Raw genomic sequence first — 72,089 nt, forward strand, 5'->3', positions numbered from 1 at the left:
TGTGAGAAAAATGAGAGTATCTATATGAAAAGAAATGGAGGATATACATATACAATTTGATCGCTATATTGCGGTAGGAAAATTTTTTAACTTTTTTTTAAGGCTAAGAGTATTATACGATTTTTTAAAGTTCAATGATATTTTTTAAACAAGTATTAATAATATGTGTTCGTATACTATCAGTAAGTATATATTTTTGAAGTTTGTTTTTTAAGTTTAAAGGTATTTTTTAAACATTTGAACGTTCAAGAGTATTTTTGAAACAGACACCAACAGTTCCCATCCAAAACTAACAATAAGAGTTTTTTTAATTTAATTTTATTTATTTTTAAAGTTTAAGAGTATTTTTTATCCGAAATACAAAGTTTACAGTCATATGGTATAATTTAGTCCAAAAAGTATTATAATACATTGGCAAACTTATTCAAAATATATATGAACTTTAAGGCTAGTTTCAGAAGTATCTCTTATAGTTTGAAAAGTTTTAGTTTTACCCCTTAACCCTTGAAATTGACGTGTCTCTCTTAAAAAATATTACTAGTTAAACGGGTGGTTAAAAGAAAAACAAACGTAGCTTGTTTTGTAAATAGATCGATGTCAAACATAATTTTTAAAAGCTGGACGACAAACATGGGAAGTACTAACAATCACGGTGTTAAAACTTAAAAAATGAACGACAAACGTAGCTTGAAAAATGACTATTTAGTAGTTATTGTCAATTTTAGCGCAAGGAGTTATATTTTAGTCTGCGATATAATACTTTATATTTGGGATATAGACTATTTTAGTATAGGTTACAAGTGATGCGATAAGATGGTTATAAAGTGGTAAATACAGTGGACAATAAAGATTTTCTAATAGATTTACTGTAACTTAAGTATGAGTTATAATAATTAGGAACTCAACTATTATATAGGAGACCTAAATATTAAGTGAGCTATAATAGCTCACTCCACCCGATGTAAGTCGGGGGTCCAAACGCCCCTAAGACTATTGAAAATGAAACATTTGAAACAATAAATGTATAATTAAAACCAATGATTAAAAAATTGTGATATATCGTCTATCCATAAAATTACGTATCTAGTAGAGATAATGGAGGATGAGATCGTTTTCCTTGACGATATATCTTTTCATGAAAATATCATCCGCAACTCAAGAAAATCGTGGATATTTTGCCAATTTATAGTGTAAATATTGCCAAGTTATTGGGGATGTTTCACTGACATTTCGTTTGAATGTCTCTATATGTCATTTTTTTTCTTTTTCCGATATAAAGCTTTTCCAATGTGCTACATTTTCTAATTTTCAAATTTTCTCAAATTTTAATCCAAAATTTTCATTTTTAAAGAATTTGAATTTGAAAAAATCACAAAAAAAAACTAAACTAAAATAAACTAATTTTTAGTCTCATTGAATGAGTTTGGATAGTCAATATTGGACATGGACAATATATCTACAACAATAGTAACTATAGCTATTCTCATATTAACATTATAGTCATTTAAGTGATTATGATTCCTATGGTGATTATATTGATGGGTTTAATACATCGATCTATACATGGGGACACCTTCCTTGTAAAAGTAACGAGGCCTAAGACTCTGATCTTCTATATTATATACATTCTTCAAAGCATCATCATTTGGATGGGATGTGGTTTGATCCAAAGTATCCTCCTATTGATAGCATCAAAGTTGGCATCGACTCATGGATAACATATTTCCAATTATGTTAGAAATTTTGAATTTGGGAGCAACATTGTCATTATCAAATAAATTAAGGCTGACAAAAGAAACAATAAATTTTAAAGTTTCATTTTGAAAAATGGCAAAAAAGTTTCAAAATTATAAAAATAGCAAAACGAAGTTATATAATAAAAAAATACTAATTAGTAAATGACAAAACTACCCTAAAACAACAAAATTAAGTACAAATGAAAATGGAGAGATACACTGCTTCAAAAACAACACGAATACCACAAATACACTCTACTTAGACGTTCTAGAATCACAAATACATGGTATCTAAACATTCCAGAAACAAAATTAAAAATCACCCATGGTCCTTTATGCAAGGGAAGATGACGAGCAGCCGATAGGGGTCATTAGAAACTTATGGATCTATACAATGAACTTCCTCCAAGGTGAGAAAGAGCAAAGTTATTTTAGCAAGAAAGTTGTTGGCAAATGAATATATGAAGGAATTACAACTTCATGACGATGTGACCATTGGAAGTATGATTGTGTTTGACACCAAACCAGTTGTAGGGAGTCTCAACATCTTCATTCCATGTGACCATTTTGCTTATTGGATCTTGAAAACCAACTTTAAACACTATCAATCCCAGAACGTCATTGTTGAACATGATGTTCAAAGTCGAAACAAAAACAGAAAACATGTGTGCAAGCGAAAAAAGGTTTGCAACCTTGTGAGGGTGGTCGTTAAAAGCTATCCAAGTTGATGAATTCAAGAAAGAGTTGTTGAACCAACGATCGAAGACATGAGATTGCAAAGGAGAAAATGAGATTTTGGGGTGACTAAGTGAAGAATATGAGATTTAGGATTTTTTGTTATCTTCTTTTAATAAATAATAAGAAAAAGAATGAGAATACTAATAGTATTATTATTATTAATATTAATATTAATATTAATAATAAACTGAAAAATATATATACACACACCCACATGTTTCAAACATTTAAAATTTAATTCGCTAATATGTTTCTTCTTAGGTTCAACAAGCCATTTTTACATGTTTGTATATGAAAAATTGAAAACATCGAAAATATAAAGAAAAAAAAAGATCAAATTAATTTGATAAGAATATGTATAGAATATTAAAAAATTTATATTTGTTTATTCTGATTAAAAAAAATCAAATTAATTTGATAAGAATATGTATAGAATAATAATAAAAAAATATATTTAGATACAACTAAATTTGTAACAAACATATAAGCAAATAAAAAATTAGTTGGATAAAATCAAATTTGATAATAAAAAATAAATTCAAATATAAATTGGAGAAAAAAACAGTAAGTTTTTGTTTATTTTGATTAAAAAAAATCGATAACTAGTTACATAAAATCTAATTTGATAATAAAATATAAATTCAAATATAATTGGAGGAAAATCAAGAAGGGAATTTATAACTTCATCAACCACAAAAACCTATGAAAAACCTAACTCGTAGTAGAGGGATAGCAAAAATAGTAAGATTGCAAAAGTGAATACTTATTTGTATGTAAAAAAGACAAATTAATGAAATAATATAATAAGATGATAATGAATAAAAGATAATTTAAAATACAAAAAATGATCAAATTTAAATGAAATATACCGTTTATTAAATATGTATTATAAATTAAAATCTAAATGGTGATAAACAAATTAAATATTGACTAGTTTTGAATATTTTTTAAAATTGATTAAATCAAATCAAAACAAATAAATCAATTAGGGAAAAAAAATGAAGAAGAGATTGGTTTATTTTAAATTAATTCGTGAAGTAGTTATCAAAATTTAATTTTTATATTAAAAATAAATTTCAATTTCAAAAGAGGAAAAAATGATGAAGAGATTGGTTTATTTTAAATCAAATCGTAAAGTTATAGAAAAACAATAGTTTGTTAAAGAAACCACAAGAAAACCTAAATGGAACTTTTGTACAAGTAAAAAAGTTATGGCAATGTAAGGAATTGATTCTCGCAATCAAGGCATGACCATTTTTTAGGGAGTGATATTTCTTTTCTAAAAAATGTTAAAATAATATAAAAAATAGTATATACCACTAATTTATTTAAAATGTGAGAAATATACAACTAATTCATTAAAAATGTATGATTATTAAAAATAATATAGAGAATTGAATAAAATATATAGATAAAAGAAGTTTTAATAATATATAGATATTTCAAATATAAATTTGGTAGAAAAATTTGGATATGTTATTAAGATGAGATAAATTCGAAAAGTGATTAAATAGAATCTAAAAAATGATTAAATATAGAGATTGTGTTAATTACATGAACAAAATTAGGAGGGCAATTGTCTTGACAAATATCAACAATTACCCTATATAAATATCTCGACCTTTGGCAAATCAGGGATTTCAAATTCCGCCATTCACTCCAATTCCCCAATAAATTATAGTAATGTTGGGCTTAACCTCCTAGATTAGATTTTTAATATTGAATCTGTATTTGCCCTTCATATCTAGTTCTTAATCATTTTTTTTTATCTTTATTATTATCTATTATTCTATTATCAATCATATTTGACTTTTAATTATTGATTTATTTAAGGATATTTTTAAATATAAAAATAAGTTTGTCGTATTTTAGTACTTAAATAAGTTTGTTCTAAATCTTCACTAAAAAATCTCATAATATTTTTATAACTCTTCATGATATTCGTGATTTTTCTTAAAATATCGTGATATCTAAATATTGATCGATATTTTCGTAAATTTGAATTATCAATATTTTATTTACATGATAATGATATTTTAGTCCTTAATTGTCATCAAATAGTTTAGCCTACATAGTAAACCAATTTTGAAGAAATGGGCGCCAATACTTTTTTAAAAACACAAAATTGGATTTTTTTATTATTATTAAAAAAAAAAAAAAAAACCGCTTATAGTTTTAGTTTATCCGGGACGAGGAAATATAAAACAATAAAAATAATTACATCGAGAACCCCAATAATCAGTGAAATGTTGCAGAAAGACCCCATAAACTTTCCGCCTTCTCCTTTCCCTTCCACTTCCATTCTTCAGACCATTTCCATGGCAGCAGTCCCGAGAGAGAACGAGACATACAGAGAAACAATGTCGAGCTTGGAATGGAGCAAATCAAGGAAGAAGATGATCGAAGAACAGGCAAATGCCGAATTAGAATCTCTCCAACTTCTCTACCCTAATCGTTTCGAATACCTAAAACTCGAGCTTAAATCCTTCATCCATCTTCTTCAATCGCAATCGGAAGAGCCTTTTCCTCAGCCGCACACTGTCTTAACCTCCAAATGCTCGCCATCGCCGTCGTCTCTCGCTCCTGATTCGCAAGGTCAGTGACTCGGTATAGCGAATTAGCGATATTCTCTACTTTTTTTCTTTTTCTTCTTGTTTACTGATTCACGTATAAGAGCAGAATCGAGTAGTTGTAGAAAGAGGAAGAAGATGGAGGAAGGAAGAAACGGATTACAGAGAGAGGTTGGTGAATCGGAATCGAAGATCGAACGGCGGAAGGATAGAGTAGATGTGGTTCTGGAAAGAGCCGCCGTTTGTCTCTGCAAGATTCGACGGTTCAAAACGGCTCTGTTTTCCACCGCCGGTTGACGACGGCCCTCCGTCTTCTTGTCGTCTCGAAGGTACTGCTCCGATCTTTCTCTTTCATGTTCCCTTTCTTTATGCAATGAAATTGCCGCACGTATGCGAAAGTCTCCGAATTCGGTGGGGATGAACTTAAACAAATTTTGTGGGGCGTGGGAGTGTGAAATCGTTCGGATTCTTAAGGTCAAATTTTGCGGTTCAGAGAAAAACACCACTATGTATTCGAATTGGGTATAGTGAGAGTTCTTTGATCGATAATTTTGTGTATAAATATTTGTTTTATGTTTTTGTTGGGTGCATTTGAGAAAATTAAAAGTATATTCTTCTCTTAGAAACTATTTAGAAACTATTTAGAAAAATATGGTTGATTTCAAACTATTCGTAAAAATATTGTTTTTTCTTTTTTTTTTTAAATAAGTCGAGTGTTCAAAATTCCCAACTTTACCTTTTTGCTTTTCCAAAATTTCCATTATTATTTTGAGAGAGCGAGATTTTGAGAGGTTTTCATTATTATTTTGAGAGAGAGCAAGGTTATGAGTAAGATTTTGAGAGCAAGATTATGAGTAAGATTTTGAGAGTGAGATTATGAGTAAGATTTTGAGAGAGAACGAGAGTACACTCCAATTTTTGGGTCGTACAAATGTCCCTTTTTTTTCTTTTTTAATTATTACCCATTGACCTTCTTTTTTTTTTTTTTTAATTTTCCATTTTATAAAAACAATTTTTAAAAATATTTTATTATTTTATTTAAACTCTAAAAAGAATAAATTTAAAAAAATAATCTCATAAAAATAAAAGAGAGAGAACGAGATTTTGAGAGTGAAAGCGAGAGCGAGATTTTGATAGAGAGTAAGAGTATGCTTCAATTTTTGGGTCATCCGTACAAATTTTCCTTTTTCTTTTCTTTTTTAATTATTACACATTGTCCTTCTTCTTTCTTTTTTTTTTAATTTTCCATTTTATAAAAATAATTTCTAAAAATATTTTATTATTTTATTTAAACTTTAAAAAGAATAAATTAAAAAAATAATATCTCATAAAAATAAAAGAATGTAAATTAAATATCTCATTTATATAAAAATAATTACAAAAATCAATGTGTCCCACAAGGTGGACGTCGTCGATTCCGAATTGGTTTTCGTTGTCGACTTCGAACTTTCATCGGACTAACATAATCAGTTTGACTCTGCGTCTACATCATAGGGGTAACTCTTCCACATTATGTGAACCTCATCAAACTTATCCTCTTCCCGAATAAGTCCTCTACGTCTAGGAGATGACTCACAGCTGCTCCCAAACGAGTGACGTAATGCATTGTGATATTATTATACTAATAAATATATTCTGGAGTGATATCTGTGTCAAAAGAGAAACCCCATTGCAATAAACCTTGCACGATAGTGCCATCGCATTACCAAATGTGCAACTTTTTCGGATCAATCTCCAGTCCATAGGTCAATATCATGCAGTACGGGTTTAGTATTACAAGGCGATGGGACATCCCCAATGTGAAAACATATGAGAGGACTCATCGTCTGTCATATGTTTTGATCATTCGTACAAAAATTAGGCAGTATGTATAATAATTTTGTACGACTCTCAAATAACCTAACACAAAATATTATATTAGATAATATTAAAGATAAATACAATAAAAATGTATATAAAAATCAATTAAGTTGTACATATTCAGGTTGAAGCAGATCAAACATGTATCTATATTGGCTGACTACATGTGTGGCTGTCACACAAAATTTGTCTCTCCACCTAAATTTGTAAATTGATAATTTAGAATTTAAATTAACTAGATCAGTGATATAAAAATTAAATTGAATTAAAACAACATACCGAGAACCGTAGACTTGTCCAACTAACTGAGCGTCATTAACATGTTGTAGTTGTGAAGCCATTGTTGGACATCACTCCCAAGCCCATAGTTGCAAAAGTATGAGAGGCTCAACTATTTCTAGAACCTCAGGTCCTGTTGCTTTGCATAGTTGTCTATACAATCATGCCAAACATGCTCCACCCCACAAATACTGCCCTGCATCATGGAGGTTAACTAACTGTGGCATGAACATCAAGTGAACAAAATGTCTTGATTTATCTGAAAACAAACTTCCACCCATCATTTATAGTATATATGCTCGTGCATATCTTATGACAGTTTCCTTGTCTGCATCATCTGTGAGCTCACAAAATTGTGTTCCTAACCATATTAAACTTAACCTCGATCTTTTAATCTTGTCGGCAGGTGGGGTCGCACCAATTTACAGTTGACAAACTTTTAAGGGCCTGAATAAATCCTAATCTGACAACCCCATAGAATCTAGATGTGTGCAGTAGCGGTAGTATTCGAGGGTGGAGCGGGATAGTGCATTGGAGAACTGCCTCTCGACGTCTGCAAGATATTTCTCCAATAGTACGATCTCGTCATACAACATAGATGATCGATGAATGGACTGGTCGTACAAAACATGGGGATCAACAGGTTCTGGTTTAAAGCCATGATCTAAAAAAAATAATTAAAATATTTATTTCTCAATTAGAAGAATAATGTACAACTTAATTAGAAGAATAATGTACAACTTAATTAAAAGAATAATGTACAAGTCAATTAAAATAATAATGTACAACTTTTATATATTAATCATATTACCATTTGTAAAAACAAAAATTTCAAGCATTTGTCAGTCATTTTCTAAAAAAAAGACACATCAATTTTTTGTATTATATTTTTCATAAGAAGTATATTAAAAAAAATATTAAATTTTTTAGTTTATAAACATAAACTTTTTAAGTTTTATGAACATCAACTTTTTAAACATAACAATAAATTAAACTTTTTATAATTATTTTTAAATATAAGAATAAATTAAACTTTTATAACTATTTTTAAAAATAACAACAAATTAAAATAACAACAAATTAAACTCAATCTCGCTCTCGCTCACAATCTCGCTCTCGCTCACAATCTCGCTCTCTCTTACAATCTCGCTCTCTCTCACAATCTCGTTCTCAATCTCGTTCACTCTTACAATCTCGCTCAGAATCTCGCTCTCTCTTATAATTTAAAATTATGTTATTGTTGTTATTTTTTCATTAATGATTATTAATGTTTTTTTTCTCATTGGTCATGTATTAATATACATATATTTCTATGGAAAGTAAATAAAGTGAAGACAAATATGAACGTGGTCCTCCTTATGAGCGAGATCCTCAAGCATTTCTTTAACAAACTATCTTCCTAGCGATGTTCACGAGATTCAGCCCACATTTCTAGCGAGATTCCCTTCTAGAGCGAGATCATCATCACAAAATTAGCGAGATTTTCTTCTAGAGTGAGATCCTCATCACAAAATTAGCTTCACCAACTTATCTTCCTTGTCGAGGGTTGAAGTTTCGACTTCTGTATGTCGAAACTTCAACCCCTCGACAAGGAAGATAAGTTGGTGAAGCTAATTTTGTGATGAGGTATGTCGAAACTTCAACCCTCGACAACCCTAATATACATATTATTTCCAAGTTTTTCTTTGTTTGTCGAGTTCTCAACTGTCAACCTCTACATTAATCGAATCCCCAACCCTCGATTTCTAGCCTCGAACTCCCAAAACAACAATATTTCTCTAATAAGTTTCAAAACAACAATATTTCTCTAATAAGTTTTGAAAACAACAATATTAATATTAAAGGTCTGGTGCATTTTGGTTGCATCACACCACAAAAATTTCTAGTAGTTTTTCATATTACTCTTAATGACCTATTATCGTAGTATTAGAATGCTTTTCTCATCCAACTATCGGGATGTTTGATGGAATGTAATATTATGTAATCTAAAATTCGTGTTTGGATTGAACGTTTTTTAGGTCCGATTTGTAATACAAAATTCATTTCGTTTCAACCGTTCTCAATCAAACCTTCTTTGTCACCATTTTCATGTTTCATGATCTCATTTTCGCTCTGTCTTCGATTATTCACATTTTCCAATACTTTTTTTATTTTCAATAATCTTAATTATATTCCAACTTTCCAAATAGCCCCCAAGTGTCTATACACCCAAATATTGCTAGTTTCGGTTAAGTAATCTGTCTATCCATCTGGTTAGGTTTCGACCAAAGTCGCGACTGTTGTCATAGTTAACAAGGTTGAAACTTCCATTACTACCAACCCAAAGAAATACGACATCTCTTGTGCGAAAAACCGCTTCTTTTTTTCGGTTTCGCAACAACTTGGGCGAAATGGGGTTCTACCAGGAAACCATGGATTTTTGGTTACTGGTCGAGCCACTGGAATGGAATGTTCTGTTCAGTTTTCTTACTAGTTCTAAAAGTGATCGTAAAGTTCCCCTGATAAGCAAGTGAATGCTAGTATCCAACCCAGGCTCGAGAGGGGGAACCATACAAGAAAGAGAATAGAAAGGGCCTTCAAAAGAGATTAGTGGTGAAACCAACCAAGATGTATGTCGTCTGACCCGACCTCAGACTCCAAGCCGAGGAGAGTAAGCCCTTCCCACGTGTAAAGTTTTTTAAATGAATGCTGCCTCAACCAGAGAGATCAACCAAGCACCTTTCATTGATGAGCTCAGGGGCTTGGGAAACCTGTAGGTAACCTCCCTCCATTATATTGACTAGAAGTAGTCGACTGCTCTATGACGGGCTTCCCTGTGGGCTGGGCTTGGCTTGAATGCCGGTTTGGATTTATCGAGAGAGGGACCAAAGTAAGACAGTGAAAAAAGCAGGACATCCTTTACGTACTGAAAGGTAGGCCTTTCTCATGGGGAGCTTTCTAAAACAATTTGAATTGTGGTACTTTACCGAAAAAAGGAAAGTCAGTTCAGTAGATTGAATGACCTGAAACACAACTACAACTACCTGGTCTCACTTAACGAAGGGGAGGAATGCATAGAGTGATTCACGGAGTATGCACGGATTGATTTACCTACTAGCAGCACTGGCTGGCCCACTTGTACGTAATAGAAGAGAAGTCAAGGCGAATTCCCCCTATGGGAGTTCCAATAGGGGCCAGTACACATTCCCTGACGAACGAATGCAATACATGGAAGGCTCTCCCATTGCCCCGCCTAGAACAGTCATCTTTGACTGGGCTTACACACATTCGCTCCCTTAGCGTATTTATGCTACATTAAAATAAATAAATAAGACTTAATTACAATATATACGTCGTGTTGTTTGTTTAAAAAATATTCTTATTCTCTTGAAAGATACAATATTATTTTTAAATTTGAAAAAATGTTTCAATACTATCTTTTTAGTACAACAATTAAAGGTAGGGATTCAAAGCACGGACCTCGTGGTTACTAGTATATTCAAATGTCAATTGAGCTATGTTCGATTTGATTTCAAATCTACAAATTTATTGAATGTTAGATGAAAACTAGGACATAAAAGAGTGTGACGATGAAAAAATTGAGATTGTTGCATAGGTTTAAGTCATTGCCTTACCGTTTGAAGTCCCAATTTTTACAATGGAATTTTACCTCAATAATAGTTCTGAAGGCTCATGAAAGGTTAAGGTTCATATTCCAAATTTCTTAAATCATAAGGATATCGTTAATAAAAAATAATCATAGTTTTTTTTTTCTGCTTTGTAATTTAGCTAATAAGTAGTTTATTGTTAGTTTAATAATATTTCACTATAGTCGATTTCAGCGTAGTTGGGTAGATAGAATATTTGTTGCTCTAAGTTGAAAATTTGATGGTTTAGATCAATTTGCCTGTAAAAAAAAATCAACTTAAAAATTGTAACATGGAAGGAACAAAATTAGAATCAACTTCAAACTAGGATGATTAATTTGAAAGTTTTAAAACTGCATGATCTAGATCAGATCATAATTTAATTGAGGGACATGTAAGCTAGCCAACGCAAGAAGACAAGAAAACATATTTAAAAAATATACATTTAAAAAATGTAAAAGAAAAGGTAAAATTGTTTATTTTATTTTATTTTTTTAAAAAAATATATATGATTTTAGTAATATAACAATGTCATGTATTACACAATTAACATAAAATTGAATGAAAGGACCGACAGTTCTACTAAACTCAAAGTTTCAGAAACTAAAATATCATATTAGAAAACTCTATTAATAGTTTTACTAAACTCAAAGTTGTTAATAATTTCATTTTTGTATTTTTCAATATGTAATAATTTAGTATTCTTAAACTCTATTAAGTATCCATTTAACTTTTGTACTTTACAATTCGTAACGATTTAGTTTTTATTTATCTGTACTATCTAAAAGAAGTTATGGAAAACTTTTGATTTTTTCTTTTATCGATGGATGATGGTTATAAGAATATTTTAGGTAGTTTTACGTTTAAATTATTTAAAAAAATTCTCCTAATTTTTGGCTTTCACGTTAAATGAGTATATATTTCTTTTAAATAAAAACTTTATTTATATATTCACGTTAAAAAGAAGTTTTTAAAAAAAAATCTCATTTGAAAAAACATCTCAAAATTTCTAAAATTTAAGTCAAATCACAATTCTAAATTAATGTTTTAAGATCAAAATAGGATCTCATATTTATTTAAAATTTAAATATCTAAAATGGGCTATGGGGAATTTAATTTCTCCTTTTGTCCCTTTCATGTAGTGGTTATAAGGCTATCTTAGATAATTTTGCTTTTAAATAATTAAATTAAATTAAATCTATACTATTAAGAGGGGAGAGAAACATTTGATTTTCCCTTTTACCTTTTTTTAATTGATGGTCATTGGGATATTGATAAGAAATATATTTTACTGAAACTTCTTAATTAGAATAATTAAGGAAATTCAGTGGAAGATATATTAACTTGGTAAGAAAATCATGCGAAAAGACCATCATTGTGTTTAGTACATGCAAGCTAATTATCCTGAAATATTACTATTTTGGTCTTTAAGAATACAGGAATTGAAATATTAAAAAAATGAGAACTTATCAAGAAAGTTTTGCGGAAACATATAAATGCAAAAGAAGTTGGACAAAGACAACCATGTGCAAAGAATGGAATTGTGCGTCGAAAAGAAGCATGCAACAATAAGACGACAAATGCATGGGCGATGATACGTCCAATCAAAGCGCAAGTTGAAAGCTGGTTTGAAAGGGATGTGGTATAGCAATGAATTGATGAGATAAGGAAAAACGATGGAACAGTGTATGGAATTAAATGTAAAATGTGTCAGGCAAACATTAGAAAGAGTCATGAGGAACGATCAAATAAAGCTATAAGTAGCTCAAGTCTTGTATACTATTACATTCTTCTTCCTTCAACTTGACAGTTATTCTTCTCTCTCAATTCTAAGGAGAAATTCTTGAGCTTTCAAGTTAGAAGAAGAAGAAGACGAGATCCTTCGTTCATTCTCCAACACAAATGTAGTGAGCTAAACACGACAGCTAAGGAAGCGAGAAACTGTGGCCGACGACTTAACACCTTCATTTCTCTAATTGAATTTCTTCCATCTATTTTATGTTCTTTTTCAAATTTATATCAAGTCATTAACGATGTGTCCGTACTTCATTTTTAATATACAAATCATGAACTTTATCATCTCTTATTCTATTCATCTATGTTCTTGTTTTCCTCCACAATGAGTAGCTAAATATTTAATGGGATGGGAAGAATAAATTGTCATTCCAATGAGTTTTGCATAAGTAGAAGTTGTTTATGTCTGCATAAATCTATTGCTTGAATCCATCTGATCAATCAATTTGAGTAGAAATAGCTAACTACTCGAGAGAGTAAGTATCTATGAAAAATATTGAACAAAAAAAAGTAGTGGCTTTAGAAATAAAGACAAACTTTTTGTTTATTTAACATAAGCATGTATCTTAGAAATAAGATTAATATGGCTTAAACACTAAGAAGTGGTTGCCTTATTTTGTTAAGTTAAAAACATAAACCATCCTCATGCATCTCTAATGTTGTCTTTCCTTCCATTTATCTATAGAGAGCCTTTCACTGTATTAGTTATGTGGGATTGTATCAACAACAACGGAAGCATAAGGATCATCTAAGTACTCTAATTCACTAATTTTGACAAAATATAAAGCATGCTCTTACAGAAAATGAGTTTCAAGACATATCTCTTGTAGAACTTCTTCAAAGCTCGATCTCCAGCTGCAATCTTCTCCAAATCTTGTTGCAGACCACCTTAAGATCTTCCCCACTATTCTCTTGATGCTCTAGATTGAGTTGTGGGACTCAAAACAAACTTGAATCAAGAGATGAAGGAGAAAAGCTCACAACAGCAATCTTGGTGAAGAACTCTTTCTTCAGCCCAAATTTTCTCTAAAATTCTCTCTTGATTGCATACCCGAAATTCACTCCAAACTCTTCATTATATTGCAGATCAACATGCAAGGGAGAGAGTTGCATGAGTTGCAACTCATGCTTGGGGTAAGACAAGGCAAAGAAGATGCTATTTGTGTGAGCAAGTTAGGTGATGGATAATGGAAAACATGGTTTTTCCACATTGTGTTTTTGTTTTTCTATTTTCCAATTTTATCAAAAATAAAAACTTGATTTCTTAAAATCTATTTTGATTTAAAAACTGAAAAAATCAATTAATTTCATAAATTAATTTTTTAAATAAAACTTAATTAATTTAATATCAAATATTAAATTAATTTTTTACATACATCCATCTTTATATATTTAAATCATATTTAAATATAAATTCTCTTATCCCGTTTAATTCTCAAATTAAACACGTAATTATATCTCATATAATTACTAATTCCCTTAATTCTAATTTGAACGTTTCAAATTAACTTATCATGCTATTCTAAAGCTAGTCCGTTACGAGCTAGTAGGGGGACCTCGCGAACCTATAGATCATGGGCTCCAACGATCCGAGATTAATTCGCTAAACTCATTAGACCAAATTAATCCTCATTCATTAACTAATGGGTCACTCCATTAAAGCCCATAGTTGCACTCCTAAATATATTATGTCCATATGATTTAACCATAATCAGTAAGTCATCCTTCACAGGTTGTTCGTAATAACGGCTAGGTCAAATATCTGTTGTACCCCCGAGATTACGTCTTATTTTTCAAGTTCCAACTGATCTTCTCGTGAACAACTGGTTTGTGATCCAATCACTAAACCAAACTCGCTCAGCCCAGTGAGAGGGTGGGGCCCCATGTTCAAGACCTGGATTCAGTACTTGAGAGAACAACATTTCTCCTATCCCTAAATCGGGTAGCGTGAACTCTGTCTTACACCCTATGTCCCTAGCTATCTATTTGGTCTCACCCCTGAAATGGGAGTCTTATTGAGCCGGCGCTGTTGAGGCAACCCTCACCTATGCAGATCTAAGGACAATCCCCAATAAACAGGAGTTCAGGATTAAGATCGAGTTACCTAGGTCATCTAGGTGAAATAGTCAGTCTTAAACAACGTTATAAAGTAAGTTTCTTGGTCCAATCTTATGCAAACTCATTGCATAGGATGCCCCTACTCCTCATGTCAACATGTACGAATTAGAATCACATCGTATGTAGTACTTTACAACTCTTCGTAACAACTACAGAGTAGGCCGCATCCAATTTTGTTACCAGAATAAGGTACCCAACCTTATTCATGTACCATAGATCATTTTGACTATTTAATCGAACATGATCCACTCTTATGTCTCCACATAAAGTTCAAGTATTCATACAATAGTCATGAGTTTTGGTTTATTGGATTTAGTTTTTCATACAATTTATAAAATCAATAATAAATTTATTGATTATAGAAAATGTTTATCATATTATAAACTGCGAGTTTTAGGACATAAAACCTAACAAGTTAAGCATCCAATAGAAAATTGATTAATCCTAAAGTGTGAAAATCATTAGGTGACCAACATTAATTAGTTGTTACAAAAGTCTATGTGTTCAACTCTGGTATTCATTAGGACACTTTAATCAAGTTTATAGTCGAGCTTGATTAGAGAAAACTTGTGTTAATATAAGATAACCTAAGCAGTCAAGAATAGTCATTCTAAAAAAAATCCTACAACAAATATCTTACGTAATTTCATATTTAAATCATTAAAAAAAATCTCATTTTATCTCTAACATCTACTTCACATTAAATAGAGGGAAAAGAAATATAAAAAATCACATTTTATTCTCTAATATCTAATTCAAGAAAAATACTTTTAAAAATCATACTTTATTTTTAATAATTTCTACTTCTCTTTAAATAAAAGGAATTTTAAAAAAAAAAAAAAACAAACAAACAAACATATTTCATCCTCTAATCTCTTATTCACGAAAGTCTTTATTTTTTTTTTTAAAAAAAAAAGTCACATTTTATCTCTTATATCTAAATAATAGTAGAAAAAAATTAAAAACAAATTACATTGTATCCTTTTAAACTCTTATTCGCACTTTTTTAAAATAAAAAATAAAAAAAAATCACATTTTATCTCTAATAGTCTCTACCTCACATTATATAAAGAAAAAAAATCTTTTTAAATAAAATAAAAATAAATTATGATTTGAAATCTAAATCTTCTCCTAATTTTAACATCTCATTTTTCATTCGGTATCTCCTCACTTTTTTTTTTTTGTTAACGGACTCTCTCTAGGAAACTTCTTTTCTTTTTTCTTTATTTTTTGGTAGAAATTTTGTGGTAGGTATTTTTTTAATTTTGTTAATAGTAGCATCTTTTCCAATATTTATTTTTCTTCTTTAAGAAATTGAATTTATCTGTTTTAAGTATTTCTTCTATCTCCTATCTTCTATGGGAAGATATCAGCTCTCTATCTCTCTCTCTCTTTTTTCTAACATATATGTCATCTTTTTCAATTTTGTAAAAACATATAGAGTGATTTAGGTAACTTTTCTTTATATGATTTTGTAGTTTTTTTTCTATATATGCAACATATTCACCTATTGATCCTCACATATTGAAGAGGAAGGAGAAAATGCCTTGCTTTTGAAGTTCAAGAAATTTATCGAAGTTCAAACAATTTAGAGGCCAACAAAATGATAAAGAAGAGAGTGATTATCCTAATGATTTTTTTTGTTTTTTTCACGTTTTAATTTTTGTAAATGCATATCAAGGAGTTTAGAGGTTTATAATAATTTTTACTATTTTTTATATGTTTGTTTTTGTTTTTTTTTTTCTCTTTTTAAATTTATTGTGAGTACACACCAATTTATAAAAATTTGAAATAAAGAAGAAGATCATTACAAATCAAAAGAGATTAAGATTTTAGGGTTTTTGTTTGCATAGAAACAATTATATTTTTGTTGACAATAAAATTTATAAAAAAAATTGAAATTAGGAGAGCAATCACAATATCTTTTTTCTTTTCAACAAAGAAAGAATTATTATGAAATTTTATACAAAATAGAAATCAATAATATTTTATTTGAACTAAAGTTTGAAATTAAAGAATAACCACATCATCTAAATCAATTAAGAAAAAATTAATATAGATAAGATTATGACGTAAACTATAGTAATACTTTTGTTTAAATTAAAGTTTAAAATTAAGAGAATAATCAAATTATCCAATCCAAAATAAATAAATAAATAAATAGAAAAATATTTTGGTTTAGTTTAAAATTTAGAATGAAGAGACTAACAAATCATCAAATAAAAAGAGGTTTTTTAAAAAAAAAATAAGAAAAAGGTATCGAGATTTTTTTTAATAAAAAAATATTGTTTTAAATCAAAGTTTGAAGTTAACAAGATAATCAAATCATTAAAAAAAAAAATCTAATCAAGAGATTATTATTACAATTTTTTTTAAAAAAAATAAAAACAATTATTTTGGTTTAATTTAAAGATCAAAAGTAAGAAGATCATCAAGACATTCAATAAAAAAGTTTTTAAAAAATTAAGAAAAGATTATCACGAATTTTTTTTTTTTTAAATCTTGATTTAAATCAAAGTTTGAATTTAAAAAGATAATCAAATAATCAAAATTAGAATAAAAAATTAGCTAGGAGATAACTATCACAAAATTTAAGAAACAATAATACAAAATTTGGAGGATAATAAAATAATCCAAATCTAAATATCAAATATATTTTTTTTAACCAAGTGACCACGAATTTTTTTAAAAAATTAATATTAATATTTTTATTCATATTAAAATACGAAATTAAGAAGATAATCAAATACTTCCAATTAAAATAAGACTTTTTTTTATACTAATATGATAATTATCACAAAATTTAGTTCTTTTATTTTAGTTACAGGTTTAATTTATATGTTCTTTTATAATACATTTTATATTCAATTAAAATAATTATTATTTTTCCTCACCCAACTCCCAAAATTTTATAATTGTTTTTAATGACTTATTTAAAAAATAAAACTCTCTTATTCATAATTTTAAGTTGTATTATTAAAATTTTATAATTAAGTTCTCTTTTTAATCTTCATGCAACATCTACAACACACGTAGTATCAAATGAGTATAATCAAATCATCCAATAAACTTAGGAAGGACAATTACCATGATTTTTTTTTTTTCATCTTCATGTGTAGCTTCTAAGTTTTTTTTTCCATCTTTACATAATACATGCAATGCACGTAATATCCAATTGGTTATATATAAAAGATTATTAAAATTTATTGATTTTTTTTTACACATGTAGATTGATAAAGTTATCGAGAATCAATTTTCTTATATATAAAATAAAGACTTCTTTTTTTTTCAGGAAAAGATATATATTGAGAACTAACCGAAGTCTGATACACATGTCTCCTCGCAAATAGTAGAGAAGAACCAAACAGGCAAATCAAAAGAGTCCCTATCAACTTCTTCATAGAAGAGATAACAGAGATTTACAAACTAATCATCAAAAGACACTGTGTGCACAAGCAAGACGAGGGGCCGCCTAATTTGCCAATCTTGGACATCAGACGAAAGGCACAATCTGGGTAACCTTAGCTTAGGAGACAATCTCCTCTACTAAGCAACTCAACTCAGACAAATCACATCCCTCGTGATTAAGAGCATAGATAAGATTGATGCAATGTGATTCCACAACTAAAGAGAGAGAAAACCAAAGAGAGATCCATAACTTTTGATTTGCCTGATTGAATCCACAACTAAAGAGAGAGAAACAACATTCATAATACATAAATAATAGGCTAAACATGCTTTAAAGTTAATCTATAAAGGAGAAGAAATCCTAACTTTGACACATGCTCTTCAAATCTTCTCTTGGTCTTTGAAAAAAACTCTGTAACACATTTGTCCATGAATAAAATTTAGACACTACCATCAGATCGTCCCTGCTATTCTCTTAGCAAAGATCGATTTATGGGAACCATATTTTGAAAGAGTAGGGAATTGAATTATGGAGATCTCAACTAAAGAGAACTTATTTCTCTGTAAATAATGTTAGGAGAGTAAAAGAGGAGATGGGAGAAGAGCTTTTCTCCTCAATAACCAAATCTCTATGTAGAAAAACTTCCCCTCCCTTCCTTTATTTAAAAGTGAAGTTGAGAGTTAATGAAAATTAACTTCCCACTTAATTAAAATAAACAATTTATCTTAATCAATTATTAATTACAACAATTAATAATTAAATTAAATTAATTAATTTAAAAAATTAAATATCTTATATTTAATTTATTAAATATTTAAATAATGTTCTGATTTTATCTTTCTCATAACCTATATTTTTAATATAATTCTCATTCATATTAAATTTTAACCTAGAGTTTTAATACGAATCCTACTCATATTAATTATTTAAATCACATTCAGATAATGAATCTCCTTTTATTATAAGGGTTAATCTTGAATCTCATTCAAAATTAACTTTTTATTATAATGTATCGATATACATTATATTAATTATATCATATATAATTAATGTTATTCCCTGTAATAAGTTGAACAATTCAAATTCTTTGAAAACTATTGGTCCTTATTTACCATTGTGAGCTAGTAAGAAGACTTAATGGACCTACAGGTTAGAAGCTCCAATGATTTGGCATTAACTAATTAAACCTTTTAATTATGTTAACGAACATTTATTAATAGTAAATCACTCCACAATTGCACTCTTCATACTGTAGAATATTTATGCATCCATGGATTTAACCATTATAAGTAAGTCAATTCTTCACGAGCAGTTTGTAATTACAATTTGGTTAAATTTTCGTTTTACTCCTTAAGTATCACTGATCTCTCTAATGAATGATCTACTTATGGTCCTACCATAAACCAAGTCCCTCTCGAGCCAATGAGAGGGCAAGTATCCTTTGTTCATGATTCAAAATCACTTAAGGGAACTACTCCTCTACTTACCCTAAAGGCGAGAAGGAGTGAGTTTCATCTTGTATAGCTATGTTCCCAGCTCTTTACTCAGACAAATCCCAAAATGACAGGCTTATTGAGTTGTGCCACTCTCACCCATATAAATTAAAGGAGTGCCTAAAAGACAGAAGTCTATAACTCACTCAGGATTGAGATCTAGTTACATGGTTATCTTTTCAAATATTAATCTCTTGAGTTAATGGTGTATAAAAAAAGAGATCAAGTATTTTGTGGTTTGGTCTTATACAAACTCATTGTATAGGATACCTCCATTTGCATATCCTTACATGAACGATTTGAATAAATCGTTCGTAATACTTACAACATTTGTAACAATTGTAAAATGGGTTGTATCCATAGTGTTACCTGAAGGAACTCTTAAACAAGAGAATCCATAAGCGGAAGCGGATCTTTCCGATTTCATTGTGACAGAATTACCACATATACATTCTAACAAACAGATATGCATTGTTACACTAATTACTGACATGCTTTAACAAATAAAATACAAAAGACCGAGAGACTTATCAGTTGAAGACAATCTTCAATCAAACTTGGTTCAGCGGAAGTGAACTCCTTTTGTTCCTTATCGTCCAACAAACAGTCACCTAGCAGCACCACGGTCTTCTACACAAACAGCAATGCACGAACAAACAGCAATCGGGGACGACACCACCACTCGAAGCCCTCGATATTCTCAGAATGAGAATCCAAATGGTGGACTTTGATGGAATTAGTAGAGGAGAGGAGGAAAAGCGATCGTGTTGAACGAACAAGCAAGTGGGAGATAGTAGAAGACTATCGTATAGTCGGGTGCTTGTCGTTTAGAAAAAAGGTACACGATCGTGTAGGTTTAGCTAAGCGATCGTTTAGGTCTGCTCGACACGCTAAGCGATCGTATAGAAAACGTAAGCGATCGTTTAGAAATCGCAGGCAATCGTTGATAACTTGTAGAAATACAAGTTATTTATACCATTTTATTTAGATTATGCGACAAAAAGAAGGTAAAAGTTGCGTCGACCATATAGAAATTGACTTAGAAATGCAAAAGTTGTAAAGTGTTGTAAGCACACCCGCTAACCCCATTGCGATGGCAAAATAGAATATCCAAGTCTTTGTTTTGCAGGAAACAGGTCACCACATGCGAAAATCGCTCGAGGATAAAAAGAACAATGCATTCGCATTGCATGTGGCGATCAATCGAGAACAAAATGAACAATGCAATTGCAGCGCATGTGACGATCGATCATGGACGCAAACGATCAACACATTTATACTGCATGCGGCAATCGATAATACAAGTTATTTATACCGTTTTATTTAGATTATGCGACAAAAAGAAGGTAAAATTTGCGTCGATCGTATAGAAATTGGCTTAGAAACGCAAAAGTTGTAAAGTGTCGTAAGCACACCAGCTAACCCCATTGCGATGGCAAAATGGAATGTCCAAGTCTTTGTTTTGTAAGAAACAGGTCACCGCATGCAACAATCGCTCGAGGACAAAAAGAACAACGCATTCGCATTGCATGCGGCAGTCAATCAAGAACGAAAATGAACAATGCAATTGCAGCGCATGTGACGATCGATCATGGACACAAACGATCAACGCATTTGTACCACATGCGGCGATTGATTGTGAATGTAAAGAGCGATGCATTCGCAAGGACTTCTGAAATTGTACAACTTTTCTGTTGTACGATTCTGACAAATTAAATGTAAAGCAGAGCAGACGTTTCCACCAAGCCATGGCAGGAAAATCAGCTTTTCAGAGCGGGGCCACTGATGCAGAAGGTGCCAAGGTCTATAAATAGCTGCATCAAATTCAAAGAAAGGAGGTTGGTTTGAAGAGACAACTCAGAGAAAATCCGGGGAGAAAGACGAGACAAGACCGAAAGGTAAGTTTCAGGAGCAAGAAATTCATTCCCATTCCCGAAGAAGAAGCTCTGTGCAAAGATCACTTGTACCTGAAAAAAAAGTCTGAGAAGAAAGTTCTCCACTCCATTCCTACCACACGCCGACAAGCAAATCGTCTCCGATCGGGATCCGTGTCAAGACATTGACACGCTTTCTGTATTTGTTCTCATTTTCTATTCATCTACTGTGTTCATCTCTAATCTTTCATTCGTTATCTGTAACAACCGTTTATCTTTAGATTTTAATATCATTATCATATTCATCGTCATCTCTCTATCTTCACCATACATTCATCGTCCATTTCCTTCACCATGTGTAACTAATCCCCAGAGGAAGGGGGAAGGATTAAGCGAGTAAGTTAATATTTGTTGAAGAAATCGGCTAAGTTTAGCTAACGCGTGCTCAACGGCATCTTCACCTGTGAAAGCAAAAGTGAAGATGTTATTCCTCCTCTTGAAAGAAGGTTGAAATAATGTGTTAACTAAAGCGAGAAGTATTTCCAGAGATGGAAACAACCTTGTGTTCACCACGTTCATCCCTGTTTCACTATAGACATATAGGAACGCGGCCGATCACTGAGAGGTGTAAGCCAAGGGAAAGCGGAACCTTAGTTGCGTCCTCAACAAGATTGACAAACTGGCGATGTCCTTTCCCCCAACCCATTCTCTTTCTGACACATTTCACAAGACTTTCCACCACATTCATCAGATACTTTTGTACATCTTCACAGCCAGTCCTCAATTTGTAGAACTGGCGATGTCCTTTCCCCTAACCCATTTTCTTTCTGACACATTTCACAAGACTTGTCACAGCATTCATCAGATACTTTTGCACATTTGCACAGTCAGTCCTCAATTTGTATATTTATTTGTTTATTCAATTGTTTATTACCGCACTTTATTTATCACCGCAATTTATTTTATCATCGTTGTACTTTTATTATTGCATTTTACTGATTACCCATTTTACTTTTTAAATCCAATTCATTATTCTTTTTGTTTCCCAGTCGCATATATCACATCAGTATCGCATTAATCACCACAATCCCCATGTTCGACCTCAGATCACTATGAGAAACTTGCGCTGGAATTATACTTGGTTCCAACGCAAGAAAACTTGTGACACGCGAACACTACATGAATGCATACTACGAACGCCTCTAAGCATTACCGCATACATTATTGTTTTAGATGTAGTATCACATATGATCATTATCGCAAAGCGCATACGTCATTAACATCATAAGTTGTTGACCGTACACACGATTACGAAAAATCTTTCATTACAATCGTTTAGTGCACGGGTGTGGGATCATTTAGGAAGATGGGTACTATTGTATAGGCTCTCAACCTTATGTGATCGTACACTTTCACACAGTGAGCAATTTTTTCTTGCGTGTATCTTTCGTGTATGTTCGCAAAAATGAAAACAATTTCATTTTATTCTTCAGTTACAAGAATTGAATTCGAACTTCCCATTTTTGCAAGATTTCGGATAAATACTCAGCCAGTTATCTCATAACCGCCTAATTAATTAAATAATGAATATAATCATATTATATTTTTAACATATAGTTTGATATCATATATCTACTATAGTATTTTTCTCCTCTACTTGATATAAATTATATTTATATCCAATTTTCTTTAAAATAATGTATCTCATACATTTAGTCAATCATATCATATATAATTAACCAGTTAAATTATATCATATATAATTGAACTCCCTCTTGTCAATTTGAATATTTCAAACTGGCCCAAAAACTGATTCTCAACTTTATCCAAGCTACGAATGGGACCTTATGGACCTATGGCTCGAACCTCCAACAGTTCGTGAATAGCTAAACTCTTTAGCCACGAGATCCACCATCCGTTAATTGTCAAGCATTCCATTAAAGACCAACAACTAAACTCTTCTTACCACAGATATATTTCTGTGTCCATCGGATATAACCAATCATGAGTACGATAATCCTTCACATATGATCGTAAGTACAGCTAGGCTAAATTACCATTTTGCCCCTGTAGTTACATCTCACTCCTTGAGTACCACTGATCCCTCTAATGAACAATATAACATAGTCCAATTATGTGTGAACACCTCTCGGGCCAATAGAAGGTATGTGGCATCACATCGTTCAAGCCTAAAATCAGCCCTTAAGGGAGTTATCTATTTACTTACCCCTGCATCGGGGAATGAGTGAATCCCCAAAGTGGTAGGTTTGAGTCGACGACCTGGCCACTCGCACCCATGCAAATCAAATGACCGCCCTCAATGGCAGGAGTTCCCAACTCACTTAGAACTGAGGTTATGTTACCTATGGTCATCCTAATGAAGTGAAGTCTCTGTTGTGAATGGTGTTATATAACGAGACGTTAACACTCCGTGGTCAGGTCTTATACAAACTCTTTGTATAGGACACCTCTGCTCACATGTCCCCTACACGAATGATCAGGATCAGATCATCTGTGACAAATCACAACACTTGTGACCATTCTACAAAGCGGACTGCATCCGTAGCGTTACCAGGATAAGGTTTCTCTCCTATATCCATATACTACAGACCATTTTGGTTATCCCTTAAGACATGATCTACTTGTATGTCACCACATACATGCTTAAGGTACATATAGACAACCATGGATTTTAGTTTACTGGTTTGTGGTAAAGCAAATAAAACATTGAATTGAGCAAAATTAAGAAGTGGAGTAAAATATCATATACTATACATCACAAGAATTCGTACAAACTGTTTACAAACTACAGGACACAAGACTTTAGGACATCAACCCCAACAATCAAGATAAAACATTCAACCTTAACTCATATATTATAGACCCTTTAGGTTATTGCTTGAAACATGATCCACTTATATGTCCAACACATACTATTTTAAGTCTCATGAAATAACCTTGTATTTTTTCGATAATGGATAACTAATTATTGTATATATAAAATAATCTATTATTATATCAAATAACTAATTAACTATGAGATTTTATGGCATAAATCCCAACAGACACCTTCCTTTGGTGGAGACCACGACATCTAACTCAACTGACTCTCCAGCCTAAGCGACAGGGTCAACTTACCAATCCCCATTGTTATATAATAAAATTGATACTTAAAGCCTATTTGGATTGACTAAAAATTTTTTTTTTTGAAAAAGTCATTTAATTTAAACTCGTTTGATAAAAAAAAAACTGTTTATAATACAATTTAAAAACGTTTCAAAAACTAGTTTTAGTAGTCATCCGACATTTCCATTTTCCCTATAATAACTTCATAATGTAATATTTGAAAATTAAACTAAATAAACTCTTAATTTTGTACGCGTCTCTCACTAGAGATGTCCACGGGGCGAGGCAGGGTCGGGGATGCCATTCCCCATCCCCGTTCCCGCTCCCCATTTCATTCCCCATCCCCATGAAATTTACCATGGGGATCGGGGCGGAGATTCCCGCAGGGAACTCGCAGGAATCGGGTTCCCCGCGGGGAATTTTTTCCCATTACTTTTTTTTTTTTTGTAAAAAGCCAATTAATTTAAATTACTAATGTGAGCAAATTTTAATTAAATAATTAACTTTATTACTAAATTTTTTATTATAGTTAGTTTTATATGACAATTTGAATTTAAAGATAAATTACTCAAATTTTGGTCTAAAAAAACTAATTTATTTTTTTAGTAGAAAGAAATAAATATAAATCAAATTATTCACATATATAATCTAAATTTAAACATATTTATTATCTTTTCCAATAAATAATCAAATTTGAAATTTAAATGTAATATTTATATAATAATAATAATAACATAACATTAAATACTTATACTAAATAAATATGTAAAAGTTAATCGAAGCGGGGATGGGGAACGGGGTCGAGAACATTTCCCATCCCTGTTTAGCTTACGGAGAATTTTTTTTTCTCCACTCCTTCCTCTCCACCTAATCGGAGAATTCTTGTCCCATTCAGAGCGAGGTCCCAATCCCATGAAAAAATTGGACATTGTCACAATAGAGATTAAGTACGGCAAAACTCATTAAACAAATAAGTAGGTTATTTTTTACTATAACCCAAAAGAATAAAATGTAAAAAGAAATCCCGGAAGAGAAGAAAAAAAGGGAAAACCGACTGTGACCGAAAGTCCGAAACAGTCATCTTCCTAAAACCATGGGAACTGAAGGCTCCTCAAAAGTCCGAACTACCCATTTCTGGTAATATATCTTTCCTCCGCCATTTCCTTTTTTTCAAATTAGGGTTTCCACTTCAATGCATTATATATGACGTTGCTTTGTTAGATTTTCAATTGACTGTTTGTTGAAAATCCAAATTAAAACCTTCCTCATTCTCAAGCATCCACTGCCTACTTTCATTGTTCATTCTGCTCTCTGTTTATTGTCAACGAAGAAAATCCCAATTCAAAATCTTGATTTTTGACTCACTATTCGCTCAAGTCGTGTTGATTGATTCAAACAATGTGTGTTTCTTTCACAGCACGAGTTTGTTTTAATTGATACAAGAGGCTTCGATTATCTTCTTACTGCGAAGGCTTTCACAAGCTCTATTGGGACGCAGGTATGGCCGGGTAAATAAGTAGAAGCCCTACAGAAAGCTGAATGTGTAATTCCATTTTCTAAAAGAAATCATGGATTTCTCTTGGTCTTGAAATTTGTGGCTGCGTTGAGGGATTTTAAATAGCGTAAATTGGACATTGCCTTGATCTGAAATCTGTGTTGGGCTGAACCTTTGCATTGGTGATAGTTTAAAATGGGGCCTCAGACACTTCACTTAGCAAATGACTGTGCTTTCACTTTGAGAGGTGGAATGAGATTTTGGAGAGAATCATCCTGGAGATCTTTCCTCAAAATTAGTACTCTGATTCTGATAGTATTGACTATTCTTATGCTTATGCTGTGATTTAGTTTGAAGCATTTTGTTAGAATATTGATATAATATCAAATTTACCATCACTCATTAGCTTAAGCTTTTGAGTCAATTGGTGATTTAACATTGTGTTAGAGTAGGAGGTCCATAAGTGAGCGAGGTGTTAGAGTATTGATATAATCAGCTTAATTTTTTGGGCTAATTGGTGATTTAACACATAAATATTTATTTTTAGGCATCTATATTTGTTTGTTCATGAAAGAAGCCGTGGCTGCTGCATTTGTATGTGAAGAAAGGAGTGGTGTATTGTGAGACAGGATGCCGTGGAGCAAATTGTGCATTAAAATGGGACCTCATATATTTAGGTCCCTTGCAAAAAGGTACCATCATCTTAATATGGTTGTTAGATGTAAAACAACATCTTCCCAATATGTTGCATCTAGAGCAAGAGATCCAACATTTGAGAAACTGATGGATAAATACAAAAATCTTCTTAAAGTGGTTGCTATCCAAGATCTTATCCTTGCTAATCCAAGGAATCAATCAGTATCTCTAGACTTCCTCTCAAGACTTTCCCAGAAGCTCCATCTCAACCGAGGTGCTCCCTCCTTCCTTCGCAAATACCCTCATATTTTCCACATCTTCTATGATCCAAACAAGTCCCTGCCATTTTGCAAATTAACAGATACTGCCAATCAACTATTTTCCGAAGAAGCAGATGCTATCAACGCTTCATTGCCTGAGGTTGTTGACAGATTAGTCCGGCTTTTATCAATGTCAAATTCTAAGATGGTACCACTGCGTGCAATTTACAAGGTATGGAGGGAGCTTGGCCTCCCCGACAATTTTGAGGACTCTGTGATATCGAAATACTCTCATATTTTTCAGCTTTGTGATGCTCATGAACCAAATACTCATTTTCTGAAGTTGGCCGATCACATTCCGAGACATCATTTCAGAGCAGCTGTTGAGGAATGGAGAGTTACTCAGTGTTGTAAAGAGGACTGCAGTGTTGATGAAACAGAAATCCAGTATAGTTTTAAACATAGCTACCCTCCAGGGATGCGGTTGAAAAAGAATTTCAAGGCCAAGGTTAAGGAATGGCAAAAGTGTCCATATATTGGACCATATGAGGGAACACTTGACAACAGTAACAAGTATAAGAACACTAGTATAGCACTGGAAAAGCAAGCAGTTTCAATCGTCCATGAATTCATGACGTTGACTGTGGAAAAGATGGTGGAAATAGAGAAGATCAGCCATTTTAGGAAATGGTTTGGCGTTGAATTAAATATCAGAGATCTATTCTTGGATCATCCTGGGATATTTTATTTATCAACCAAGGGAAAGAGACATACAGTTTTCCTAAGAGAAGCTTATGAGAGGGGGTGTTTAATAGATCCAAATCCAGTTTATACTGTAAGGAGAAAACTCCTAGATTTAGTTGCTATGGGGCGTCGGGGTTTATCTCATAGTGGCTCAAGACAGAAGGCAGATCAAGTTCAAAATGAAGATGGTGAAACCTCCCTCTAGGTAACAAATGAATAAAGGAAAAGATTCATATTATTCTTTCAACTAATGTTGCCGATACTTTCTTCTCATTTCCTTCTTTCATAAACCGAGCTCGGAGAAGGAAGAGATAAGAGGGCCCTAGAGAATGTGGTCAAAAATCCATAATAGAGTCTGATCACAACAACCGAATTGATTATCTTCATGCATAAGGATACTAGATTACCTAAGCTTGTCAATGACATCCTGCAATCAAATTTTTGAAACATCGTCACAATCAAAAAGGAGAATGCTGGAGAGATTAACACTTTTGTTGAGGGAATTTGAATGTGTTGGGGTAGTTGGTAACTAATTACCAATATGAAAGAAGACCCTTCTTGAATATAGAGAAATTGGAGAATGGGTTATTTTACTGCATCTTCTTGCAGATGTGAACATCATTATTTCAGGGAAGGATTGAAGAGCGAGGGGATCGGACCCTCCTGGCGACTCTGTAATCCAATTTTTAATGCAGAGAGGCTTTATTGGAGAAGATGAACAACCTGATTTGGATGTCTGATGTGCGTTCTTTGTGATCTGCAGGCGATTATGCTTTGAACAAAGCTTAATTAACACGGGATGGGAATACTTTGAACAACCTGGTTATTTCTATTGCATCTTCATTATCTGCATAAACTTCTTGAACACTCTGAACATGTAGTCCTTTGAGTCTCCTATGCCACTTGTTTTCAAGTGAAAAGGCAGACTTCAAACATTTGTTTTTGGGTTGTACCGAAGAAGATTTGAAGCCTGAGGAAAGGAATGGATGAATAGTGATGATTACTGATTAGGACACCTTGAGGATGGCATTAAGAATAGACCAATGATTAGATGCAGTCTCATATGCCCTCCACTTTTTTACCACATAAAAGAGAAATTAGAAAAAATATATTTTAAAAAAAAATAAAACTACCACATGGTAATATTTTATTGGGCTATACTTGGGGTGCACCAAGATAGGTGCATCCAAGGGAGCACCCAAGTTTTTCTCTTAAGAATAAATCCTCTTCTCATTTGTATACTTGGATAATTACAAGTTTAACTTTGAAATTTGTGTCTTTTTATTTTTTAATTTCTAACTTTTAGAATTACAAATTTAGTCCCGGAGTTTTTTAAGTTTTAAAAGTGCATGGACCTCCCTTGAAAGCTAGGTTGCATTAGACAAACTTTAAATTTATATCTAAGAGAACAATTACTTTTAAACATTTTGAATTTGTGAGGGACTTTTAAACATAAAATTAAAAGTTAAAGTGACGTATTAGACATTTTTGAAAGTTTAAGGACTTAGTAGTAGGTAGAAATCAATCTCAAAATTCAAGACTTAAACTTATAATTTAGGTCATGTTTTGTAACTATTTTATTTTTTGTTTTATTTTTTAAAATTAAACCTATAGACATTAGTTTCACCACTACGTTTCTTCATTTGTTATCTAAAACCAAAAAATAAAATGGTTTATCAAATGGGGCTTAACTTAGTTTTCTTATCAAAAGAAGGGAAACAAGTGGGAAAATTGTTAAAAATAACCCTTAAACGTTTCCTTACAACTAACACTTTTTTTTAAACTTGTTGAAATAATTTTTCTTGGTCCCTCCGACCGTATAAAAATTATCTTTATCATTTTATATCAAAATTATTGATTATTTTGGATTTTCTCGATAGAATCTCTGAGAGGATGATGATCGAGACTCAAAATAATTTTTTTCAAATCTTACATAATCTTTTTGGTCTTTTCAAAATTTTAAAAAAAAAATTGTAATCACTCCATTTGGATAGTTTGTAAATCAATTTGGAAATTCACATAATTGTGGAATCACAAAAATTGGTCGTAAGATTTGGTATGTGATTTGTAAAAGATTGATAAATTTGGAGAAAATTTGAAAATATTTAAAATTTGGTTTAAGATTTCGAAAGATTACATAATATTTGAAAAAATTATGTTGAAATTTGATTTTTTTCAAAAAGTTTTTTAGTGTTATTTTTTTTTACAGTTTTACCCTTTTTAAATTTATTTATATTCGTTATATATATATTTTTCCTATTTTTGAAGCTACTTTAACGATGGAGAGAAAAAAATACATTTATTATAAATAGAGAAAATGCATTTAATATGGTTTTTCTCATTTATCAATTGGAGAGAGAAAATGTAATTATTTTAATTTTTTTCTATTTTCAAATTTGGAGAAAAAATGTGTTGGTTTTCACATGTCAATTTATTGATTTTTTTTTATGGATTAATAGTTATTTTAAATATACCTTAGAACATTTTGACGGATTCATGATTATTTTAAATATACTTTAGAATATTTTGTTACGTATTTGAAAATATTTTAACCATTAGAAATTGACTCAATGCTTGACATAAATCTTCATAAATTTCATTTACATCATAGTATATGTATCATAATACAATAAAATCTAAATAAATAAACAAAAAACACTCGTATATTTGATATAAACGAATACATATACCATAGTATATATCAAATTTTCTACAAAAACTAAATATATATATATATATAAATAAGAAAAAAAATAAAGTTCATCTTCATATAGGAGTTTATAATACATAACCCTCCATCTTCATCTCTTCTTCAGCCATGGTCACCACGGATGTCTGATCGGATTTGCTCGTCTCACGTGCCGTCGACCGAATCTGCTCAAGCCATCATCGTCGATCCGCCCCACACCATCCACACCATCAATTTTTCCCAAGCCGTTCGTGTCATCTCGTGTCGAGCCATCAATTCGTCCCACGCCATCGTCTACTGCCTGCAACTCAGGGGAAGGAGAAAAGAAAGGGAAGAGGAAGAAATGAGTGTGAAGTATGAGAGAGATAATATATGAAATATATTATTAGAGAGAGAATACATGCATGAGGGAGAGAGAGTATGCATGGTATATATAACGTAGGTGAGAGCTAAATCGTAAATAGTCACTAATATTAGTGGGAATACGAAAGTCAATAAATCTTTTTTTTTTTTTTTGTGTAAAAAATGAAATGGTCAGGATATTAACATAATATGTATCTATTATTTAGATTATTTAGGCCTTTTATGTAGAAATTTCTTATATATAAGATGAAAAAATTAATTTTTGTTCAAATCTCAATATTGATCTTGGTCGAGAAGGGTCGAAAAACTAACTTAAAAAGGGCTTCATTTGACAATTTCAGGCGTCTCCTATCTTCATCCCTTTATTGACCTGCCTAACTGCAACATGAGATGGTACTTTTCTGTTTCAAAAAGTTTATCAAGGAAGGAAAAAGTTACATAAAGTATTGAGCCTTTAGATATATGAATAATTTGGTGTTCTAGTAAATTGCTTTATTTTTCTCATCTGTTTTTTTCCTTCTTCTTTTGATGTAAACTTCTGGTGACTATTTTGAACACCATTTTTGACAGATTTAGCTGGTTCATAACATTCTGGTGATTGCAAATGCTTGAATTGAAGGTACTTTTCTGCCCTTTACTATCCAATTCTAGCTTCTTCATATTTTTGTTTCAAGGGTTGCTGTCATGATCCCTCGGAGAGGCATGTGGGGCAAGAAGTTGAATTGTTAAGTCTAGAGAATTATTTAGTCATGAGACCTATGTTGGGTTTAAAGAACCCATTGAACTAAATGAGGAGTGGAATTTACAACTTCTCTCAATTCCTATTCCATGGGTCAAAGATACTCTTGCTATCGTCTCAATTAGTTACATCGAGATTTTTTTTTTCCTGTCCAGCACAATTCATATGGTAATGTCCTAAAGCAAAACTATGAAATTTTTTTTTTTCAATCTTTACCACCACAGAAACATGCACTTCTTACAAGCTACAAGGACAGGTAGTTTCAACATAATATTTGAATAGAAGCTAACATTTTATTACCTAACAAAACAATCATGAAAATATCTCAGTACAATACAATGACTTCTAAATTGAAAAGGAAATACAGAAGAATAGGCAAACAATAACAGATAATCAAAGAAGATATCTTGGTTAGAGAAGTGAAGGAAGAAATGCTAAGGCTAAGCCAAGTGGAAATGCAAGATGAAGGCGGTCGATGCTTGAAGCCCTGTTCCCGCTGTTTCCCGGGGTGCCGGCGATGCCAGAGTCTCCTGCATCCGGTGGTTGAACACCTAGATACGTTTCCACATTTAACAATGAAACTTTAGTTTAACATAACCTCAAACTGTGAACTTAGAATGTTTCATTATTTCCACAACGAACAGATAGGAAGGTGAAACAGACAGGAAGATTTACTACCTGGTGCTGGTGCTGGTGCTGGACTATTTGCTGATCCCACTGGAAATCCCAAAACTGCATTCAGGAGAAACAGATTTGAGCTAGTTAGAGGTGTAAGGAAAAACCGAAAAACTGAAAAAACTGCTTGTTGGTTTGGGTTGGTACCAATTGGTTTGGCAGTTTTGATTTGAAAAGGAAAAACCGAAAATTTTTGGTTGGGTTTGGTTTTGACAAAGAACAAACCAAATTAAACTGAGTCGACCAATTAATTATTAATATACATTAACGCTCGAAATATATATATCAAAGGATGGTGTTGATGGAGTTGACATTGGAGTGAGACTAATATATGTTAGGTCAATAGTCATATGCCTAAATTGGTAAACCTGGATGACTAGACTGACCAAACTGTTGATTAGTTGATCAGAGTGGTTCGATTCGATTTTTTGGATTTTGTAATAAAACTGGTGGTTTGGATTTGATTTCAACATTCAAACTGAGTCGAACCAATTGCTTACACTGAGCTAGTAAGCCACATCTTATGATTATATTTATTGATGATTCTTGTAAAATTTGGTTGCTTTTAAGACAAGTTATCCAAGGTTTAAACTTTATTTGAATTTTTAATGGGGGAAAAGAGCATCTTGATAGCAAAGGCAATATATTAGTTTATGTTTGTTTGAAAAAATTAAAATCAAGCCAGTTTACCATTGCTTGGTTTAATTTTTTACTTTATAAAAATGTTTTTGAACTTTCAATTATCATCACATTGGACTTTAATTAAATCCACTTGAATTTATATTAGTTTAATAATTGAAATTTGGTTGCCGATGCTCGATTTAGTTCAAATTTAAAGAGAACTGCCCAAATCTAATTCTTTAATATGATTCTAAATTCTCTCCTTCTGCTTTATGACAAAAAAAGTAAAAACCTTTTTCCCCTTTTTCCTTTTTGGTTGGTGTTTAAACCTCCTTTGTAATTATTTTGTTTTTAGTTTTTGTTTTCGAAAGTCGAATCTTTCACCTCCAAATTTCTTTTTTTGTTATTTACTTTTCACCAATGGTTTAAAACCCAAAGTCAAATTTTGAGAACAAAAAAAAAAAAATAGCTTTCCAAAAATTGTTTTTTTTTTTAATTTGGTTAAAAATTCAATCATACACAAATTATAGTTAGAAATGTAGATGAAATAGGATTAATTTTCAAAAACAAAAACAAAGAACCAAATGGTTATCAAACAGGATTTTAGTTTTTGAATTTTAAAATTTGTGTTTATTTAATTCTTAAGATCCAGTTTGGTAAAGATTTTATTTTTCATTTTCTGATTTTGAAATATATATATATATATATATATATATATTTTTCAAAATTGCATACTATATTTTCTATCATGTTTTCTGTATTTCTTGAAGAAACGGTTAAACTCCAAGTTAAATTTTAAAAACAAAAACAAGTTTTTTGAAAATTATTATTTAAAGTTTTCAAAATTTACCTTGATTTTTTAAAATATGAAAGTGAATACAAAATTAAAAACGAATGTTTATAAGCATAAATTTAAAAAATCAAATGATTATCAAAACTTAAAATTTTAAACGTGTTTATTAGATAATTGAACTCCCAATTTTGTGTCTAATAAATCGAATAAATTAAAAAAAATTTGTAAAAATCAAATGATCCATTAGAGAGTTTCGTATGCAATGAAATTCTAAACTTGAGAATTGTAGGGTAGAAATTGAACATCTAACCTCAAAATTATCATATACATAGTAGAAATTCTTTTGAATTTTGTACGATTACGAAATGGTGTAGCATTTTGAAAGAAAATTTAAATCATTGGGGTGTTAGTGTAATTTTGAAAGTATAAGGTAGTTTTTAAACAAATATTGGTTATAATTTAACCCAAATTTTAAAATGACGAAATCGAAAACTAAGCTTAAATAAATAAAAATTGTAATAAAAATGATTTTTTTAATATTAAAAAAAAGGAAAAGGGAAAAGAAAGCTTACGTGAACAGAGAGAAACAGGAGGAGTGGAGACGCTGCAGGCGGAAGGAAGCTTCATAGCTCTGTCAATATCAACGGTTAATCCAACTTTATCAGGATCGCTAAGCAACTGACAGAGACAGCTAGGGCTACTCTCCACCAGCCCCGCCAGTTCCGAACAGCATTGCTTGTTCGGCTTCGTATCATTACTCCCCGTCGTCACGTACGACAAGCAATCCGACATGTTCAGCAGCGTGGTAAAGCAATCCACTTCCCCCGCCGGCCCCGGCGCCGGTGCCTGCGCTGCAATGCCGTGAATCGCCATCATCGCCACTGCGAATGCGAAGATCGAGGGCACTGCCGCCGTCGCCGCCATTGGTCGCGATCTGAAGTGAAAGAGATCGGATGTGTGTTTCTAGGGCCTTTTCTTTTGATGGAGCAGCGGTGGAATTGAAGAGGAGAGAGGGAAAGAGAGGAGGTGATGAAATAGAGAGGAAGGGAAATGGTTTGGGAAGAGGAAGGTGAGGGAATTAATGGCACCAGCTACGCCATTGCGGGATTTTGATTGCTTTTTCTTTTTTTTTCTTTTTTTTTTTTTTTTTTTTTGCACCGTCCCAACTCCCAAGGGACTATTTATTTCTTGTAGTTATGACACACCTTTTTTTTCCTCTCACCAAAAAAACATAAAATGAAATGTTTCTTGTAGGTGGTTGTTTTAAAATAAAAGAAAATGAGTGATTTATTTATAAATGTACTAAAATATTATTGTCTATTAAGATTGGCAAAATTCTTCAATTAAGATGGAAAATCTCCAATTTGATTGAAAATGGGATCAAATTGGAGATGGAGAAGGTATCCCCATTCTATACCCAACTTCAACCCCGCCCCTATTTGATTTTTAATATATTTTTCTATATATATATATATATATATATATATTAAGTATTTTAACTTTTTACATTTAGCTTACTTTTTCGTTTAGTCCAATCAAACTTCAAATCAAAGAGAATTTTAGGAATTTTTTTTTAGAAAAAAGTCTCCATGGAGAAAGAAAAGGGTAAAGAGGAATGGGTACCCATGCGGACTCGTTTTCCCAACGGGGATGCGGTAAATTCCCCCATCGGGGACGGGGACGAGGAACCCCTCCCCGCTTTTCCCCACCCCCCGTTGTCTATCCTACTGTCTATCAGTGATAGACCACGATAGACATTATTGTGGTCTATCCGCATCTATTGCAATCTATTGATAGATAATAACATTTTGTTATATTTGTAAATATTTTTAGCAGTTAAAAAAACAATCAATTTATACCCATAAATTTTTGGATTATATAAATTTAGATCATAAACTAATAATTGTATCAAATCAAATCATTAATATTGGGATTGTATCAATTTAAATCCAAATTAATAATTATATCCATTTAAACCCTAAATTTTTATAGGTATATCAATTTAAAGCATAAACTTTTATAGATATATCAATTTAAACCTTACACTTTCATAAGTGTATCCAAATAAAAAAAATATATCAAAATAAAAAAAATAATGGTGCAATTTAAATTGATATTATTTTGAAAATTCAAAATTGAAATTAAATACACTTATTAAAGTTCAGGGTTTATATTGATATAGTAATTAGTTTGGGATTTAAATTGATATAACTCCTAAAGTCTATGATTAAATTGATACAATTATTAATTTGAGATTTAAATTGATATAACCCCCAAATTAACTTATATAAATTGATATTTGTCCAAAAAAAAATACTTTCATTCTTATGTTTTGTCTGTTTAGGGATTTATATTTATTTATTGGTTAATGTATTATTTTAATTAATTTACTTTTAAATATATTTAATTTTAATATTTATATTTTTAAATGTTTAATTTTAGTTCACGTTTAATAAATTTTAAATTTAATTCTTCAAAATTCAGTTTTATCAAAATTTGCTAAATAATAATAGTCATTTTCATGAAAATAAAATAAAGTATGTAAATATGATTTTATAGTGAAAGGGCTGATAAATAACGTTTTTATAAAGAAAAATATCAACAATGAACAAGTAAGATGGGTTAAATTTTAGATTTCTTGAAAATAAATGGATTAAAATTAAACAAAATTAAACGTACAAGGACCAAATTGGTATATTAACCTTGTTTATTTTACCTATATTATATTATCGTTAAAGATAATTATTTGTATGTTTAGTCCTTAAACTTTTAAATTTGTATATGTTTGGTCCCTGAAATTTAAAATGTGTTAAAAAAAAAAAAAAAAAAAAGTCATCGGTGTTTTCACATCTTTTGAAATTGGCCTATTTATTAGACACCATTTTTAATTTTGTGATCTCATTGTTTCATACATTTATTTTTAAACCTTTTGAAAATATTAGAAATTTATCGGAGATAATTTTTTTTAAAAAAAAATAGGAATTTATTAGATATTTTAAAATTTGAGTATTTATGAGCCACACAATTGAAACTTTATGGATGGGACTATTACATACTTATGAAAATTCAGATATATTTTAGTCAAAACTTAAAATATTAGCCAACTAAACTAAACTTGTGATTTAACCCTTAAACTAAACGTGTGATTTAACCCTTAATTATGCAGCCCAATAGGCTACTGGTGAGTGAATCTTAATTTTGAAATGGTCGATTTAATTAAATTGAATCATAAATTTAGGCATATAGTGAATTAATTTTTTTGGTTAAATTAAAATTTTAGTTTGTGGGCTTTTATATTGGTTGTATCATACATTATTATTATTATTATTATTAGGAAAAATACCAATTTATACTATTAATCTTTGGGTTTTAACTCTAAATTAATAGTTGTATCCATTTAAATCCTTCATTATACTATATTTAGATAAACATCGTGTGAGATTTATAATTTTATCATTAAATCTCTAATTTACTTGAGCAAATCAATTAAGATTTATTTAAAAAGTGTTTATTCAAATTATAATCGTCAATTGTAGAAGTCTATACACATATAAGAATTTATGGATTGATGATTTCAAATATAATTCTAATAAATGTTCTAAATCCATTCAATTATAACTATCTATAAGTTTAATTTTTTTAAAAAAAATAAATATTTTGTATGATATTTCTCAAACTAAATCGGAAGGAATATATAAATTGATACATTTGTAAAAATATAGGGTTTAAATTGATATACTTATGAAAATTAAAAGTTTTAATTAATACAACCTCAAAAGTTTAGGATTTAAATTGATACAATTATTAGTTTAGGGTTTAAATTGATATGGGTGTATATCTATATTTGTCCTTATTATTGTTTCTAACAAAGTTTCATACATTATTTGAACTTTAAAAGCTTTTGATTATATATTTATAGATTGTCTCTTTTAATTCTCATAAATTTCTACATTAATGTTGTTACTTAAATTATTAATGTGACATGTTGGTTAGACTAAGAAATGAACTTAAATTATTAATGTGACATGTTGGTTAGACTAAGAAATGAACTTTTAGCATGATTTGCATTAAGAGAGAATAGATGGCTTTGGTTAAACTAAGGCAAATATATTAAACAAAAATAAATGAGATGGGTAAGAGAAATACATATCAAAAGTGAAATTACTTAGCTAGCCTACTCTCTTATGTCACACTAGGTTGAATTATCACTCATGTCATCATTAGTAAAATGTATCATCTTTGGGACCTACTAGAACTACAATTGAAACTTTAAAAATATATATGAAATCTCTTACATTTTTCTACTAGATGGATTAAAAATGAGAAGAAAAAGGTTTTTTTTTTTTTAAAAAAAATATATATATCTTTAGATCTAGTTTTCATTTGGTTATTAAGTTTCAAAATGTTACCATATTTAAGGGTTATTAGGAAGACCATAATGGATGAGTTTGTAATGTAATGTAATTCAAAACCCATGTTTGAATTGAGCATTTTGACCCGATATGTAATGCTAAAACCATTTTATTCTCACACTTCTCAATCAAATAAAAAAAATTTCTATCATTTTCACGTTTCACGATTCTCAAGAGTTAAATTATAACAATTTGAAAGGATTAGATGGAACCAAACTCAAAATTTAAAAATTAAAAGTATAAAAAAACTCAAGGACCACGTGAAAACTAGACCCAAAACTTAGAGACCCAACAAGATATTTTTTTTAAAAAAAAAAACTTTAATGTAAATGACTAGATATATAACATAAAATTAAATTTGAGCAAATTACATAATTGTAAAAATTGTATAAGTTTGAAGGGTTAGTTTAATCTTTTTTTTATAAATAATTTGAGGTTATATTTTTCTACAACCTAGTATAAGTTTGAGGGTCGAATGTTAACACTTGTATAAGTTTGATGACACAATTTTTAAAATTGAAAGTTTGAGGGTATAATTGTAACTACCACGTAAGATGGTTCTTGTTTTTGCAATTTTTCTATTAAATTTTTAATTAATTAAACTTCCATAATTATCATATTTCTCCCTATATCTACTCTTATCATTCAACTTTAAACAAAAAAATAAATAAAAAAATAAATAAAAATCTACTATCGTAATATCAATTACCTCATTCATTATTTAACATGTCATTACAGGATGGACCTCCATAAAATACTATTTTCGTGGCCAACAATGAATGAGTCTATTCAGACTATCCTAATATTGGAAATTTTCCTTTAAACCAAACAATTATTGAGAAAAAGGGTGAGAAAATAATAATTTGAAGTTAGTTGGTGTTGGGATTCAAATTCTCCTTGTGGCAAAAAGGTACAAAGTCTTTTGAAATAATGATAGTCCCATGTGAAAGTTTGTCTCTTTTAAGGCCATTGTGAGATAATTTATTTTCATTGTTGGGAGTTGGAAGGAAATAAAAGAAAAATGAATAATTTTTTTTTCTTTCACATTTATACTTATTATGGAAGATGAAATGGGAGTATAAGAGTACAAGGTCTAGTTTTTATTACTTCATCACCCAACCCAACTTCCTATAAATAAATTATATATATATATATCCTAATTTTCTCCTCTTTCACATGTTAATATTGATGATCTTACAAAATTAGTGATTCAATGTAAAAGAACTGATACATAGATATACGTGATTCATTAACGGTGTATTAGCTACATCTACGAGGTAGAGGAAGAATAGTATTATTAGAGAGAATAGAGAGTTTATATAGCGCACTACTTTAAACCCTAGTGTCATAATAGTAAATAACTACAAATTAACTTTCAAAAGTTTAATAATATATCCTTCATCTTTCAAATTTGACTCAAAAGTACTATTGCTGTTAAGGGAGAAAACGGAATGATGAAGTGGACGTTAAAAATTGACAGGTGGTATGACATGTCTGATTTGATTAAAATTTAGAATTATTTTAAGAATAGCCCTACTAAAAGATTTTGGTTTAAAAAATACCCCTGCTAATTTCAAAATAACGTTTGAACAACCAAATTGATTATAACTAAGCATTAAATATTGATATCGACTTTGATATTGATATTAAAATTTCAATTTTATGGATATATAGGTGGATATATCGATATCGATAAATTTTATTTGAAAATTAAAAAAATTTATAAACCTATGCATTATGAGCTCCAATAATTTCAAATGGACTAAATATCAAGCAGTTACTAGGTATATAGTATGCTTAGATGGTCGTCCAAATTCAAATTGTCATCAAACAAAAGTTACATCGTCATCAAGTTGTGGCCTTCCCAAAAAGATTCAATACAAAATATGTTATCTTCTATTATAATGTACATGGTTAATAGATCTCATTCTTCGTGTACACAAGATTGCGTAAGGCTTAATTTTTACAAAAATGGGCAACTTTATCTACATTTACCTGATAGTTTATTCAAAGTTTCTGGATCACTACAAATCAAACATGTTATTTGATTTGAAAGAGTTAACTACAAACATGATAAGCAATTTAGATCTTAAGCACTCTAACTACATTAATTTTAGGATTCAAGCATGCATGTAAATATCATAAAATTAGGGATTCATAAAGCAACCTTTATAGAACTCCAATTGATGCAATCCTCAGCTTAATTCAGATCACAAACGCTTCGTGGACCACCACTAGAATCTTTTTCGTTAATTTCTGACCTTATAACGGATTGTGGGATCCAATTTGTAAATAAATTTAAGAAAATTTTGAGAGAGTTGATACTTTAATGTGTGAATGTTGAGAAATAATTCTTCTTCAAATATGCAAATTGCATGAAGTTTTATTTAGCAAATAATTCCTCTATTTAAAGAAGAATCTATGCAAAACAAATGAACCAAAAATTGACACCAAATTAACCACTAATTTAGTAAGATTAAAGGTGTTAATCAAAGTGGAGAAGGTGGAAACTTTCCACTATCTCCAATTTCATTCAAAATTGAAATTTCAAAACTTCAATTTTGAAATGAAATTTCATCTTTAAATAAAATCAATTTCTATTAAAATAATTTTATATAAAATTAATTTTAAACGATTAATTACACAATTTAATTAATCAAATTAAATTAATATCATATATTAAATTAATAAAACACCAATCCCGAACGTGAATCCCCATTCACGTGAATAGTATTTAAATCTTATTTAAATATTTCCAACTCTCAAATTTATTTAATTCAACAATTAAACATTTAATTATATCGTATATAATTAATACTTTATTCTCTAATCTGAATTTGAACATTTCAAATTCTCTCATCACATTGTTCTAAGGTTTAGTCTGATGTGAGCTAGCAGAGGGACCTAATGGACCTACAGATCATGAGATCCAACGATCCAAAAATAACCAACTAAACTCTTAACTTAATTAACCAACATTTTCGTTAACTGTTGGGACACTCCACTAAAGCCCAGTAGCTGCACTCCCCTTACTATAAATATATTTCTGTCCACTTGATTTAACCATGATTAGTAAGTCGATCATTCGCAGCTTGTTCGTAACTGCAACAGGGTCAAAATTACCGTATTACCCTTTAATTACATCTAGCTCCTTAAGTCCCACTGATCCTTTAATGATGCATTCAATGAATTAGTTTGATTTTGGGGCACAACAAATCGAATGAAACCTGACAAAAAAGAAGTGTTGGTTTGTTGTCCAACCATCGAACCAGGTCTTTCTCGAGCCAATGAGAGGTTAAGGCCCCTTGTTCAAAACTTAGATTCAGCACTTAAAAGAACAACCTATATACTATCCCTAGAGTCAGTAGGAGTGAATTCCATATTGCCGAATTACGTCCTCAACCATCTGCCCAGTCTTACCCCTAAAATGGAAGGCTTATTGAGTCGGTGATGTTGAGCCACTCTCACCCATGCAGATTAAAGGATAATCCTGAATAAACAAGAGTTCCTAGTCAGTTCAGGATTAAGATCGAGTTACCTAGGTTATCAAATTGAAATAGTTAGTCTTATCAGTAAACAATGTTATAAAGTAAAAGTGATTATTTCATGGTCTGATCTTATGCAAACTCATTGCATATGAAGTCCTTACTCGCATGTTTTCACATGAACGATTCAGGATCACATCGTTTGCATCAAATACAAAGTGGGTTGCATTTTCTCTCCAGGTTAAGGTACCAAACCTTATCCCTATGCTATATACCATTTTGGCTATTACTCGAACTTAATCCACTTTTATGTCTCCACATAAAGTTCAAGTATTCATGTTATAGCCAAGGGTTCTTAGTTTATTAGTTTTAGGGTAAAAAAGATGTAATTCACATATTCAATAACATTTTTAATGAATAATCTAAATAACAAAATTATTATCAAATAGAATATGTTTAACGTTTACAAACCACAAGTTTAGGACATACAACCCAACAAAAACTCCCATTTTGACCAAAACTCCAATGGGGTGATATATATACAATGTTGAATGTGAGAAAAAAAACATAAATACAATAAACTAGGGCACCACATACATGACTTCTCCCACTTGCCCTAGATTTACATAACTTGTAGTCCTAGACTCACTAGGTGACCCTCAAACACTTTAGCCATGAAGGTCTTAGTAAACGAATCAGCAATGTTGTCTTCTGAGATTATATGCGTGATGATCACGTCTCCTTGATGTACGATCTCCCTGATGAGATGATATTGGGCTCAATGTGTTTTCCGCATTTATGGCTTCTAGTTCTTTAGAATTGACAGCTGCTCCATTGTTATCACAATAGAGGGTTATAAGCAGATATATATTTAGAACCACTTCCAAATCTTTCAATAACTTTCTAAGCCATATTGCTTTCTTTGCCACTTCGCATGCAACCAGCTTCCATGGTGGAGTCAGCAATACAACTTTGCTTTATACTCCTCCAAACTATAGCTCTTCCATTTAGAGTGAACACTGATCCCGAAGTTGATCTAAAAATCAGAGTTAGTGTATCCTGTAAAGATCAAATCCTTAGCACCATATACGCTCATATAGTCCCCCATTCTCTAAAGATACTTGGAGATATTTTTAAGGACAGTCCAATGATCATATCCAGGATTGGACTGAAACCTATTGATGATTGCTACTGTATAGCGTATGTCTAGTCGTATACACAACATAACATACATCAGACTACCAACTACTGATGCATAGAGAATACGTTTCATATCTTCAACTTCTTGAGCTGTCTTATAACACTATTCCTTAGATAGATGAATTCCATGTCTAAAAGGTAGCAAATCTTTCATAACCAACTTATCATACTATATTTATAACCTATAGTTTTAATATTTCATCTCATGAAACATATAAACCATAGCTCTTTTTCTATTCCATGATACTTAATGTAAATCTCATTTACATTAATCCTCCATTAGATGTATCTCATACACCATACCGATCATATCATATATAATCGAATACCTCTTGTCAATTTGAACATTTCAAATCAACACCAATAATTGATCCTCAACTGAATCCATTGAGCTACCAAGAGGACCTTATGAACCTGTAACTCGAAGCTCTAACGGTACATGAATAGCTGACTAAACTCTTTAGTCACGGGATCCACCATCTGTTAACTGTCAGACACTTCACTAAAAATCGACAGCTGAATTCTTCTTACCACAGATATATTATGTGTCCATCTTAACAAATCAGCAGTGCGACAACCCTTCACAGATCGTTCGTAAGTACAGCTGGGCCAATAATCGTTATGCCCCTGTAGTTACATCTAACTCCTTAAGTATCACTGATCCCTCTAATGAACACAAGTCATAATCCTACTATGACTGAGTCCTCTCTTTCAAAAAGAAGTTGTGGCTACTATGTTCAAGCCCTGAAATCAGCTCTTATGGGAGCAATCTCTCTACTTATCTTTGTTTTAGGAAATGAGTGAGTTCCATCTTGTGTATTGAGTTCCCAACTCCAATTAGACAAGTCTCTAAAAAGGTAGGCATGTTGAGTTGGCAATCTGGCCACTCTCACCCATACTAATCAAAGAACTGTCCTCAAAGGTAGGAGTTCCCAAAACACTCAGGATTGAGGTCGTGTCACCTATGGTCGTTTAGGTGAGATGTAAGTCTCTAGTATCAACAACGTTATATACAAAATCTAGTCATTTCGTGGTTCGATCTTATACAAACTCTTTGTATAGGACACTCCCGCTCGCACATCTCCACATGAATGGTCAGAATCTACCATCTGTAGTAGTTTACAACACTTGCAAACTTCTACAAAGCGGGTCGTATCCGTAGTGTCACCAGGAACAGGTATCTCACCTTAATCTTTATACTACAACCTATTTAGGTTATCACTTAAGGCATGATCCACTTGTATATCCCATATACATGCTTAGCTTTATATAAGATAACCATTGAGCTTTGTTTATTGGATATGAGTAAATGCCATAATGAAATAACAGTTATTTTATTCATAAAACAATGTGTATCATTACAAACAACGAGATTCCGAGAGAATTAGGACACTAATCCCAACACTGCCTATAAAGGCGACCTTTTTATTTGTATGAGTGACCAGATTGCCGACCCAATAAGCCTACCACTTTTGGGATTCGTCTGATTAAAGGGTTGGGAACATAGCTATACAAGACGAAATTCACTTCTTCCCAATATCTGGGTGAGTAGATAAATTGCTCCTTTACGGGCTAATTTTGGGGCTTGAACAATGTGGCGTCACACCATCTCTTAGCCCGATAGGGGATTGATCATAGTTGGACTATGACTTATTGCTCATTAGAGGGATCAGTGGTACTTAAGGAGTTAAATGTACTTGCAGTGGCAAAATGGTAATTTTGGTCCAGCTGTACTTACGAGCAATTTGTAAAGGGTTATCGCATAGTTGATTGGTTATATCCAATGGACACAGCCACAGCCACAAAGAATCTTTGGTATTCTCGAGGTGAGAACCCAAAAGTAGTGGGTTCTGACTATTTTGGTTATGAGGGATAGTTTGAGTGAAGGAGGTAGAAGATTGAGAAATCTTTCAAGAACACAATATATCATAACAATTCTGTAGATTCCCAATCGTTCAGCAAATTACAACGTAGAGGAAGAACAAAAAACCACTTTTCTTTTGGGACAATTGTAAATATAGATAATAGACTCAAAGTATATAATATATAATATAATGTAAAAAAAAAATTTACAAATATGGTCAAAATTAAATAGTTTATCAGTGATATACCATATTATTGTAGGAGTCTACCAATGATAGACCATATCACTTGTAAGAGTCTATTATTGATAGACTTAGCTTATTTGCAATTTTTTTAAAAATAATATTATACACTTGACTATTATTCATAAAAATGCTACCAATTGCAATTACCCATTTTCTTTTATTCCTCTTACCATAAAATTAACAACCATCAACTAAAGTGGTTGGAGAGAAAAGATGGGGAAATTATTAGTTACATAATAATAAAATAATATAAATAAATATGATAACTAACTTGTCATATTATATTTATATTATTTTTATCACATACAATATAAACTATAGTTTTTTCCTCTATTTTATGGTATTTAATAAAAATCATTTTTATATTAAATTTAACAACTATGAATCATATTCATAGAAAATATATTTGAATCTCATTCAAATATTTATTTCCTCCCATTAAACTATATTGTATCAAATACATTATGACAATTATATCATATATAATTAAATCCCTCTTATTAATTTGAACAATTTAAATTAACCAAAAAACTGATTCTCAACTAAATCTTTTTGAGTTACCAAGAGGACCTTATGGACACGTAGGCCAAATTGCTCGTAAGTACAATTAGGCCAAATTACCGTTTTGCCCCTGTAGTTACATCTAACTCCTTAAGTATCACTGATTCCTCTAATGAACAATAGATCATAGTCCTACTATGACTAAACCCCTCTCGGGCTAGGAGAGAGTGTGGCGCCACATTGTTCAAGACCCGGAATCAACCCTTAAGGGAACAATTTATCTACTTACCCCTGCTTCGGGTAAGGAGTGAATTCCATCTCATGTAGCTGTGTTCTCAGCTCCCAAATTGGACGAATCCCCAAAATGGTAGGTTTGTTGAGTTAGCGATCTGACCACTCTCACCCATACAAATCAAATGACCGCTCTTAGTGGCAGAAGTTCACAACTTACTCAGGATTCAGGTCATGTTACCTATGGTCATCTTAGTTAAATGTAAATCTCTATTATAAATGATGTTATATAATGAGACTAAACATTTCATAGTTTGGTCTTATACAAACTCCTTTGTATAGAATATCTTTGCTCGCATGTCTAATACATGAATGATCAGGATCATATCATTTGTAGCACTTTACAACAATTGTAACACCTACAAAGCGGGCCATACTCTTAGTGTCATCAAGATAAGATACCCAACCTTATCCATCTACTACAGACCATTTAGGTTATCACTTAAACATGATCCACCTATACATCTCCACATACATGTAAAGTTACAAAAATAACCTTGGATGTTAGTTTATTGATTTGGGGTTAATGCAACTAAAAATCACATATTTTATAGACAACGTGAATAAAATATCATATATTATTGATCACATAAAAGTTTGTTCATACAATGTTTATAAACTATAGGACCCTACGAGATTTATGACATCAACCCAACAATCTCCCACTTGACGTAAAGCTAGTGGGGTGTACAATATAAGAAAATACAAAGCACACAAAACAATAAACTAGGGCATAAGATGCCTAGTACAATAAAAATTTCATTTTTGTCTCTCTGCTTTACAAACTTCACCATCTCGATCCATAATCCGATTGCAGAAGGGAGAGTCATCAATCCAATTAGCTTTGGTTATTATGTGGGACCCACACCATCTCTTTTAGTAACTTTTCATCCTTTACCATTTCTCTATACCTATATCCATATTAGTATCGGTAACTAGTATTAATATTAGTATAAGTATGAGAATAGCCCCAAAGTCATAGTGTTTAATAATCTTCTTTTATGTTAATTTAATATTAATTAAAATACTTTTAAGTGAATAATCTTTTTTCTCCTATATATGATTTTTTTATTAACTTGTTATAAAAAAGACCATTTAAAAATGAATTAAATAATATCATCTGATAAATCAAATAACTGTAGATCTTATTTGAAATTTGTTGTTTTTTTAATGTATTTATATGAAGGTTATGTTCTAAAAAAAATATGATAGTTTAGTAAACGAGGCCTAAATTGGTACAAATTTAAAATTTTAAAAATATGATTTTCATCTTTTAATTTTACAATATTTTAAAATAAAAATATATCATTTTTTTGAATTCATTATTAATTATATAATATATATATATATTTTAAAATATCATTCATTACATTATTCTCAGCTATAAATTTTTTAAGTATTTTTTTTTTGCTTATTAACATCATTTTCAAAATTTTGACTTAATTTTTTGTGTTTATTAATTTCTATTAATATTTATTTAATACAATATATTTTAAATTAGTGTTTCTTTTATTTTAGGAGTTTTCTTTTATTTTATTTCATACTTTTAGGTGAAAATAGATCATCTCTTCATTGAAATATCAAATATATTGATAATATATTGATAATATATTGGAAAACGTAAATATACATCGCATTTATCATTTTTTTTACTTTTTATTGTGTTTACAAATATACTGAAAAATATAATTATACATTTCATATATTGTCTGGTATATAAGATGATATATTATACAAATTTTCTTCTTCATACATTCATCATAATTGTTTCTAAAAAAACTAAAAAATATAGTGTTTGTTGAATGATAAATTTTTTACCAATCATGAATTGACACGCCATTTCTCAAATGAATGACGTAATTACAAATCATCAAATTTGGGATCAATTAAATGTTGACATGTGTTATAAATTGAAATTAGAGACATAAATTGGAAAATTCCGATGATGCAATGTGTTTTCATCATGATTGTTTGATTGAATTGATCCAATTCTATATTATTATTTGGGCTAAATTCTAATTTAGCCTAAAAATAGGTTTAATTAGTAAAAATGTCAAATAAGATCCAAATCTAGTTAATTGGGCCAAATAGTCAATTCTATAGACCAACCAAGTCCACAAAGTCCGCTAGAAAACTCTATAAATAGAGAGTTCTCCTTCATTTGAAAGGTCAGAAAGTTTAGACTCCAGAGAACCTAGAGAGAATTCTCTATATTCAGAAGGCTCCCTATCCTCCTAAATCGACTAACTCCTAAACTCTTTGTTGAAGCTCAAGTCCTAAAGACTACACCACTCATTGAAGCTCAAGTTGACTACACCACTCATTGAAGCTCAAGTTCTGGAGACTGAACCACTTCTTTAAACTTAAGTCCCGAAGACTAAACCACTCCTTGAAGCTCAAGTCTTGGAGACTACATCGCTCCTTGAAGCTCGAATCCTGAAGATACAAACATATCATGCGCTATGCTTTCATACATCTGGTGTATGCATTTAATTGAAAGAGAATCAGATTCAAGTACTAGAGATTGAAGCACATCCATGTTAAATATACATCAACATAAGTTCAACCCAAACCTCGTGCGAACAGTGTTGTATATATCAAATATACCTTGTTTTCTCTTTCGAAGTTTCTTGTCGATTCTTACTTTCACTTATGAAGTCAACAATTTTTTAATTTTTGAAAAAAACTTTCTTATTTGTATAAATTTTGAAAAGAAAACTCTTTTTAGAAGTTCATATCTGTAACAACGTTCTATTATATGCTTCTTTTGGTATTATTATTATTATTAAAAAACTGAAGTAAGATTGTAAAACAAATTGGATCAGTTTTTTTGTGTATAATAATAAATAGTAAAAGAAAAAATAAGAAAAATTTAGACAATTGCCTAATTAGACATATTTATACATGTGTAAAAAAAAGCCAAAATTAAATCCATTCAAATCAAGGTTACGAGACTATTGATCCTAAATAAAATATTGGGTTATGCCGCTGTTCGGAGATTTGGTAGATTTGGAACCGTCGCGTAGCAGATGGAGAAGCGCGGAAATGGATTTGACAGGTCAAGTGGCCTTGCACAACTGCTGTCATATTCATCATTATCACTCTTTTTCTTTCACTTGCTCACCGATCCACAATTCCCCCATTTTCGTCTCCGAGGTAACCCTTTTTTCTTTTCATAAATGCCCTCTTTATCCAATCTATTTATTTCTTCGGTTTTATGGCGATGATTGTGAGTTTTGTATGTCGTGCACCCCAGATGTTTGATGAAATTACTATGAGAACTCTTTCTCAAAAATACTTGCCTTCTTATCTGATATCCTTTTTGAGGGCCTTTATTTCATGCAGTTGTTAGGATATTTCGATTTTTTCATAGTATAAGACTTGTGGGGTGTGGAGATTTGAAACTGTGATTTAAAGTCAAGAATGATTGCTTGGCTATGTTTATATTGACTAGAACATTTGGATCTTGTTGTGATGTGATGGCTGGGAAAATACATATTACGATGAAAATTGAAGTCCATAAAATGAATTCATTTACATGTATATGTATATGCATGTTTGTTTTTTCTTCTTAATCCATTGCTATTATAATTTCGATAAGAAAGTGATAAGTTAAGGAGTATATTAAAGCTACAAAAGAAGACAATCTTAGGATAGTCGTAGTAAATTTACCCCTCTGGACGAACTAATATAAAAGCTAATAATCATGGATAGGCTATAAATGAAACTACTTGTGATTTGAACACCACCAAAAGAAATCATCTATATTCGAGATGTCTCTGAAAAGAGGGATCAAAACATGAACTTATTTGAACTTGACAGGTTTAACATACAAACTACTGCAAATAAAAGATTTAGAGCAGTTCAGGACTTCCAATTGTAGCAAGAATGCAAACTAATGGAAATTCTGAAGCTAAGAGGTATGTTGTTACTTCAATTCACTGTAATATTCTTGACTATTTTGTCTGTGTTTTTTCCCGATGAGAATTTCCAAATAAGAGGTTTGAAAGTTATGCTTCGCAGGTATGGTGTAGTCACTGGTGCAAACAAGGGGATTGGATTCGAAACAGCAAAGCAACTTGCTTCTCAAGGCATAACAGTGATTTTGACAGCCAGAAATGAGCAAAGAGGATTGAAGGCTGTTTCAAAGCTCCATGAAATTGGTTTACCAAATGTAGTTTTCCATCAACTTGATGTGTTGGACTCTGACAGTATCCACTCTTTGGCTAAGTTCATAGCTGACAAGTTTGGCAGGCTTGATATCTTGGTAAGGTTTCAAATTATTCAAATTCATTTTAGTCATTTGGATTGCTATTTCAAGTACTAGAGTTACTATTTTTTTTTCCATTTTTTTTTGTTCATAGTGAATTGACATGTTTACTGCAGGTAAATAATGCTGGGGCTTCTGGAGTTGTGGTTGATGAGGAAGGATTAAGGGCCTTGAACATAGATCCCGCCTCTTGGGTATTGTTACCTTTCTGTTAATTCATTCAGATATGTTCAGGACTTATTTAGAAGACTGTTTTCAAACACATTTTTTTTAATTCTCATATACTACATTTTTGTAAAACTCAAAATCATTGTGTACCACCAACCTTAAGTTTGCTCAATTGGTTAAGGCATGAAGCCAGAGGTTTGAACCCTCCAACCTCATATGTTGTTGAACTTGAAGATAAGTGTGTACTTGATATGTGTTAGGCCACCAATAATTCATCAATATAAGAGGAAGGACAAATCTGTAATTGTGGGAGGAAGTTAGTTCTTTTGAGGGATTGAGAGATGTCAGTAGAAAATATGTAGGGGGGACTTGTGAGTACGTAGAGGGTTTCTACCGTAGAGAATATTAATATATGTTGGTAGGGTTGATCCTTTTTTGGTAGCTTTTGGTTTTAGAAAAGGCTTCTCAAGAGAGAAGAGAGGTTGTGCCGCTCCTAGGAGCAAGTTATCCTTCAATAATATTAGATTTGTAAGGGGATACCTTACAAATTGGTATCAGAGCAGTTCGTACCGGGCAAGAGAAAGAGAATGGTGAAGAAGTTTGAGGAGCGCATTGATGCTATTGACCGAGAAATCGAAGCGATCAAGGAGGGGCTCAAGAAGATACCAGAGGTGGAAGGATCGCTAGTGAACCTGACCAAAACTATTGAGCATTCAGTCGGAAGAGCAGCAAAAACAGTTGAGCACCCAAGTCGAACAACAACAGAAAAATTGAGGAGACTCAGAGAATATTGGCGACGATGATGGTCTAGCTTACCATGTCCTGGCAGAGTGGGGGATCAACATTGGGGGAGGAGACGACTCCACAATCAAAGCTGGAGGAAGGAGGCCAAACATCACGAGTAGGAGATTTGCTGTCGGCGATTAAGGAGAAGCTGGAGGAGGGCGAAACTAATCAGAGCAAATTAAAAAAGGTGGAGATGCCCATGTTCAAGGGAAAGGATCCAGATTCATGGATGTTTCATGCGGACAGGTATTTCCAAATCCATAAATTGTCTGAAACTGAAAAACTCAATGTAGCTGTTATTAGCTTTGATGGTGTGGCCTTGGACTGGTATCGATTGAAGGAGGAGAGGGAATCGTTTGTTGATTGGAAGGATCTTAAGATGCGACTGTTAACACGTTTTCAATCAACAAGGGGACGGTTTGCGGTCAATTCTTGAGAATCAAACAAGAGACGACAGTGGAGGATTACTGGAATTTGTTCGATAAATTGGTGGCTCCCCTGATGCAGCTTACCGATGAAGTACTGGAGGAGACGTTTCTAAAAGGGCTTGATCCGGTGATCCGGGCCAAGTTGGAATTGCTGGAACTAGTCGGTCTAGCCCAAATGATGCGACTGGCCCAAAAGATAGAGGACCGAAATTTAATTTGGGAGGAAGAGAGGGGAAAAAGCCCAAACGGGGGGAAGGCCCAAGGAATGAACCTTAAGTCTAACTCAAGTGGGGTGGGGAGTGATGTCTCGAGGGTTGTTGATGCGTTCCCGATGAAAACGATCACGTTGTGGTTTGCGGCGCCTGCTGGAGGAAAGAGAGATGGACCACATCGTCAGTTATCGGATGCGGAATTTCAGGCACAGAGGGAAAAAAAGGACAGTGTTTTCGTTGTGATGAAAAATTTACACCGAAGCATCGTTGCAAGATTAAGGATTCAAGAGAACTTCGATTGTTCGTGGTGCATCTAAACGTTGATGAATATGAGTTTTTTGATGAAATGAGTATTGAAGGAAGAACGACGGAGTTGCAAGCAGACAAAGTCATTCCAGAATATGAAGTGGAAGATGCGGTGGAATTATGCTTGAATTCGGTGGTCGGATTATCCAATCCGGGTACGTTGAAGTTGCGAGGGAAGATTAAAGAGCGAGGGGTCATTTTTCTCATAGATTGTGCTGCGACACAATTTTTGCACAACAGGTGGTGGACGAATTGAGTTTGCCGGTGACCGAGACAGCCAACTGTGGCGTCATTATGAGCATAGGGACAGTAGTGAGAGGCCGGGGAGTGTAAGGGGGTAGTGTTGAAAGTGGGAGAATTAACAATCATCGAAAGCTTTTTGCCAATATAGTTGACGAGGGTGTAAGTGGTGCTGGGTATGCAATGGCTGTTTACTTTGGGTGTGATGGAAGTCGACTGGAAGGGCTTAGCTATGAGACACAAACGTGATACTTAAAGGAGACTCGAGCCTTACAAAGTCTCAAGTTCCGTTTAAAAAAATGGCCAAGTCTTAGGGAGAGCGAGGACTAAGGTTTATGTAGGTCCTTAAACGTGGTTACACAAGAGGGGACAACTCATAATGCGGATAGGGAATTGATGCCACAGGTGCACATTAGGTTTGGAAAATCTGTTACAAGAATTTCAGACAGTATTTCAATGGCCTAACACTCTCCCACCTCAACGTGAAATTGATCACCGAATTCACTTGAAGGAGGGAATATCACCTGTGAATGTGCATCCCTACAGATATGGCCACTCTCAAAAGAAAGAAATTGAGAGATTGGTAGATGAGATGCTAGCTGCTGAGGTGATTCGGCCAAGCACTAATCCGTATTCAAGCCCAATTCTCCTAGTGCGGAAGAAAGATGGCAGATGGAGGTTTTGTATCGGTTACAGGGCGTTAAATAGAGTAACAATTCCTGATAAATTCCTTATTCCTGTAGTTGAAGAGTTACAAGGTGCTAATGTGTTTTCCAAAATCAATTTGAAATCGGGATACCATCAGATTCGAGTAAATAGGGCTGATGTGGAGAAAACAACTTTTTGAACTCGTGAAGGACATTATGAGTTCTTCGTTATGCTGTTCAGGTTAATGAATGCCCCAGCCACATTCCAGTCATTGATGAACCGGATTTTTTGTCCCTATTTGAGAAAGTTTGTTTTGGTATTTTTCGATGACATTTTGATATACAACCCAAATATGGATGAGCACTTGCAGCATTTGCGTATTGTCTTTGGGGTGTTGCGAGACAATGTCCTCTGTGCTAATAAAAACAGATGTCAGTTTTTCCAAGAGAGGATAGAATATTTGGGGCATTTTATTTCAAGCAAAGGTGTGGAGGCAGATCCTGAAAAATTCAGAGCAATGGTAGAATGGCCACGTCTACAACATGTCAAAGATGTATGAGCATTTCTTGGCCTCGCGGGTTACTACAGAAAGTTTGTGAAGGGATATGGCAGCTTGGCAGCCCCTTTTTAAGTGCATTGCTTAAAAAGGGAGCATTTGAATGGAGTGAGGAGGCCGAGGTAGCATTTGAAAAGTTAAAAAAAGGCAATGGTTACCTTGCCAGTATTAGTCCTGCTGGACTTTGCAAAACCTTTTATTATTGAAACCAAGGCCTCAGGGACAGAACTTGGAGCAGGGTTGTCTCAACAGCAGCGACCCATTGCCTTTTACAGCCAGAGTTTGTCTGAGAAAGCCCGAGCAAAGCCTGTTTATGAGTGGGAATTGATGGCCATGGTAAATGTTGTACAACGTTGGCGACCATACTTACTTGGGCAGAAGTTTATACTGAGGACAGATCAGCGGGCACTTAGATTTTTATTAGAACAGAGGATGATTCAACCACAATATCAGAAATGGTTGTCAAAATTGCTGGGGTATGACTTTGAGGTCCAATATAAGCCCGGACTGAAGAATAAGGCAGCTGATGTGTTATCTAGACTTCCTTCCATGGTCCAATTGTCAGCCATTACAATTCCAAATGTTCTTGATTTGGATGGAAAGGCTCCACGCAGAAGTTTTGAACGATCCTAAATTGAGGAGGGTTATAGAAAAGCTCAAGGAGGATGAGGAAAGTGTACCAGGATTTACACTCCATCAAGGCAGATTGGAATACAAAGGGCGGATTGTTCTTTCAAGTATGTCGACACTTATACCAGCCATATTGTATTCTTATCATGATTCAGTGCTCGGGGGACATTTGGGAGTGTTGCGTACATACAAGCGTCTCACAGGCGATTTGTATTGGGAGGGAATGAAAATGGATGCAAAGAAGTATGTGGAGCAATGTGTAGTTTGCCAACGAAACAAGTCTTAAACTTTAACTCCGGTTGGTTTGCTATTACCTCTGGATATTCCAGATGCTATATGGACTGACTTGTCCATGGACTTTATTGAAGGCTTACCAAGAGCAGCCGGGTTTGATACTATCCTTGTAGTGGTAGATCGATTGAGTAAGTATGCTCACTTCATGACCTTGAAGCATCCATTCACAGCAAAGGACGTGGCAGAAGTATTCATTCGCGAAGTGGTTCGCCTGCACGGGTTTCCCAACTTCATCATTTTGGATAGGGACAATTTTTCTCAGTCATTTCTGGAAGGAGCTGTTTCAGATGGCTGGCACACAATTACGATTAAGCTCGGGATACCACCCCCGGACGGATGGGCAAACGGAAATTGTGAACAAAAGTGTAAAACATATTTACGTTGCTTCTATGGAGAGAAACCCAAGCAATGGATCAAGTGGTTGGCCTGGCCGAGTATTGGTACAACACCACGTATCACATCTCCATTGGTGTGACCCCTTTCCAAGCAGTTTATGGGCGAGCGCCTCCTTCACTGTCTTTTTTAATGGTGATAATAAAACAGCCAACGCGACCTTTGGATCAGCAGCTCAAGGATCATGATGCAGACCTCTCGTCCTTAAAGGAACACATGCAAGCTGCACAAGAAAGAAGGAAGATATATGCTGGTAAGAAGAGAAGAGAGGTGGGGTTTTAAGGTGGGCGAATGGGTGTTTTTGAAGATTCGACCTTATCGGCAGCGTTCCTTGGCCAAGCGGAAGAATGGAAAATTGTCCCCGAAATTGTTTGGGCCTTATCAGATCGAGAAACGTGTCGGCACCGTGGCATACCAGTTGAAGTTACCCGACACCTATTCACCCAGTGTTCCATGTATCCCAATTGAAGAAGGCGCTTGGCGAACATCATGGGTTGCAGAAGGAAACCCCACTGATAACTGACGATTATGAATGGGTCGCACGTTCACCAGAAATTTTGGGTTTTCGCAAGCAACCGAATTCGGGGGAAGTCAAGGCGCTGGTTAGTTGGGAAGGACTGCCAGCACATGAAGTGACTTGGGAGGTGTTGCAGAATTTTAGACAGCAATTTCTGGATTTCTACCTTGAGGACGAGGTTGATTTCGAGCCGGTGGGTAATGTTAGGCCACCGATAATTCATCAGTATAAGAGGAAGGGAAAATCTGTAATTGTGGGAGGAAGTTAGTTATTTTGAGGGAGTGAGGAATGTTAGTAGAAAATATGTAAGGGGTCAGTAGAAAATATGTAAGGGGGGACCAGTGAGTACGTGAGGGTTTCTACCGTTGGGAAGATTAGTATATGTTGGTAGGGTTGATCCTTTTCTGGTAGCTTTTGGTTTTAGAAAAGGCTTCTCAAGAGAGAAGCGAGGTTGTGCCGCTCCTAGGAGCAAGGTATCCTTTAAGAATATTAGATTTGTAAGGGGATACCTTACACTATGCTATTTATATATTAAAAAATATCCATGGAAGCAAACTTTTAAAACAGTTAAACATTTTTTTCAGCAGTATTTCATGTTTGTGAGTTTGTAGGAATCTGTCTCATCCATGATTAAACTTTTAAGTACAGCTCTCCGGCAAGGCAACGAACTTTGTTCAGAGTGTGATAAAGACAAATTGTGAGAAGGCAGAAGAATGCCTTAACACAAATTACTATGGTCTTAAAAGAGTAACAGAAGCCCTTCTTCCACTGCTACAGCAATCCTCCCAAGGAGCAAGGATTGTGAATGTCTCCTCTCTCAGAAGCGAATTGAAGGTATCACACCATTCTTTATAAACTTCTTCTGCTATAAGTCTTTATGGTTCTCTTTAGGGATAGAAAAATCAATTTACTCTTCGAACCGAGTATTATAATTCTCTTGAACTTTCAATTTCATCAAATTGGACAATTTCCTTTTATGCTAATTCACTAATTATTTTACAAAAAGCAATGTGAAAGGCTTCATTAGTTCATTAATTTCAATGAAAATAAAGTTGACATAAAATTAAGTTTGATCTATGCACAAAGTCGAATATTGAATAGCTCTACTAAAATTCACATATTTCAACTAAAAAGGAAAGGAAAAACAACTTTGACGTCGTTTTCTATTAAATCTGATCAATTTCATACAGACAAAAGTTGTGAGAATACCTTTTTTTTTCTTAATGATTCTTCTAACGAAAATCTATTCAAAGGTAAAAATTGTTTATCTCATTTGAGTTTAAGGTAAAGCTTGCACACTTATCCAAGTTCAAGTTGCAATTTGATGAATCCAAAAGTCGTGGTAACAATTGATACAAGCTGCCAAATTCATGGGACATTAAGTGTTTTTTTTTTCTCTTTTTTTACCTGAAATCCCCCTCCCCCAGAACATTGAAACTACTCTCTCTCCTTCACTTGTGTTGACCCTATCTGACAGATGGTGAAAATTTTCCCTTTCGTACCTTTGATCTATTGCCATTTTCCATATTTTATTTTTTATACTTAACAGGCTAAAAGTGTTTCCAATTATTTATGGTAATTGATGCTGTTTATATTCTCTTGTGTTTATTTTTCTAATCAATTATTTATTTATATTGCATCTTTTTTTTTTTATATATTTTTTTTGTTTATGCTGTTTGGAAACACTTTTAGCCTGTTAACTCATTATAATAAAGTTAGATGGTTGTTCTATAAGATTCAAGCTTTTTCCTAGAAAGAAAAAAAAGCGTTGAGAATCATTCCTAGTAGATAGCAAGTAATTGGTGAAAAAATAAACTTATGAGTTATGAGTCATAAGAGAACTAAAAACAAAGTCATTTTGAAGCTATTGTTGTTCGACTATGGTTACTTTTGGCTGAGAATTTCAAGTGAGCACATACAAAAAGAATTAAAAAATTTAAGAGACTTTTTTTAAACTAAACATAATGAACTCAGACGGTTGTTCTGAAAGGTTAGCTTAGGTATACACAAACTTATGAAAAAGGGTCATAAATCTATTCTTGGTAGATAGCAAGGGTGAGAATGATCTTATTTGTCAGAAAATTAAAAATGATATCATTTGATGGTTTGACTATAAAATTACTATTGGCAGAGAATTCCAGGTGAGCACATACGAAAAGAACTGGGAGATATAGAAAATTTGAGTGAAGAAAGGATAGATGCACTGCTGAAAAGATTTCTACATGATTTGAAGGAAGATAGATTAGAAGCAAATGGATGGACAATGATGCTTCCACCCTATAGCATCTCCAAGGCTGCAGTGAATGCTTATACAAGAATTCTTGCAAGAAAGCATCCAAAAATGTATATAAATTGTGTTCATCCAGGCTATGTTGATACCGATATCAACTGGCATACAGGAGTATTGACTGTGGAAGAAGGGGCTAGAGGTCCTCTCAAGTTAGCTCTTTTGCCGGATGGAGGTCCCACAGGTTGCTATTTTGATCAAACTGAATTGGCAGAGTTTTAATTAACCCATTGCAGTTTGGAATGAGCCCTTCATTTTCCTTTCTTCAACATGTGTTTTGATACCTTGTTTCAGAATGGTAAAAATGTTCCAGCAGAATTGTCACCTATAATTCTTGCCATATTCTCTGATTTGATTGAAAAATGTGGTTTGCAGATGTCAATAGTATTGTCTTCTCTTCTTTGTACCTCAATAGTATTGTCTTCTCTTGTTTTTTTCTTAGTTTCTCTCTTCTCTTGAGGTTTAATATAATTTTTTTGTATTAGTCTTTTTATTTTTTCAATGAAAAAAATTTGTTTCCATTAAAAAAAAATGTGTTTGTTTTATCTTGATGGAAGTATACAGTTGAATTGGCAATGCTCTTAACTCAATGCAGCTATTATCTACGCTATGATTCTCTTGTTTGAGTTGAAGGTTTGGAACATAGCAACTTTTGAATAATCTGTAAATCCTGATAAAAAATACAATACATACTTTAAGTTTGAATACATTTTGTGAAGATAATTTTTTAATATAATCTATCGTCAACAATGATAGAATTGATCAATAGAAGGCTTACTCTTTTTTTTGTTTTTTGTTTTTTTTAAAAAAAACACATAATTTTTAATTTGGGTTTAAAATGCTCCTGATATTTAGAACAAAAAATAGTAAACAAATCACAACAAAATTGCAAAAAGAAAGTTAACTAAATTTGTAGAAGGGATTTTTACCTATAAGATTGATTTTTTTTAAGAAAGACTTTTAGTATTATTTTTGGATAAATTTACCCTTTGTATTATTTTTATTTCCAATTTTTATATATATTTCTTTATTTAAGAAGTTTTTTTTAATGATGGAAAGAGAAACTGCATTTATCGTTTCAAATGGAGAGAAAAAATTTGAGATTTTTCCCGTTTCAAATGGAGAGAAAAAATTTGAGATTTTTCCTTTTATTTATTTCAAGTGGAGAGAGAAAATGCATTTAATGAAATTTTATTTTTTATTTTCATTGGTTTCATACACACACACACACACACACACACATATATATATATATATATTTGGGATTCATTGTTATTAACAAAATATACCTCATAACATTTTTGTTAGGTATTTGAAAATATTCTAACAAATATTTGAAATATACCAGTATATAGATTAGAGATTGATTCAATTTTTGACATAAATCACCATTTCATTTTTCATATTGATTTTTATATTATGTGAAATATTTCATTGTTTATTCACTTGTGTGTAATATATTCCATTGTTTATTTGGAAACATTCTAAAAAATATATGAAATATATTGGTAAATATTTCGATATCTACTTAAATATCCATGGTTATTTTTAAATATACCTTAGAACTTAAATATGTTTTGATATGTATGTCAATAGATTTCATTGTTTATTTAATATATATATCCCAAGTATTATAATATCTATGCACTTCTAATTAGGAATTGTTATTCCGTTGTTTAGATATGTATGTCTCCATACCTAATTATATACTAGTAAAGTTATATATATATATATAGTTTAGATTCATGGTTATTTTTAAATATATGTTAGAAGATTTAACTTAGATGTTCGCAAATATTATAAACAATATATGAAATATACTAGTAAGATTGAAAACGAATATATATAAATCATAGTATATATTAAAAAAAAAAAAAAAAACAAACCGCCCTATATATCACAATATATATAGAAAAATCACCTTATATATCGAAAAAGATATATATATATATATATATATATATATATATATATATATATATATATATTACAGTATATAAAAAAAACCTACCCTATATGTCGAAAACGAAAAATTACTATACGACAATATATATGAAAAACGCCCATATGACAGTATATATATATATATAAACCACCCTATATATCACCGTCGACCATCATCATCCAAAACCCCACGCAAATGGTTCATCCTGTGTTGGATATGCTCGCTCCACGCCGAAAAAATAATCCCACATTGAATCCGCTTGCCTACATCAGAAAAATTATCCCACGTCGGAAAAAATGCCCTGCGTCAGATCTGCTCGCCAATGCCGGAAGATACGTCGGATATGCTTGCCTCGCGTCGGAAGATTCGCTCCATGCGTCAGATCTGAGGAAGAATGTGGCGACAACTGGTTAGTGGCCCAAACAGAGGGAGACGCTGGATCTTGGCAGGCGTGTCGTCAATGGTGGCAAGGTGGACGGAGGGAGAGAGGCGGCGATGGAAAGAGGGAGGCGACGACGGAAAGAGGGAGGTGACGACGAAAAGATGAGAGAGAAATTGAAGAAGATGAAGTGTGGGTTAGATATGACAAGATGAGAGAGAAAAATGAAATTATTAAAAAGAAATCATTAATGGAGTAGAGGTAGGATATGAAAAGTTTTTACTCTTTTGCATTTTTTATTTTCTTTTAATGCTTGAAGGGTTAAATATTAAAAAAACTACTTACTTTATTGAAAATATGAAGCTCACTATGACATTTATGAAATAATGGAGATATAAGTATAGTATTGGATTATAATTAAGGCTATATGTATAGAAACTCATCTGTAGAAGGATATACACCCTCCATTTGAAGCAACCATGGATTTTAAGAGTGTAAAATAAGGACATAAAGTATAAGAATGGGCCCTACACATCATTTTCTTTTGTCATAAATCATATTATTTCAAAACTCGCCATTTTTTTAATTGGGTATTCCGTTTTGGTCATCTACATACGTTTTTTTTTTTTTTTTAAATGAGAATCTGAATGGTCAAAGTTTTAGCTCATTGCAACTGTTTATTATTCTTTTTCTTTATTATGGGTTTTTTTTATTCTTTTCTCAGGTAGAGATCTCACAGGATGCCACTTGACTTAAAAAAATATATAATAATAATAAATAATAACTGAATTGATAGATTTTGAGAAATAGTGAAAAATAGTATGTTTAGGTTTTTGTCTTACAAAACTAACATGTTTTTTAGAAAACTCATAAAATAGTTTTTCTCAGTCCATCTTAGGCGAATTGACTATCGAGAATTAGTTAAAAAATCATTTTTTTTCAGCTTATTGATTGTTTTAGGCCTTCTCAGTATATCTCACCAGATTACATATCGAGATTTGTTTTGTTTTGTTTTGTTTGTAATCTTCCCAAATTTTGTACTATTTTCAAATTTTCTCCAAATTCGATTATGTTTACTAAATATTATATCAAATTATTACATAATTTTTCAAATCTTTAGCATAAATTATGTTTTCACAATTTTATGAATTTCCAAAATTCTAAATACGTTTTCCAATTATCAAGTTAGATTTTTCAAATTGATTCAACATTTTTAAATTTTGGGAAAGATCGGATTTTTTGAAAAATTGGGTAAGATTTGGGATATATATAGAATCTTGGTGTTAATCATGTCCGAGATTCCATCGAGAAAGCTCAAATATATACAATTTCGATGTTATTTTTCCCGATATTAGCACTGAGATGACATAATCTCATTGTATAATCTGGCGAGATATACCGAGAATGTCTCAAACAATCGATAAGTTGGAAAAAGTTGATTTTTCAACTAAAATCTCGTGGTTGATCTCGTTTGAGATGGAGAGAGAAAAACTATTTTTATGAATTTACAGAAAAAATGCTAATTCTATAAGGTAAAAACTTAAACGTGTTATTTCTGATAATTTTCCATAGATGTTTGTAGATAGATATGAAATATTTCATTTGGAATAAGTCTAAATAGGACATTAAAAAATATATAATATCTCTACTATATTAAAAGGGGTTATGTAGAGAAAATCATTACATGCTCCTTTTGCCCTTTCTTTTTTCATAAATTCTCATATTACCCTTTGTCGAGTGGTGATGACTTTTCGAGTATAGATGTATGTTTGAAAGACAGTAGAAATGACTTTCTAGTTTACAAAACAAATTTATATATTTAAAAAAAAAAAGTCTTAGGTCAAATAAAATTGATGTTGACAAAATACAACTCTCCAAGATAGAATACAATAGATGCCAATTGGATGAGAACATTAAAATAAAATTGTTACAATATCTAACTTTTAAAAGTTGATGGTAACTAAAATAAAATTATATAATATTGATTTATTATATGCTAAAATATCACTATTTAAATGAATAATTAGAAATACAAGATTTCATGTATTTCTTGACTAGTTTAGTTAAATGCAAGTAATGTTACGTTCACTTAGTCCATTAATTTTTATTTTTTAGTACAATTGAAGATAGAGACTAAGGAGTTTCAAACCACATAGCTCATGGTTATTAGAACACTCGTATATCAATTAAACTATACTCACTTTGTCATCAACTAGCTATTACCATTTGGTCGATAATCTTTTAACAAAATTATTTGTATCAATTTGCAGAAAGGTGTGTTAAAGGCCAAAATTTCCTGGAAAAAAAAAAGTAATTTACAAAAGTTAAAAAAAAAAAATCAGTGATTAAATTACGATTTAGTTCCTATGATTGGGAGAAAATTAGAATCTAATTCCTATTGTCTTAGAAGTTAGAATTTAGTCTCAAGAAATTATTTACAAGAATTTTATTAAAATATAAACTATAAGGGTCAAACTTTAACTTTCTCCGAATCAAAGAGATTAATTGAAGATTGACAAGAGGTAATAAACCTATAGTTTCGATTAATTGAAAGAGCCTTTTAACATTTGTTTTAAAACAATAATTAACCCTCTACATCCTCAACCCTCGTATAAACTAAAAAAAGCTTCATTGAACACTAGAATCAAGAATTTCCAATACTCTTTCCTTCATAATAGAAGCAGTTTAAAGTTTTAAAGTCGCCAAAAAGCTGGAAACAGCTGGTTCCAAACCAGAAGTTTTGAGAGTTCCCACCACCAACAATATTGACTTACCAAAATTCGCAATTCTAAGTTCCTCCAAGATTCTTTGACTGCCAAAGAACCACAGGACTTTTGTTGGGAAAACCGACTCACAGTACTGCAAGAACTGAAATTTCAGTTAGATCTCTCTTTGAGATAACCGCAAATTGAGATAACTGCGATTTTTTATTTTTACAGATGACCCACTCTCATCCCCTAAATGATTAATGACCCGCCCTTAAAAAACAAATGAAATTCAACCTTCTGCTTACATCAAAATGCACTACTATGTTTTATACAATATCGCATTAAGAATAGTCATGTCTAATGTAGCCATAGCAGGATGGTCAAGTTTATTGCAATCTTTATTTTTCTTATATTTTGTTGTGTTTTCGCCATGAACATTGTGATAAAGTGAAGAAAAATGAAGATTGCAATAGACATAGTCATCACATTAGAGCTACGATAGACATGGTTAATGCGATACTGTATAAAATCCAATAGTGCACTTTGACATAAGCAGAAAGTTAGAAAGTTGGATTTCATTTGTTTTTGGAGGGCAGGTCATTAATTATTTACGAGGCTGAAAATGGATCATCTGTATAAAAATAAATAAATAATTGTTTCCAAGGATGAGCGTGGCGTCTCACAGGGAGGTTTTAACTTCAGGGTTCATCCAAGCTGACACAAAAATCCCTTCAAAATAAATCCTGAAGGTCAAGGATATCAGCTAAGACGCCTGCTGCCGTGGTGTCATTACCAGCTCCAGCGCCTTGAATGACAAGAGGACGTTCGTTATAACATCGACTGTAAACCACCAGCTGCAATAACACGGTACGACTGATAGTCAATGTCCACATACATTTTATCTAAGAAAATGGGATAATTGAGTTTAACAATAAAGACTGACAGAAAAAGGGAAGGGTGTTTCTTTTCCTCCTTTCTTTGTGCATAATGCTTACACGATTTTTTTGTAGCTAGCATTGGTAATAAGCTTGTAAGTGCGGTTCTTATTCAACAATCAAAACCTTCATAGAAAGGCTTCCAATTCTTGTTAAACCATAGGCCAATGCGATGTACATCTTAACCTTCCATATTTATAGTATATTAGGAGGTAGAAGCCCGTATTTTATGTCTAACTCATTTCCCATGTCTATATAATGATCATTTAACTTAAAATATTAAACAAAAAGATTAATCAACTCATGGAAATTCTAGGGTGGGATGTGATCTTTATCATAAAATTATTATGTAACACATGCAATGTAACTTCAACTCATTTGGGTTTTTATTTATTTATTTTATTATTATTTTAATGTGGGAGGTGGGGGGAGGTACTTACCACATTATCACTCCCTTTTAATCTTCCCAATGGAGATTCTCTGGGAAACTCTTGAAGTCCAACTTCACACCTAACAAATATTTTTCCAAAAGATAGCATGGCCGCATGAATGTACTTCTCTACCACTATCAAAATATTACCCTTCAAATGCTCAGTTCAATAAATACAACAATCGTTGCAGAATATCAGTAAATTCTGACACGTCTATCAAACAATAGGACAAACGATGAGACATAGCCACAAAAGAGAGAGAGGAAGTATTTACTTCCTTGTAGTTTGCTCAGAAAATAAAAATGGAAGTAGTAAACATTTTTTAACCATGTAAGTATTAATATTACAGCTACATCTTGTTGCCTTTAAGTTAAGAAAGGGGGACAGGGCAAGCATCTGAGAGGAAACATGGTTGTAGTATTCCTCTTTTGCTCATAAATTTCCAAGGCTTTATAGGTGCAAAGTCTAAAAAAACATTTTTCATTTGTAAAATGTTGGTAGGATCAAATTCAGTTTTATTACCAAACTTTGAGTTTTTTTTTCCCTCATAGCAGCCGCCCCCCCCCCCCCCCCCCCCCCCCACACACACACACACACCACAAAAAAAAAAAAAAAAAATTTTACTGAATAATACCCTTCCAACTGTTAAAATCATGGAATCCAAAAAAGATTGAAAGAGGCACACTAATGTACAAAAAATCTGCTGTTTCTTTCATTCCAAATGCACCATAAGAGTGAACGAGCGGCACATCTCCATAAGATTTTACCTTAGCCACCATAGGCATCAAGGCCTTCAAGCATCCAATCATCTACTTTGTTAGGAAGGCAGCAAGTTTAAGAAGAGTAAGCAAAGAGATTATAGCTGGAATTAAGCTCGTCAAGTTGTCTCTCATTATTAAGCTTCCACTAACTCCGGCCCTCTGAAAGACTTTTGGCACAATCCAAACAACCAATACAAGCATCAGCGATAAACGTCAATAGTCTCGAGGCCAAATCTATTAGGGGAAGGTTTCTAACTCTGATTCAACCAACATATGAAGAACATGCGAATCTTTGGAGAAGGCTACTTGCATCCCTAAAAAGGGAGGCACTAGAGTGATAGTCAACAGCAACAACGAACTCATCCCTTCAAGGACTGTCACAGGCTGGTGCATTTTCATGGATTATCGGAAACTCAATGCGGCGACCAAGAAGGACCACTTCTCTTTTCCCTTCATCGACCAGATGCTTGACCGATTAGCTGGAAAGGACTTCTATTGTTTTCTAGATGGATACTCTGGTTACAATCAAATTCTTATCAACCCGGAAGATCAAGAGGAGATGACGTTCACATGCTCATTTGGAACATTCGCGTTCAGATGCATGCCTTTTAGATTGTGCAATGCACCAACAACATTCGAAAGATGCATGATGGCAATTTTTTCAGACTTCTTTGAACAGACCATTGAAGTTTTCATGGACGACTTCTAAGTTTTTGGGGACTTCTTTCAATCTTGTTTAGACAACCTAAAGGTCGTCCTTGCGCGATGCGAGGAAACGAATCTTGTGCTAAATTGGAAAAAATGTCACTTTATGGTGACTGAAGGTGTTGTTTTGGGCCACAAGGTGTCTAAGGCCGGATTGGAAATCGATGAAGCCAAAATTGATGTCATAGCTAAACTTCTTCCGCCTGCAAATGTGAAAGCATTATGAAGTTTTCTAGGACATGCAGGCTTCTACAGAAGGTTCGTAAAAGGATTTTCTCAGATTGCGCGTCCTTTGAGCGCACTATTAGAAATGAACCAACCCTATGTATTTAATGACGACTACCTCGACGCATTTGAAACATTGAAGTATGCGTTAACTACAACTCCGATACTAATAGCACTGGACTAGACGCAACCCTTCATTCTGATGTGTGACGCAAGCGAGGTTGCAGTTGAAACCATGTTGGGGCAAAAGAAAGGAAACTTGATACACCCCATCTCCTATGTGTCAAAGACTTTAAATGACTGTCAGGAGCATTACACAACTACTGAAAAGGAAGTGTTGGCTGTAGCGTTCGGAATTGAAAAATTTAGATCTTATATAGTTGGTGCGTCAACGACCATTTACGCAGATCACTTGGCCATTAAATTCCTGATGAGCAAGAAGGACGCAAAATCGAGGTTAATCAGATGGGTGCTGCTCTTGCAAGAATTTATATTGACATCAAGGACAGAAAAGAGACTGAAAATCAGGTGGCTGATCACCTGTCAAGATTAGAAAATCAAGAGATACAAGACCAACAAGATGAAATCAGAGATGCGTACGGAGATCATTTTTTAGGACAAGAACCGCTGCAAAGGTTCTCCAAAGTGGGTATTTCTGGCCCACCTTTTTCAAGGACGCAAGGGAGTATGTTCTCAAATGTAACCCTTGTCAACGCACAAGTAATATATCCTCAAGGGACACAATGCCTCTGAATAATATACTTGAAGTTAGTCGAATTATTTGATGTATGGGGCATCAATTTCATGGGACCTTTCACTATGTCCTATAGTCAACAATACATCTTGTTAGCAGTAGACTATGTATCAAAATGGGTTGAAGTTGTGGCTTGTGCCAAGAATGATACGGCAACTATTTCAAAGTTTCTCACCAAGAATATTTTCACACGCATTGGAACACCAAGGGCATTGGTGAGTGACGAAGGTACGCACTTTATTAAACGCATCATTTCAAAATTACTTGCTAAATACAATGTTAGGCACAAAATTGCTACTGCATATCACCCTTAAACCAACGGTCAAGCAGAAGTATCCAATCAGGAAATAAAGACGATATTGGAAAAGGTAGTCAACGCATCAAGGAAAGATTGGGCACAAAGGTTAGACGAACCACTTTGGGCCTACAGAACTGCCTAGAAAACTCTAATAGGTATGTCTCCATACTCTGGTATTTGGAAAAGCCTGTCACTTACCCTTGGAGCTGGAGTACAAAGCTTTTTGGGCAATGAAAAAGCTGAACTTGAACCTGGAAGCCGCGAGCGAACAACGAAAGCTTCAGCTCAATGAGCTTGATGAATGGCGGCTGAACGCATACGAATATAGCAAAATCTACAAGGAAAAGACTAAACGTTGGCATGACCAACGCATCAGTAAGAAAGAATTTGTTGTTGGGCAAAAAGTCTTATTATTCAACGCATCAGGAAAATTAAAATCTAGGTGGTCAGGATTGTTTATCATTAAAACAATCTTTCCACATGGAACTGTTGAGTTAACACGAGAGGATGACACAAATGCATTCAAAGTAAATGGGCAAAAGGTGAAGCCCTACTTTGAAAATATTCTTAGTGAGAAACTTTGAAACAGTCGCCGCATCATTCTTGGCACAAGCCACAACTTCAACTCATTTTGATACATAGTCTACTACTAGCAAGATGCATTGTTAACCACAGGACATAGGGAAAGGTCCCATGAAATCGATGTCCCATACATCAAATAATTCGACTTCAAGTATATTATTCAGAGGCATTGCGTTCCTTGAGGATATATTACCTGTGCGTTGACAAGGGTCATACTTGAGAACATACTCCCTTGCGTCCTTGAAGAGGGTGAGCCAAAAATACCCACTTTGGAGAACCTTTGCAGCGGTTTTTTGTCCTCCAAAATGACCTCCGGAAGGAGAATCATGGCACTCAGCTAGGATGCGTTGTGTCTCTCCTTCTGGAATGCACCGACGCATGATGGAGTCGGGACCTTATATTTGTAAAGAAACAGTTCATCCCAAAAATAGAATTTGTTGTCGTGTACAAGCCGTTTCTTCTGTTGAGAGTTGAAGTGCTCAGGGAATTGTTTGGTGGTCAAGTAATTAACAATGTCTGCGTACCACGGTTCCCTTCTTCAACTTTGAATAAACATTCATCAAGGAACGCATCTCTGATTTCATCTTGTTGGTCCTGTATCTCTTGATTTTCTAATCTCGACAGGTGATCAGCCACCTGATTTTCAGTCCCTTTTCTGTCCTTGATTTCAATATCAAATTCTTGCAAGAGCAGCACCCATCTGATTAACCTCGGTTTTGCGTCCTTTTTGCTCATCAGGAATTTCAATATCAACTTTGAATAAGGCCGAGTGATCTGTGTAAATGGTTGATGATGCACCAACTAGATAAGATCTAAATTTTTCAATTCCGAACACTACAGCCAGCATTTCCTTTTCAATAGTTGTGTAATGCTCCTGAGAGTCGTTTGAAGTTTTTGACGCATAGGAGATGGGGTGTATCAAGTTTCCTTTCTTTTGCCCCAACATGGTTCCAACTGCAACGTCGCTTGCGTCACACATCAGAATGAAGGGTTGCGTCTAGTCCGGTGCTATTAGTATCGGAGTTGTAGTTAAAGCATACTTCAATATTTCAAATGCGTCGAGGCAATCGTCATTAAATACATAGGGTTAGTTCACTTCTAATAGTGTGCTTAGAGGACGTGCAATCTGAGAAAACCCTTTTACGAACCTTTTGTAGAAGCATGCATGTCCTAGAAAACTTCGTAATGCTTTCACTTGTGCAGGTGGAGGAAGTTTAGCTATAACATCAATTTTGGCTTCATCGACTTCCAGTCCGGCCATAGACACCTTGTGGCCCAAAACAACACCTTCAGTCACCATAAAGTGACATTTTTCCCAATTTAGCACAAGATTCATTTTCTCGCATCGCGCAAGGACGGCCTCTAGGTTGTCTAAGCAAGATTGAAAGGAGTCCCCAAAAACTGAGAAGTCGTCCATGAAAACTTCAACGGTCTGTTCAAGGAAGTCTGAAAAAATTGCCATAATGCATCTTTCGAAAGTTCCTGGTGTGTTGCACAATTCGAAAGGCATGCGTCTAAACGCAAATGTTCCAAATGGGCATGTGAATGTAGTCTTCTCTTGATCTTCTGGGTCGATAAGAATTTGATTGTAACCAAAGTATCCATCTAGAAAACAATAGAAGTCCTTTCCAGCTAATTTTCTAATTCTCTTTGAAGGGCAGACTTCCTTTGCCCTTGACGTGCAAGCCTACACCTCTCTAATTCTCCTTCCATGGTTCTCGAGTCAGAGCTGGCCTCATGCATTGCACCTTCAGGTCCAGGTGCAGGACACTCTTCTTCATCACTACTTCACCTCAGGGTTGAAATTTAAGGTGGAAAATGCCCACTGTGCATTATTCTTTTCCGAAGCAGAGGAAGCCAGCTTGGTCTGGACTCTAGACTTTCGCATCAAAGCTTTGGTTGGTCTGGACCCCTCATTTGGTTGGAAGGGGTTAATACAGCACTAGGCACTTTGTGCTCAATTTTTTCTAACCATCATGGAAAAAACTTCTAAAACCTAGAACGAAGTTAAAAACATTTAAGTCAAGGTCAATAAGGGGAGGGTAAAAGAGGTTTGGGAGGGGGACCTTATGCCTACTTTTGCTTCAATTTGGTTCACGTTGGGCATTTTCAGTTACATAACCTCTTTTCTTTGACGTTTTCACCCAAAGAATATAGTCTGTGCTTTTTCTACTTGAAGAACTAGTAGGTGACAGGAACATCCAATAGACCCTTGATGCAGTCTCAGTGAAGAGTAAAAGAGACTTGTCCCTTCAATATTGAGCAATCCCAGCTCTGCTGACTGCTACCACTAAACTTTCTATCAAGGTTACGAGAAAGACAATTGTTTCTACTAATATCGAGATTCAGCTACAGTCCCAAACCATGGAGGTCAGCGACATACATCTTCTAGTGAGATATCTTAAGGTCTACTAATTCAATGAGACACAAATATAAATGTGATCTAAGACAAATTAATTTGTCCTTTCAACCACATAAAAATTCAACGGTCTTTTATTATTGATTGTTTTTTGTTTCCTTCTAGACGATCTAGCAATTTAGATGAGGATAAGCAATCATAGTTAAATAACATTTTTTGTCTATTCAAGGCAAAATAGAACATACAAAATACCTAATGACAAAATCAAACGTACAAATAATATACCTCAAGCTCGAGCATTCAACCACACAGGCATAACGTAATACATTTCCTCTTGAGGAAGCCTTGGTAACTCTCTCCTGAATGTCATTGTCTAGTGATAAAACTCCACTGTTTAAAAAGTCGTCAATAGGCATAACATCAGGCCCCATTTCTTTAGGAAACAAGCTTTCGACCTAAGGAGAATTACTATTAGGGCAGGATAATGGATGGGTATACAAGACAATCAAGTGCATATGTTTATTTCTACAAGAGACTTCAATATCTTATGAATTTTTTTTTATTGAACTTCAATGTCGTATGCTTGCGTATGCTCAAATAAATTTCTCATAGATACACATTGTGTATGTATTCCATAATTCAATACAGGATATTACTTCACGAGAATTCTAACCATAAAAGCATCAAAATTCTCTTAAGGAAGGAATAAAACTTCTAAAACTGACCTTAATATCACCCAAATTAATCTGCTGACCAAGAAGTCGAGCAAGGATCAGAGCCTGTTTATATATAAACATAAATAAGTGAGCACAACATAAAATGCTCTAGTCCAGTTCTAGAAACTATGCAGAGTTTATTTCACATCATGAACTGTTAGCAGATAAAGTTTATAGGACCATACTTTAAGATAATTTGCTCAAAGGTCTAAGATTTGACTAAATGACACCCAACACAACAGAGCACCAGGTTTCTGCCATTGTTAATCAAAGGACAAAAATAGTGATAATAAGGAAGAGTCACATTCAATCTCAAAATATTGGGAGTATAAGGATTAAGTAGAACTGTAGCCTAATTTGATGTTTTATAAGTATAGATACCATCAACATTGCCATAAAAATCAACACTACTTTCTTTTGGTGTAAAAATCAACACCCTTTTGCTCATTATGGATGACCTTTTTTTTCATTTCTAATTGGATTTCTTTCTTCTAATTCACTAATAAGGTGATTGGAGATTTTCCACGTTTATTTCATTAATCAATGAAATTGTTTCTTCTATTAAAAAAAACATTGCTATATCTAACACTTGATGCATAAATTTGATTTTGTGTATGTAACAAAGGAAAACATATTGTGAAACATTTTGATATGACATTAGAGAAGAGAGCCTCCTGTTTTGCACAAAATGAATGAAAGAAAAGGGAATATAAGGTTCCAGACTTTCAAGGTATCCAGAGCCCTCCACAGAAAGCCAGATAACTACCTCCATACTCGTGTTATACTACTTCTCTATATACTTCTAACACATTGCCTCTAGGGACCACATATTCCCTATAACAAAATATGAACTTCTGACACATAACTAATCCTCCCTCATTCATTTACTTTCCTTCATACAACCTGCTCTTCTCACAAGCGAGATGGCTTTTCTTCTCTGCCTGTTATATTTCCATTCACATCTCTATGGATTATCATGGACCAATATATAATTCCAGAGAAGTAAGGTATGAGATTATTTGAACTATAAGATTAAAAAAAGGGGGGGGGGGGGGGGGGGGGGGGCGGCAATAGAACTAATGCACTAAGCACAGACCCTTAATATCACAAATCATGCATTAAAAACAGACCTTTCTTGCAACATCCATACCACTGAGGTCATCACGTGGATCTGCAACAGTGACATTATATAAAACTCGTCAAGTATATTGAATTTTCTTATCATAGATATATAATGTATAACACTGTAACACGTGTTTGCACGTGTGTACATCTTTATGTACTTGAACATCACATCAGTTCCATCTAAAAGTACAAACCTAATGAGCTAGGCAAAGGACGGTAGGTTGAGTAAGTAGTAATCACTACCTAGCCAATACCAATATGGAGGGAATCATCCAAAGTAGAGTGCAAAAGAGGGACAGCAATTTTGCTTTTTATTTTTTTTATTTGTAATCAAGCTTGTATATATGCCCATTCCTAGGTAATTTCAAGTATTCATAAAATAAAAAAGTGAAGAGGTTAAATGTTCTCGTGACTATGAGTGATTCATCCAGAGGAAGGTTTATTGGCAATATCATCACCTGGCACTCAACCATGGTCCAGGAACTAAACAGAATGGAAAGACCACACAGGCGGTCATTAAATTTTGAAAAAGAATGATTCTGTATTTATCCTAACAGCAAGGATGATTTATTTATTTCATGCCGTGAATTAAAATGTAAAGAAACTACTTGAATTATTACTTTTTAAAATAAAGATAACTAATTGAAATGTTACTACAAACCTGGTTCTGTGTAACCTAGGCTTTTAGCAACTTTAACAACTTGGCTCAAAGGCTTTCCTTCTTCAACTTCGCTCATTATGTACCCAAGTGTACCTATAACAAACATACAGAATGCAAACATTAATATTGCCTGAA

General features: G+C 32.8%; 5 protein-coding genes across 19 annotated transcripts in view; 3 read left to right on the plus strand and 2 right to left on the minus strand.

Annotated features, from left to right (window-relative positions):
- Positions 1–4,667: 4,667 nt before the first annotated feature.
- Positions 4,668–12,978, plus strand: LOC120070912 (uncharacterized). 3 transcript variants are annotated; one of them, XM_090310635.1, is made up of 3 exons: positions 4,668–5,069; positions 5,154–5,373; positions 12,644–12,978. In XM_090310635.1, the coding sequence occupies exons 1-2, from the start codon at positions 4,721–4,723 to the stop codon at positions 5,339–5,341; spliced, it is 537 nt and encodes a 178-aa protein (XP_090166761.1). In that variant the 5' UTR covers positions 4,668–4,720; the 3' UTR covers positions 5,342–5,373; positions 12,644–12,978. The 3 variants fall into 3 exon arrangements, with proteins under 3 accessions (XP_090166761.1, XP_038878739.1, XP_038878738.1); XM_039022811.2 differs by lacking the exon at positions 12,644–12,978 and adding an exon at positions 12,242–12,379; XM_039022810.2 differs by lacking the exon at positions 12,644–12,978 and adding an exon at positions 7,590–7,988 and having other exon boundaries at positions 4,669–5,069.
- Positions 12,979–25,621: 12,643 nt separating this feature from the next.
- On the plus strand, positions 25,622–31,697 carry LOC120071399 (Ubiquitin carboxyl-terminal hydrolase family protein). 5 transcript variants are annotated; one of them, XR_016527446.1, is made up of 5 exons: positions 25,633–25,760; positions 26,041–26,121; positions 26,666–26,810; positions 31,152–31,203; positions 31,381–31,697. XR_016527446.1 is itself a non-coding variant. In XM_039023661.2 (3 exons), the coding sequence occupies exon 3, from the start codon at positions 26,749–26,751 to the stop codon at positions 27,961–27,963; it is 1,215 nt and encodes a 404-aa protein (XP_038879589.1). In that variant the 5' UTR covers positions 25,622–25,760; positions 26,041–26,121; positions 26,666–26,748; the 3' UTR covers positions 27,964–29,028. The 5 variants fall into 5 exon arrangements, 2 of the variants coding, with proteins under 2 accessions (XP_038879589.1, XP_038879590.1); XR_005480243.2 differs by lacking the exon at positions 26,666–26,810; XR_016527447.1 differs by lacking the exons at positions 31,152–31,203; positions 31,381–31,697 and adding an exon at positions 30,575–31,125.
- A 125-nt stretch (positions 31,698–31,822) lies between these two features.
- On the minus strand, positions 31,823–34,871 carry LOC120071401 (non-specific lipid transfer protein GPI-anchored 2). The gene is made up of 3 exons (XM_039023663.2): positions 34,211–34,871; positions 32,228–32,281; positions 31,823–32,100 (listed from the first exon to the last, which is right to left on the minus strand). The coding sequence occupies exons 1-3, from the start codon at positions 34,560–34,562 to the stop codon at positions 31,961–31,963; spliced, it is 546 nt and encodes a 181-aa protein (XP_038879591.1). The 5' UTR covers positions 34,563–34,871; the 3' UTR covers positions 31,823–31,960.
- Positions 34,872–48,453: 13,582 nt separating this feature from the next.
- Positions 48,454–57,782, plus strand: LOC120071037 (short-chain dehydrogenase/reductase 1-like). The gene is made up of 6 exons (XM_039023025.2): positions 48,454–48,791; positions 49,458–49,555; positions 49,659–49,902; positions 50,022–50,099; positions 55,732–55,917; positions 57,215–57,782. Exons 2-6 carry the CDS (start codon positions 49,524–49,526, stop codon positions 57,590–57,592), a joined length of 918 nt encoding a protein of 305 aa, XP_038878953.1. The 5' UTR covers positions 48,454–48,791; positions 49,458–49,523; the 3' UTR covers positions 57,593–57,782.
- A 4,435-nt stretch (positions 57,783–62,217) lies between these two features.
- LOC120071359 (Glyceraldehyde-3-phosphate dehydrogenase-like family protein) overlaps positions 62,218–72,089 on the minus strand; it is a 20,281-nt gene continuing 10,409 nt past the window's right edge. For 2 of the 9 annotated variants that reach the window (XM_039023596.2, XM_039023593.2), the window contains 7 exons: positions 71,955–72,047; positions 71,299–71,339; positions 70,178–70,231; positions 69,738–69,907; positions 63,778–63,847; positions 63,086–63,256; positions 62,218–62,553 (listed from right to left, as the gene is read on the minus strand). In XM_039023596.2, coding sequence (XP_038879524.1) covers positions 63,134–63,256; positions 63,778–63,847; positions 69,738–69,907; positions 70,178–70,231; positions 71,299–71,339; positions 71,955–72,047 — 551 coding nt within the window. In that variant the 3' untranslated portion in view covers positions 62,218–62,553; positions 63,086–63,133. Of the gene's footprint in view, positions 62,563–63,085; positions 63,257–63,777; positions 63,903–69,737; positions 69,908–70,177; positions 70,232–71,298; positions 71,340–71,954; positions 72,048–72,089 lie in introns of those variants that run through there. The other 7 variants (XM_090311250.1, XM_090311249.1, XR_016527895.1 and 4 more) reach the window with 5 other exon arrangements.

The sequence above is a fragment of the Benincasa hispida genome, chromosome 2, assembly GCF_027475165.1.
Source record: "Benincasa hispida cultivar pf3 chromosome 2, pf3_genome.v1.1, whole genome shotgun sequence".
Classification (NCBI taxonomy): Eukaryota; Viridiplantae; Streptophyta; class Magnoliopsida; order Cucurbitales; family Cucurbitaceae; genus Benincasa; species Benincasa hispida.

What these genes read in the sequence shown, in the direction of transcription:
- LOC120070912 (XM_090310635.1), top strand. Translation starts at nt 4,721, where the DNA reads ATGTTGCAGAAAGACCCCATAAACTTTCCGCCTTCTCCTTTCCCTTCC. An exon ending in TCTCGCTCCTGATTCGCAAG is followed by an intron (nt 5,070 to 5,153) that starts GTCAGTGACTCG and finishes GTATAAGAGCAG; the next exon opens with AATCGAGTAGTTGTAGAAAG.
- LOC120071399 (XM_039023661.2), top strand. Translation starts at nt 26,749, where the DNA reads ATGCCGTGGAGCAAATTGTGCATTAAAATGGGACCTCATATATTTAGG.
- LOC120071401 (XM_039023663.2), bottom strand. Translation starts at nt 34,562, where the DNA reads ATGGCGGCGACGGCGGCAGTGCCCTCGATCTTCGCATTCGCAGTGGCG. An exon ending in TCCTGTTTCTCTCTGTTCAC is followed by an intron (nt 32,282 to 34,210) that starts GTAAGCTTTCTT and finishes TCCTGAATGCAG; the next exon opens with TTTTGGGATTTCCAGTGGGA. An exon ending in AGCACCAGCACCAGCACCAG is followed by an intron (nt 32,101 to 32,227) that starts GTAGTAAATCTT and finishes AAACGTATCTAG; the next exon opens with GTGTTCAACCACCGGATGCA.
- LOC120071037 (XM_039023025.2), top strand. Translation starts at nt 49,524, where the DNA reads ATGCAAACTAATGGAAATTCTGAAGCTAAGAG. An exon ending in TTGGCAGGCTTGATATCTTG is followed by an intron (nt 49,903 to 50,021) that starts GTAAGGTTTCAA and finishes TGTTTACTGCAG; the next exon opens with GTAAATAATGCTGGGGCTTC. An exon ending in ACATAGATCCCGCCTCTTGG is followed by an intron (nt 50,100 to 55,731) that starts GTATTGTTACCT and finishes TTTTAAGTACAG; the next exon opens with CTCTCCGGCAAGGCAACGAA.